At 31.5% G+C, this 72089-nt stretch overlaps 1 long non-coding RNA gene across 2 annotated transcripts; it reads right to left on the bottom strand.

The window, feature by feature from the left end:
• Positions 1-38133: 38133 nt before the first annotated feature.
• On the bottom strand, positions 38134-42601 carry LOC112716322 (uncharacterized). 2 transcript variants are annotated; one of them, XR_003160293.2, is made up of 6 exons: positions 42038-42601; positions 41466-41539; positions 41257-41359; positions 40790-40910; positions 40555-40648; positions 38134-38442 (listed from the first exon to the last, which is right to left on the bottom strand). It is a non-coding gene; the product is annotated as an uncharacterized lncRNA (long non-coding RNA). The 2 variants fall into 2 exon arrangements; XR_003160292.3 differs by lacking the exon at positions 41466-41539.
• Between the last annotated feature and the right edge of the window lie 29488 nt (positions 42602-72089).

Genomic DNA, 72089 nt, shown 5'->3' with positions numbered 1-72089 from the left:
GTTGTAGTTAAGGTTTAAACTAAGAAGAATAAATTATCATTTGTACTCATGAAAGATACAACGCTGACAAATGTACCCATATAAAAATGAAACGACCATTGTAACTACGGAAGATGGCCTCTATGTGCTAAGAGTACTCAGACGTTGGTTACGCAATTGGTTTGTTAGTTTTCGACCCTACGTGGCAACAAAACCTCCCAAACCTATCAACATGTATTCTAACATTTTTTTTGTAAAGAAATTAGACAAAAAAGCTCTTCACACCACTGTGTGCCTTAGTAGAGCTCAATCGTCGCCGCCATCACCGTCCAAAGTCAGAGAAGAAGATCAACGCACCTCTATGCCGACAAATAATTCCCCCCCCCCCCCGTCTAAGCAAAGCGATTGTACAGAGTAAAGCATCGTGAAAAATATTTTGTTCTCTTTGCTTCACGAAGAATAGATGTATGCCGTTGCACAAAGATTGATTGTTAATGTTGGCGTCTAAGAATAGAACAAATTTTCTATAAGGGATGGGATTGGATTGTGGGTCTTGTCCATTGCAAGATGTGTTTTCTTTGTTTGCTTTTTTATTTCTGTTATCGTTCTTGTATATATGTAAACATGTGAAATGGAATTTACCTTTGCTTATCTTTTTTGAAATTTATCTTTGCTTAACCTTTCCTGAAAATTCAGTTTTTCATCTACAGTGTTAACATTTATCCTCTAAAACTTTGATTTGAAGTAGTTACATAGAATAATTTTTTATCATCTTTCTTGCAGGATAACCACCATCCATATAACTCTTTCTATTAATCATAGAGGAAGGTTTGAGAGAGGTCCATGTGAAAAGATGTTATATGTTGGTGGGGAAGTAACATATATTGAGAGGGTTAATGTCGATATCCTGAATGAATTTTTCATTAGTGATTTGCTGAAGGACATTAGATATATGTCCATCACTAATTTTCATTAGTTAGAACCGGGTAAAGAGCTTGATAATGGAATGAAAATGTTTAGAGCCGATATGGACATAGTTAAAATGTATGAGGCAACTGTGAAGAATGGTAACATAATTGAGCTATATACAGAGCACCTGGTAAATGTTCCTGTTATAGTTGAAGAGAACATCACTCCTACAAAGATGAGGTTAAAGACCTGTACTATGAGGATTCCAACTCCGAAAAAGACTCAAAAAAGGCTTGTAGTTGTTGAGAATGATGATGATATTGAAATAGTAGGTCATGTACAGGCTATTATGGAGGCTCATAGGAGGGGTCCGGCTCAGAATAGGGAAGAGGCCCATGAAGCAAGTAAGCATGTTGAAGTTCAGTCCCAGGATGAGGACAGTTACAATGTGGCCCAAGAAAGACCTCAACAACTAACTCAACCAACCCAATCACCAAAGCAAGTATCTCAGCTGCAAGGGATGACAAAGATGATATAGTTGCTTAAATATATTGGGAGGAGATCTTAAAAGCTACAGATGCTGAAGTAGCAGCCACTGGTGAGGGAAATGGTTCAGCAACACCACAGGATAATTTGGTTAGTGTGCAATCATTTGATGCGTATTTTAGTTGGAGATTATTTAATTGTCTTTTTTTAATGCTTAATTTGTTATTTCTACATCTAGGAACTTCAACCAAATTCCTCAAATCCTTAATCGCAACCTCCACTGAATCCTCCAACAACCAAAAAACCCAATAAAAGGAAAAATGTCAAGAGAACCTCCAAGTGCACCTTCTAATGTAATACCTCAACCCTCTGTCAGACCTCCATTGACAACCCCTTCTACAGTCAACTCCGAAACTAGACCAACAGTCACACCTCAAATAATGCAAAGTGCTAGCGCTGGACTACCATCCATTTCATGCAATTTATGCCTACACCCAATACAATAACAACTGTTACAGGCAGAGGAACAAGTGCCAGAGGTAGAAAAACAAGTGTTAGAGGTAGAGGTAGATTTTAAGCTGCTGGAAGAACAGGTGCAACTAGGTTATTAGCATCCAGTGGGCCAAGTAATGTTATATCAAGTGGGAGCAGTAACTCAACCCCAGTTCCATAGATGTTTACCTCATGAAAAGTATGTTGCAGATTGATGTCTTGTTTTGGTTACATTAGCATTTCGTTTACTTATTTTGGTATTATCATATAATCAAGAGAGATACTATACTTTTATGCTTGTCTTTTGGTATTTTGATTTACTAGATAGAAGAGCTAAAATCTTATTATTAGTCTTATATTTCTTTATGGAAATACAATGTTTATGGTTTACATTTTCATTTTACCATTGAGGTTGCTATTCTTGTTTAGCACTAAAATTAGTGTTATTGAATTACAATGATATGATTAAGGAATGTATGAAAATGCTTATTTAGATCATCAGCCCAATTGATAAAAGAACTATTTTGTCATATATGGAAATGATTTATAATTCAACTTGTCAAATGATCAATCATTCATGGCTAATTATGTCAAATATTTATAAATCACATGATCCATTGAATTGCTTCCAATCTCTATTCATTCGAAGAACAAAAAACCATTTTCATAGACAACAACAATATCAAAATACAAACTTTTTATATTTTGATCACTAAATACAAGTTACAAGCTACACAAAATATCACCCATAAGGCCATGGTTGCAAGCAACAATTTTCTCCTCTTAACTTCGGCCTTAACTTTTTCCATCTTCCTTGTTATCATCGATAAAACCTTATGATTCTCCTCTTTAACTACAGCAATTGTCAATCCATCTTCTTGTCTCGCAAGAGAAAGCTCTATATTTCTTTTAACTAATGATTTTTTCAGACCCTCCCAACCTTCTTCGATCTCATCCATCCACACAAAATATTTGCAGTCTCTTGTATGGAACATCAACATATATATCTACCCCAGCGTCAATTAAAATTCAAAAAACAAAAAGGGAGAACCTTCACACAAAAAATAAATGTATATCCATTACCTTCCAAAGAGGACATCAGATGAACCATCTATTTGGATTCGTCATTGTGCCGGACTCCATCAACGCAACCTCCAGCCCACAGAAGCATCTCCCGCCAAGCTTCTTTTTCTTCTTCTTCTTCGAACTCGAAGCGTTGCTGCAACTTGCACTACTTGTAGCCAAGTAAAATTTGCGCAGATACATCTCTCGAAGTTAAAGGGTTGTCTTCTACTACGATTCATATTTTAGGACCAACACAAAATATAATGCTATCAATTTCTAGGGCAAAGTTCAAATTGGAGAAGAAAGGGATGAAGAAGAAAGGGATGCTAGGATTTGAATCTTTGTATTACCTGACTCTGAAATACTCACATGTCAAAGTAACAACATACGTAGATAGGTTTGGAAGATTTTTGTTGCCACGTAGATTCAAAAACTAACGGACCAAACCAACGTCCGGGTACTCTTGGCACATGGAGGCCATCTTCTGTGGTTACAATCATTGTTTCATTCTTATATGGGTACATTTGTCATCTTTTGTATCTTTCATGGGTACAAATGATAATTTATTCGAACTAAGAACTTTAGTATTGCAAAATCTTCCCTTACCACTCAGCCATCATGCTTCTTGTTATTATATATAACAAATAATAATGACTAAACCATCAAAAATAACTATGAGATTGATTCGCTGACAAAAGTAACCATAAAAAATCATAGCTCCTCATATGTTCACAATTGATTAGCTCTGTTTGACAAAAATAACCACGGACACAAGCCATACTATCATAACTTTGATTTTACCTTTAATCTTCTTCTCAACCTTCATGGCCATGTTAACATTCCTCTCCCTGTAATCTATTGGAGCAATCGTCACATTTTGATTAGCAACACCACATTCATGCTCATCGAGTATTCTAATCAAACACCTTGTCAAACTTTGCTATCCCCCATCAATTTCATTAACCCAAACAAAATAATTACAATCTCGACTCTACAGAAGCCAAAAAATCGAAATATCAGAGATGCAGAGGAACCCTATACTTGTCTAACTATCATAAATAATGTTCCAAACCTTCGAAGAGGGACAACAAATAAACTATCTTCCAGGATTAATAACCGTCAAAGATTCCAACAAGACAACATACTCACCTAGTGCATCTTCCATCCAGAATTTTCTTCTTCATCATCATCAAATGTGAAGCTCCTGAAAATCTGCTTCCTTCGCTTGTAGTTATTTCTCTCTTTGACATTACTCGAATTCTATGAGAATAAATTAATTCAGGGTTCTCCTGTGGAGTAGCTTGGAACGATGGATGATTGTGCTCGGGTATGATTTTACCCTGCAAAAATTAGGTTCCAACTAAGAAAAACGAAAAAAACAGTCCACGTATGCCACTCTATTAAGGCTACATCAGATTTGGCTATTTTTGACAAACAGAGCTAATCAATTATGGGCATATAAGGAGTTATGATCTTCCATGGTTACTTTTGTTAGCGAATCAATCTTTCATGGTTATTTTTGGCGGTTTAGTCAATAGTAATTATATAGTACACATTCAATTACATAATTGTATAGATATCTAATTTAATTTAATTTTATATTCTCTATTTTTTGAATTAATTATATTTTTATCATTATTAATATAAATATAAATTTCACTAAAAATTTATTTATCTATTTGATCTATTTCAATGCTAGTATTTTTATTAAGATTATTTGTTTTGATGCTAGTGTTAAAAATCTACTGATATTATAGTTAGATGATAGGCTTTGTGAATTAATTGTTATTCTTATTTTGTCAAATTAAGATACTATTGTAGTAGTACTTACAAATTTTATATGTTTTTATATTAGTTATTTTTAGAATTTAAAACTTAATTTTTCATAAAATATTAGTAAATATATATATTTTAAATTTTAATTTTAAATTTTAAATTTTTTATATTTTTATTTATGTAAGAATAATTTTATTGGTTCAATCAAGGATTTATTAATTAAACTAATAAATTAATAAATCAATAATTTAATTGGTTCGATTATCGGTTCGGTTATGATAATTATGACTCTATTTATATTTATATGTTGTTTCAACTCTTAACAATTAAATATAGCGTATGAGAATATTTTTCGAACGTGAGTTAATTCCAAAATTTGCATTGCTTTTATAATATTTTTTTTTTCTGAAAAAATAAAGAACTCTTGCGGAGTAGTGCGTGAGCACAAAGAAATAGAGTTTGGCTTATATTATTTTGTATTTTGGGCTTTAGCATGTGTACAAAGAAATTGTATTGTGTCTGTCGTTAAAAATAGTATTGAATGATTACATTAAAAATATAAAATGAAATCGAAAGATCACATATCCTATTTAATTGTATCAATTGCATATTAATTTTAATTTTTTCTATTTTTTTAATTTTTTATTACTTGTCTTTAATCTAACCGAAAAATAGAAATTAAAAATAACTTTTTTAGTTTCGTCATAAATTATATCAATCTTATTATTTGCCAATTAATAATCAAAATTAACTACAATTTAAAAAATTAAATAATTTGTAAACAAAATTTTTAAATTAGTTCAACAACATTAAAAATTAAATATTTAACAACTTAAAAAAGTGCATTTAAAAATTTTAAAAATAACAACCCAAACAGATAACTTTAAATTTAAAAAATAACAAACTAAGCAAATAATTTAAAATTTAAAAATAATAATCTAAATAAATAAAAATTTATAATTTAAAAAAATAATTTGCAAAAAATTTAAAATTTAAAAAATAACAACCTAAGCAAACAATTTAAAATGATAAAAAGGGTTTGTTGTCAATAAGTTTGTTAAAAAAAATTGATGAAATAAATAAATTTATCAATGAATTAATTTTTTCTAAAACAATAAATTTACTAATTAAATAAGTGTAATCGAATTCAAGAGCATTGAGAATCTCAAAACTCACAAAGTTAAATCCATATTATGGGATACTTGACGATTCCAAAAATTTATGTATATTGGTACGTTGGTTTAAATCCATATTAGTTATTATGTGAACTTAGTTTTCTCGAAAATTATAATTTATTTGTTTTTCCTTTAAATAAAAGAGTAATACTTTTATAATAAGTATAAAATATAACTATAATTTAAAAATTTAAAAAATAACCATCTAAGTAAATAATTTATAAATAATTTTTATAAATTAGTTCAACAATATTAAAAACTAAATACCTAATAAAACGTATTTAAAAATTTTAAAAATAACAATCTAAACAAATAATAATTTATAATTTATAAACAAAATTTTAAAAATTTTTAATGATAACACCTAAGCAAATAATTTCCAAACTCAATCTATGAGTGCCATGACAGTATAAAAACTTCCTATTTGTATTACTATAAAAATAAAAATAAAAATATGACGTGTCCCGTGTCTAATAAAAATTTGAAATTTATATGTCCATCTGTCCTTATTGTGTTGTGTTCTGTGTTTGTGCTTCATAGTATAAATACAAAGACACAAAGATACACAAATTTCATGACATATTTGGTAATAGACACATTTACCTAATTTAAAAGTCAATTTTACTCCAAAAACAAAACCACCTCAACATCACCATCACCACTATCATAATTACTAATTTTTTAATATTATCTCAACTAATTAAAATTAGAGAAAATTTTACTTTCCTTCCCTGAGAAATACTGAAATAACACTCTTCTCCCCTCTATTTATAAAATGTACATTTTTCTCCTTTATAACTTTTAAAAAACTTTCTCTTTAATCCATTTTAATATTTTTGTGTTAACTAAGTTAACTTTATTCATTTTTAAAGAAAAATTAAATTATTTTTTTTTATAAAAATATCCTTTAATAAAAATTTTATTTTGTTATCATTAAATTTTACTTATCAAAGTACCTTTAACAATTTTTTATTGATTATTATATTTTTACCAAAATATTTTTAAAAAAATTTAATAATCAAATTATTTTTTTCTAAGACACTCTTTAATAATTTTTTTAATTATTAAATTATGATTTTACTAAAAGTTTTGTTAACGATTATTTTTATATTTTACTATTAATTTTCTGATATCAATATATATTATTTTAATAATAAATAAAATTTTTTTACCACTATTAATATGTATAACAATTAATATATGTTGATATCGAAAAATAATCTTACCAAGATTTTTTTATTTAATGTTAAAGTAATATATATTGATATAAGAAAATTAATAGTAAAATATAACTATAATTGTTAACAAAAATTTCAGTAAAATCATAATTTAATAATTAAAAAATTATTAGAAGGTATCTTAGAAAAAATAATTTAATTATTAATTTTTTTAAATATTTTGATAAAAATAAAATTTAATCAATAAAAAATTAATTTATTAAAGGGTATTTTAGTAAGCAAAATTTAATGACAAAAAATAAAATTTTTGCTAAATGGTATTTTTGTAAAAAATAATTTATTTTTTCTTGAAAAATCGATAAAAAAAACACAAAAAATTTAAAATTGATTAAAAAGAAGTTTTTTAAAAGTTATAAAGGAGGAGAATGTACATTTTACAAATAGAGAAAAAAGGAGTGTCATTTTAGCATCTCTTAGAAGAGGAGAGTAAAATTTTCTCTTAAAATTAACAACTCTAATATAAATATTAGTTAAAGAATTAAAATTTAAAACAAAAATTTTAATAATTAAAAATAAACAAAAGCTGATATGAGAAAAACAAATCTGAGAAGGAGGGTGAGGATTTGTTAAAGCAGTGGACATGAGCGAAGAGGGCAGTGATGACATGACAATGGGGAACGACGATGGTGATGGAGGATAGCGGCACAGAGGAAGATGAGCAAAGAGGGAGTCGTGACACAACGACGGGGATGACAATGGTGATCGTGTAAGAACCGGAGTTTTCACGTAAAACCGCTTAAGTAGAATATAATAATTTAAATGCCAGAAATAGGTTCGAAAATATAAAAGTGTTTTCCTTAAAATATAAATGTGAGATTCGGATTCAGTGAATTTTTCTGAGTGGGAAAATGTTTTCTTTTGAGAAATTTCGCATAAAAATGTGTACCGATAAATTAGTCGGCAGTACCGGCTTAAGTTTGTCCAGTACTGCGCGAGAGAGAATAAAACAGAAAAAAACCTTAGGAGAGTTTTTGAAATAGCAAATCGGACGCTTATTCTAAAGGTTTCGACCCAAAGTTGGGGCAAACGAACCAAAAACGCTACGCAATTGGATCGGGCCTAAGTTGGGCCCAAACCCAACATATATAAAGCCTTAAATGAGTCAAGAAGGCTCATTTTCAGCACAAGAGGGAGAGAGGGACGTGAGATTGAGAGAGAAGAGTGTCCACCATTGATACTATTCACCTTCTTCTTTCACCCATATCTTGAGCTAAGGAGTTCCGATTGACGAGCTGTTTGCGGCCACGCGAAGCTCTTGGCGAGCTCTTCCTTTCTAACCCATCAAATTGGTAAGAAAATCTGATTCCATGCTCTATTTTTCTGTGCTATATCATTTTCAAAAATGGCTTCTTGGGTTGTTGAGTTTCTTTGTGTTCTTGCATGTTTAGGTGAAATCTAGCTTGGGTGAGTAGTGGGTTTTACCCCAAAACTCGTTGGACAAGATAAGATATCACTAAACCCTTGTGTTTAGTTGAATGTCATAAACCCTAGCTTTGATTTTTGTTGTTTTTCATGATATAGAGTGTTATTGGTGTTGTTTGGTATTGAGTGAGGGCTTAAAAGCTTGTGGTGAAGTGGTTTTGTGCGTGGAGGATAATCGGCCAAGGTATGGTTTCGATTTCCTTTATATAGTATATAATATTTCGTGAAACTTAGGCTAGTGGCCTCTAAGATAGGTTGAATAATGTGGATGTATGATTAATTGCATATAAATGCTTTGTCGAATGATGGTTTGGATGGAGGTTGTATGATTTTGTATATGATGGTATGTATATATGTTGATAGATGAGGATTGTTGATGAGCATGATACCTTGATGAGTTATTGGTTGTCGTGGTTCACGATGAGAATGAATGATTGAGAAATTATAATGTGAATTTAGGAGGGATTGAAGTTGAAAGAGGTGAGTAATGAAAGTTTTTGATAGTTAGGTGGTTGGTAAATGTTTGGGGAGTATCTCTTATGAATTTTGGGTTGTTTTGAGTATTTTGAGTTGGTTTGGTTTGGAAGTTTTTGGAAACGTTGAGAAACGTCTTCTTTGGTAAAAATCTATTTTTGGTAAACTTTGGTGGATCATAACTTGAGCCTCAGGCAATGAAATTTAATGATTTTTGGCTTAAATTAAAGATGGTTTCAAGAGCTTTAAAATGATATAAAGTTTGATAAAAATAAATTTTTGTAGAGGAAGTTATGAACGTTTAGGTAGCATTTGTTTGCAGAGACTACAACTGAGACTGGGAGACAAGAACTCAGTATTATGTTTGTTGAGTTAGAGACTGGCACTTAAATTTGTGTCTCTGTCTCCGAAATTTCAGTAGCTCCAAAAAATAGAGATACTGGAGACTGAAATTTTTAAAGAGAGAGACAGAAACTTTAATAATATTTTGTACCCAAAATACCCCCATTGTAATTAATTAATTTCAACTTTACCCTTTCTTTAAATTAGATTAGGGCTTCAGTCTTAGCAGCACTCACTCCATCTTCTCATTTGTTCTTTGAAGACTTGGTTGCAGCCTCTGTATCGCCAGTGTCAGGACAGCCACCTCATCGCTGCCGTCGTAACCACCGCTAGGTAAGTGAGTCGCTGTCGAAGTTCATCTTCCTAGGCCGCATGTTCTCATATCCTCATTTTCTCCTTCACAAGACAACGTTCAAGGAACCCAATTGCAGAGTCTCTCCTGTTTCTATCGAGTTCAACCACCTCCTTGTCGTCGTCATAGCTTTTGTAACCTAGGTTAGTTGTAGCTAAATTTTTTTATTAATTTCATTCATTTTTTTTGTCATGACCTAGCTTCTGTGGATTTGATTCTTTGTTCTAATATATAGATGCATAGATAGAATCTTTCTTTTGCTCTTTTCAATGTGATTTAGTTCTTTGTTCTAATATATAGATGCATAGATAGCTTATGTGGATTTTGTTCTATGTTCTCATATCTTGTTTCATCAATTGTGTTTGTGCTGTGCTTCTTATGAATTGGTTTTGGTCATGCTTGGTTTTTTTGGAATTCATGTTTATGCAGCTTTTGATTTTAAACTTTTGATACTCTTTTTGCATAATTTACGTCTGTTTAATGTGAAATTGTGTATTTTTTTTGTAAATGTATGATTGTTTTAGCTATAACCAGATCACTCACAGTGATTTCTGAAATCTTATGGATGAAAAATTTATTAGCTTAGTTGTAGTTTAAGAGTAGTGGCACTCCAGTAATATACTATGATATTCAACTATAGCTAATCAAATTTTAGATAACTAGACCAAGCACTTTATTTGAAATTGGGTTGCACTTTGTTAGGGGAACGTGTTAATCAGCATCAGTTTTGCAAATTTAACATATTTCAGGAGTTGACTAAGTTCCTGTTATCTTTACTAAACCGCTCTCTTATCAAATGAAGTAGAATTTTTATTTTAGCTTAAAGGGTAAAAGGTAAGAGAGTCTTGAGTCTATTGAATCTTCAAAATTAATGATTATTAAGTTCATTTGAATAATTTAATCTGCACAAGTCTAATTAACTTTTCTCTTTTTAGTTGGTTGACTTGTTAAGACCTTGTTAATTAGTATAACTCCAACTAATTTTTCAGAATCTAATTTTTCATTTTTATTGTGTTTCTATTGTATTTCCTGTTTTGATTTCCAATTGAAGCTAAATTAAAATTGAGAAGTAAATAGAGTTAATTGTCTTTTGGTTCCAGTTTCTTAATCTTGTCTTTTAGATTTATTTGAATGTTTATGCGTTTTTTAATGTAATGACTTTGCTAGGAAGAAATGGAACGATCGGAAATTATTAAGCGATGCGTGTGTTTTTATGAAGAGATGAGATCCAAGCATGAAGATTTGATATTGTTCTTTGTGCTTACGCTATTTGTTTACTTTAGGGATAGAAGTAGTGGCCAACTGTCGTTGGGCAGAAGAATGAATAGTAGAATTAGACGTGAGGTTTTAGAGCGTATTGCTGGTGAGAATGATAGGAATTATATTTGGGAGTTGAGAATGAACACAAATTCCTTTGCTAATTTGTGTGAGTTGCTCCAAGTTCAAGGAGGACTTAAAGAGGATAGTCATGTAAGCCTGCCAGAGCAGGTTGTAACTTTCTTAATTATCTTAGCACATCACAAGAAAAATCGTAGCCTGTAGGTTAGATTTTGTAGGTCTGGAGAGACAGTTAGTAAGTATTTTAATAAAGTTTTAAAGGTTGTAATACGTATTCAAAGCATTTTGTTTGCCAAAGCTACACCAGTTGAAGAGGATTGTCTTGACCCCACATGGAGAAGGTTTAAGGTAAAGCTTACTCGATGTTGTGTATGATTTATTTTTGCCCGAAGGATTCTATATTTGAGTATCATAACTTTCTATGAATGATAGGGTTGCTTAGGAGCATTAGATGACACTTATATAGAGGTGACAGTTCTCGAGTCTGAGAAGGCAAGATATCGAACAAGAAAGTGTAAAATCTGCACCAATGTCTTAGGAGTGTGTAACCGGGAGATGGGTTTTGTTTATGTACTCAGTGGATGGGAGGGATCGGTGATGAGAGAACTTTTGCGTGGTCTAGAATTCAAAATAATTTTCCGTTGCAAGTATAGCTTCTAAACCAACAAAAGTCCTTTCATACAAACGTTTTGGTTGTCACAAGTAACAAACCCCTTTTTAAAACTGATAACCGAGTATTTAAACCTCGAGTCGTCTTCTCAAGGAATTACAGGGAGGTATGTTCTTATTATTGGTTATGAGTTTGTAAATCGGGGTTTTGGAGTTTGGACAATGGGCACAGGTATATTTAAATGACAAGTAAAATAAATTAACAATAATAAAATCTCTTGTCAAGGTATGAAGAACTGGAAGTCCTATCCTAGTTATCCTTATCAATTATGATGAGAATTGGATTTTTCTCCCACTTTGTTAACCTCTAACTATGAAGGTAAGTTAAGTGGATGAATTAATTCGAATCCTCAAGTCCCAGTCTTTCCTTGGGAAAAGTTGGAGTTATTGGATCTCGAATTAATTCTTGAAGAATTCCAATTTTCAATCAACAATGAGTTTGATAACTCAAGAGTCACCAATTATTTAACCAAAGCCAAAAGGGAAAATATCTAAATTAAATTAAAAGCATTCATGTAAATAAAGCAATCAAACTACGTCTAAATATAAATTCAAGGCATAACATGGAAAGGTTCATGAGCCAATTGGGCATAATAAATCAAATACAAATAAAAGTATTAGAGTAAATAAAAGTAGAAAATAAATCTTGAAGGAATATAGAACCTGGAATGAAGATGAATTGAACTAAACTAATAGAAATCCTAAAATCCTAAATCCTAAGAGAGAGGAGAGAACCTCTCTCTCTAAAAACTACATCTAATCCTAAAATTACGAATTATGAAAAGCATGATGATGAATGGATGCATTCCCCCACTTTATAGCCTCTAATCTGTGTTTTTTGGGCCAAAAACTGGGTCAAAAATAGCCCAGAAATTGCCCCCTGTGTATTCTGGTACGTTCAGGTCGTGGGCAAGTGACGCGGAGGCGTCGCCCACGCGGCCGCGCGGATTGAAGTTCGCAGATGCAATGCGGACGCGTCATTCATGCGTTCGCGTCGCCTAACTTCGGGGCAGCTATGACAAATTATATATCAAATCGAAGCCCCAAATGTTAGCTTTCCAACGCAACTGGAACCGAGTCATTTGGACCTCTGTAGCTAAAGTTATAGCCGTTTGAGTGCGAAGAGGTCAGGCTGGACAGCTTAACAACTTCTTCAACTTCATGTATTCCTTCCACTTTTGCATGCTTCCTTTCCATCCTCCAACCCATTCCTGCCCTATAATATCCGAAAACACTTAACACACATACCAAGGCATCTAATGGTAATAAGAGAGGATTAATAAGAAGCAAATATAAGATCAAAGAAGCATGTTTTCAATCATAGCACAAAATCAGGAAGGAAAATGTAAAACATGCGAATTGTATGAATAAGTGAGTAAAGAGTTTATAAAAACTACTCAATTGAGCATAAGATAAACCATAAAATAGTGGTTTATCAATCGGCATCTAATTCATGGGTACTTCGAGATACAATAACTCGTCAAAAAAGTCTTAAGATACCCCATGGTAATTATGCCATCTTTGGAGTTAAGCCTATACATATAGCTTGAGTTCACGATAGTTAAGCTTATGTTGTTTGCATCACTTGTCTATAGGTAATTACTATTTAGTTGATGCTGATTACACAAATGGTCTGGATTTCTAGCACCGTATAGAAGCACTCGATATCATGTTAGAGAGTGGACCCAAGGAGCACGTGTACCGCGCAATTACCAAGAATATTTTAATATGGTCTATTCTTCTGCCAGGAATATTATTGAGCGATGATTTTGAAGAAGAGATGGTCCATCTTAAGAAGCCCTAACTTTTACCCCTAAAGACACAAACTCAAATAATTATTGCTTATTGTTTGCTGCAAAATTTTATTCGAAAGAGTATGGATATGGATCCTGAGGAGCAAGGTAGCATATTGGATGAATTTATGCCTGATGGAGATGAAGCACAGGACGGAATGATTTATGTGGTTGAAAACACGAACGGGTGAACTCACTGGCGTGACAACATAGCAACTGAGATGTATGAAGAGTGGCGAACAAGTCGTATGGAGTAGTGTTGTAAGAGCAGCGTAATGAACCATGTAATCGATTAAGTAGTGTTGTAATAGCTGCATTTTAATTTGTAAGACTTGTTGAGACGGGAAACATTGTAATAGCAACCTTTAATTTGTAATAGCAACTAATTGTTTATGGTTTAGAGTAAAATATTTGTATTTGCTTATGGTGTGAATTGTAGGTTGTGGTTTAATTGTGGTTATTGTAGTTTAATTTTCTTAATTTTGGTAGGTGAAAATGGACAACAAATGCATGCAGAGTGATGAAGAGACTAATACTTTTGTTGGCTTCATGGAGGAGTTTGTGGTAGATGGTCAAAGGGCTAACTGTGGTTAATTCAAACCCGGAACATTTGAGAAACTAGCTCTGAAGATTCTTGAGGCCTTTCCCGGGTGTACCCTAATTTTAAAACACTGCAAGAATAAGCACAAGCGGTTGAAGGAGAAGTATCAGTACACCGCTGACATACTTGGATGCAGTGGATTTGGCTGGAATCATGAAGAATAATGTGTCAAGGTTGACAGCAAAGATGTCCTTGATGCATGGTTGAAGGTGAGTGTGATTCATACTTTTAGAATAGCATATAAGCATTTGGTACCCTTTAATTATCTTTCTTTTTGGATTTGTATATAACTATACTGTTTATACTGAATCTAAGCCACTTTTAAATTTGTAGCCGAGCCATTTTTGTGGATGTTAAATTTGCTCTTTCTTTTGTTCTGTATTTTCCTTTTCATGTTTCCCTCTACAAATTGCATTCACTTAAACAAATGCAATAATTAATACATGTGTTAGTGATAGTAACTACCATTAATTTGTAAGTATTGTTATGGCATTATTAAATGGAGGGATAAAAACTAAATACCAGAATTAATGTGTGTTTTTTAGATATGTTTGTTAAATCCGGTTTATATTTTAACAGGCACATCCAACCAAGTTCTACAGTCCTGGCAAGCCCTTTCTTCTGTTTCACCAGCTGGAGGGTATATTTGGAAGGGATAGAGCCACGAGAACAGCAGCAGTTAGTGGCTTGGATGCGGAGGAACAGGTTAACGAAGAGACTAAAGATACTGCAATTGAATTTGATGACTCTGAGATGTCTCCACATACAGACAATGACGGAGGGCCAGTAGTGCAAGGACAAGCTTCACATTCTGAAGCTGGCGCGAGTGGAGGAAGCACAAGGCGATATGGGAGGAAGAGAAAGCAAGCTGACATTTTGAAGAGGATGGCTGACCATATTCAGCAATCTTCTGCTGACCAATGCCCAACTAATTGCTGATGCCCTTGTTAGTGTGAACAAGAAGTTTAAGGTCGGTGAGAAGCTTACACAGCTTGGGTTCGGTGATGATGAGGTGGTGAGGGCAATTTTGAAGTTTGCTGAGAGTCTGAATGTGTATGCACACTTTTGGGACTTGTCAGATTCACAGATGATTGGCCTTGTGCGTTCCATTATCTGAAGTTGACTGTTGATCGATACTTGTTATGTGGATTTGGCTTAGGGTATTAAGTTTTTCACTATAGGGTTTTAGTATTTTGTGAGATGGTTATATTTAAGATGGTTTAACGTACAAACTTATATTTGGTATACATTTGGATGGATATTTTGGTATTGCCTTTATTTTGGTCTATATTGAATAAGTTTTTGTGGCTTAGTACAATCTTTTTGGTATTGCAATATTGCCTTTATTTTGGTCACTTTTGAATACGTATTGTTGGCTAAGTACAATATTTTTGTCATGATCATGTTAATGAAATTTCTAATAATTCTTTGTCATCATCTGTCCCATTCTGAACTTGGGATAATAAAAAAGAATAATCAAATACCAAGTGGAAGAATTATTTGTCTTTTGTAATGACACGGGACGGTACAATAGAATAGAACTCTGAAAATGTGGGGTAGCAAAGATGATTTTGTGCAAGAAAGACTTTGGCAGCATGTCTGGAGAAAAGGCTTCTTGAATATGCTTTAGCACCAAAAACGGGAAACTTGTTCTCGAAACCAATATTACTATGATCTATACTATACGCCCTTAAACTACTTTGACTTGACAAAGTTTGATCCTCTTTTTCATAAATATCAGCTTCAGCTCCAACCCTACCATTTGGAAGTGGAAATGGGTCTTCGATAATAAAATGCATGTTACATGCGAATGTGACTAAAAATAAGTTTATACACATACTGAAACATGTACTCATTTTATATAATGAAATATACTGAAACATGTTCTCAAACTAATTATTACAATTCGTCATTTCCCTGTTTCAATTCAAAGGTCAAACTACGCCAATGAGTTATAGCTCAAATGGCATAGTCTCCCCATACTTATTTAAGAGGTTGCGGGTTCGAGTCTCCTATCTTTGGTAAAAAAAATTCAAAGATCAAACTACAACTTAAACAACAATACTATGACCAAGACAATATAGACTACAAAAACAATAAGTTGAAGGAACGCTAACAATTTCAGAAACACAACATCAGTATGCAGATTTTCACCTCGTTCGATTGCCTTCAAATTAGAATTCAGTTGATAAGAGCGATCATCTCCAACTTCAGAATGTTGGATACTTGTACCTGCCCATCTAAACCATCCACATCGTCTTACAGGACAGGCGTAATACTTTCTACCCGGGTTGGAAATGCTATTTGAGACTTGTAACGGAGCTTTTAAACCACACTCACAAAAATGTTCGCTCGTTACATTGCCGCTGCCGTAGGAACCACTTGTAGATCTTCAACTTGTGGAAGCCATTGTTAACCAGGCTACTATACATTTAACAGAAGCTAAAATCAAAGTAACAACCAAGAAATAGTAACACAACACAAGAATGAACCAACTAGTCCAAATAAAATTATTTAATAGCTAATTAAAACAAATTTTCTTGTAGATTTCAAATTGAATATATAGTCAAAATAGCGATCAAGAAATGGTAACACAACATAAGATTGAATATATAATGTTTGTAACCTACCATAACTAATTTAATTAGTGGCTATTGGTGCATGCGTATGCATACACCCTGTTTTGCTGAAAAATTATTTTTCTTTGTTTTTCAAGGGTTCTCTAACTTTCTAAACTTCTTTATCCACTGTTTAAGAATGCTAACTAGTAATTAGATCTTAAGACTAATGGAGATGGGTTAGTGAGATGAATTGGTAATTTTCTGTATGAGTTTAGAAGACGGAGACTTAGGTTTCTGAAGTTGTGGGTAAACTAGCGAAGTGTTTTATTGGCAATGGCTTGAGAACTTGTGAGTGGATGGTAACTTATGGAATTAAGAACTGATGATGGTTATGATGAGCTTGATGGATATTGAAAGAGAGTGTCCAGCCACTATATCCTTGGATTGTTGAGACTTGAGAATTGAAAGTGGATTGAGATGAGAAAATGGTGATGACTGATGATGATTTAAGGTTGATAGACTTGTTGGATGTGGACAGTGTTCCAAGCACTATATCCTTGGAATGATAGTGTGCCGGGCACTATATCCCTGGAATGATTTATGATGAAACATATGTTGTTGTTGTTTTCCTTCTCTGTCGTATAAGTGTACCAGGTAATATATCCTTGGAGCATGCAAGTGTGACAGACACTATATCCTCGGAATGATACAAAAGTGTGTTAGGAACTATATCCTCAGATGTGGCAGAAAGGTGACATCCAAAAGGATGTATCAGGTTGGCATTCATGAACCGACAAGTGATATCACGAGCCAATATAGTTTAAGTTATTTATTTTGTTAAGTTTGAATATCTGTGATGTGAAGTTCTAGGATTGCCTTTGGCATCCCGGAACCTTATATCTTATATATTGGGCACTGTTACCATACTGAGCACCTTTGGTTCTCATACCATATGTTGTTGTTATTTTTTAGATGCAGGTCGCAACCCACCTCGGTGAATGTGCGGATGGTGACAGAGCGGAGAATCTTTTGTTATCTTGTATTTTGGTTATTATGATGCAGCTCTCTCACTTTTGTTATTATACTCTATTGCCCTATAGGCTTAATTTGAGAGATAAGTTGTATAAGCTGTTTTAACTCAAAAAACTCTGTTATGTCTGCATTATGACTAATCGGCCTAAACTCCGTGGGTTGCGGCTAGTTCTCTATGGTTATCATACTTATACATATATAAATCTATCTTGACTATTATTATTAAGTTTCATGTTGTATCCTGTACCTTACACTCTTAGGCTATGTTTATTTTTAGAGAAGGAGAAAACATGACACTGAGACAGAGACACTAAAAATTATTCTTTGTGCATTGTGTTTGGATACGATGTACAAGACACTAATGTAATGTCTAGTATTATGTTTGAATACACATGGACAAGACTAAAATATTATATGAAAGGACTAAAATAGCCATGTGATTCCAAATTTTCTATATCAAGTACAAACTAATTTAATAGAAAATGAGAGTACGTAGGAGTACAGGCGGAACTTGAAAAAATGTTTGAAGAAGCCAAAAATTTTAATAAAAAATATAATAGTATTTATATTAAAATAAAATTTATAAATATAATTATTTTATTTTTAAATTTATTATTAATATATAGGAATACATATGGTTAAGATTAACAAAAAAAATAAATCTAAGTTTGATTAAAAAAATTTTGTTTAGGTTAATAAGTCAAATTAATTTTAAATAAAAAATCAATTTTAAAAAAGAATCCGTTTTACATGAAAAAAAAGAGCTTTTGCACATAAAAATCTATTTTTATTTAGAAAACTAATTTTTTTTATTTAAAAACTGATTTTTCTTTTCAAAAAACTAATTTTTCTTTAAATTATATAAAATTAATTACAACTTATAAATTACTTTTTAGCATTTTAAAAGATCAATTTTACCTTTGATAATATTTATCTTTCAAAAGTTTTAAGACTAATTATTTTTGTTATTATTTTTATTACAAATCAAATAATATAATACAAGGTTAAAATGGTATTGAAGTAAGAACGATAAAAAGGAAGGAATTATCCAGCCCAATAAAAAATTATACAAAAAGGAGAGAGTACCTGAAAAAAAAAGAAGGAGAACGCAGAGATAGAGAAAGAGCAGAGAGAAGAAAGTACCTCTCTGAGAATAATGCAATAGAAAATATAAGAAGGGGTAATAGTGGAATAATAAAAAAAAAAATCTATGGACGAAAAGGAAAACAAAATTTATAAAAAAGTCTGTGTCCATTCTTCCGAATCACGTGTCCATCATTGTCCTTCGTAAATATAATAAACTGTCTCGAAGACAATGTGTTCAGTGTCCATGTCGCTGCTTCCAAACACTTTTTAAACATGTTTGGTCATGTCTCTGTGTCCTGTCTCTGAAAACAAACGCTACCTTAGTTATCGTGTGTGTACGCTTCATGTTTTGTAAATTTGCTTTATGCGATTTTGAACTTTATTCCTTCATCGGGCTCCTAGTATTATTATTTCTTCTTATATTTAGTAATGTATGAGCTTTAGTACTGTCATGACGCCTTGTTATCCCTCGTTTTACAGCTAGAGGTAAGGTTTAGGGTAATGGAGTGTTACAGATTGTAGGATGACGTAGAAGAGGACAAGCGAAGAGGGGCAGCAGCGAAACAATGTCAAGACGACAACAGCAATGGCAGACAGAGACGTAGAAGAGGACTAGAGAAGATGGCAGCATTGACGCAAAGGAGAGGAACTAGCAAAGGGTAAAGGGGAGGAAGGAAGAGAGGAATAAGAGAATGAGAAAAAAATGGATGGCGACAGTGGCAAAGTTAGTGGTGATGCAGTAAAATGGAAAAGAAAAAGGGAGGAAGGAGGAGTGAGGTGAAAGAGGATGGAGGCTAGAAAAGAGAATGGGAGAAGATGGGGAGAAAGATGGGTTAGGGTCAGGGACAAGATTGTATTAAAAAATAGTTAAAAACAGATAAAAATGTAAAAATCTGTTCTCATCCAGTGTGTTTTACTGTCTCAACTTTTAGAAATATACTAAATACTTTTATCTTGTGTTTATTTATGTGTCACTATGTCTTTCAAATATTTGTGTTCCAGTAATTAAATGGTAGACATATGTCACTAGGTTCATGTCTCATATGACTGCGTTTGGAAAAGAGATTGAGAATAGAAGACAGAATTTAAATTAAAAGTCTCTATGTTATGATGGTGTAAAATGCACAAAACTAAACTATATCTCAATATCTTATTTAATTTAAAATTAATATAGGAATTAAATAAATTAAATTACTAAAATGTCCTTAACTGATTTATAAAAAGATAAATTGAAACACACCACCTAACCATTTGGCTATTTCCTTTCCTCATTTCCTCCATTTTACTCAATAAAATTTATGAGACCAATCACTGCAATAAGCATCAAAGAATCACGAAAACAGAAATTCATTAGCAACATTAGTTCTACATATACACAATCATACACATTAATTGCACCTGGAACTAGAAATCAATCAGTTTTATGTTTCTGAAGCACAATAACACATTGATCAAGAGCTTTAAAGATTTACAAATTAACTTAATTTCACACTTTTTACCCAAATGCAAAAATTTAAAAGCTTTGGAATCTATTAATCTGAACTTCTGAATATAAACAATATGATACCTATGAACTATAAATCCACATTTAAAACGTGTAAAAGCAAGAAAAACAACAAAATTTACAAAACAGAGAATGAAATCTCATGGTGTGGAGCTACAATTGACGAACAATAGCATAACAGAGATCAAAGCATAGTGTATGAGTGGAGTACCAGCTCCATAGTGTGGTAGCTTCGCAGCTTTCAATGTTTTTTTTTGTCAATGTTTGTATTCAGTGTGATTAAATTGCAAGATGCAAGGTGACTTACCTTCATCGCCACGGCTCCGATGACTATGGTAAACTAGTCCTGGCGGCAACGCTAGCATCATGGGCTTGTGGAGGCTTTAGACCGATGCTGTGCTCCAGGATGAGAAGAGATACAATGAAAATCAGAAGACACCCTAACCAGTTTTAACAAAGGATAGACTTGGAATTTCAAATTTTGGATAAGGGTATTTTTTTAAAATAAATATTAACAAAATTTCAGTTTCTATTTTTAAAAACTTAAGTCTCATGTATCTTTATTTACAGTAGTGTTTGGAAGAGAGATTGAGATTGAGAGACAGAAACTGAGAAACAAAGACTGAAATAAGTCTCGATATTGTGTTTGGTGTAAAGTAGGAGAGAAACTAAAATAAGAATGAAGTTCTAATTTAATTTGCACAAAAAAATAAAATTAGAATTAATTAATTGAAATGGGGATATTTTAGGTATAAAATATTATTAAAGTTTCTGTCTTCCTCCCCAAAAATTTCAATCTCCTGTGTCTCTACTTTTTAGAAGTATTGAAATACTGAAATTTTGAGGACAGAGATTGAAATTTTAGTACCAGTCTCTGGACCAACAAACATGATATTGAGTCACAGTCTTTCAATCTCCGTCCCAGCACCTCAAAACAAACGCTAAAGAAACTGATATTTTGTGTTCCAAGAATGAAATTTTAGTTTTAATCGTTAACCACAAAATATAATACTAAATCTCAATCTTAATCTTAATTTTAATCTCTCTATATGCCATATCAAACATATAAAATCCGTAAAATTAGTAAATAAATGGTCAATAAATTAATTATTATTTAAATAAATTAGAAAATTAAATTTTATAGTTTATAATGGAAGAAATAATTAAAATATAAATTTTAACACTAACTTTAAAGGTTTTGATCCAAGATTAGGCCGGACGGGTCAAATCGATTGAACCGGACCAATATTAGGCCCAAGGCCCAACCCAATACCCATTAAATGAAAAGAGCTTCAGCTCTTGTCCCTTCCCTCAAAGGAAAACACGCTGAAACTTGGCAAAAAACAGGGGGAGGGTTACAGTGAGGAGAAGGGAAGGAAATACCTAATCACCTCCAATCTTTAATTGCTTATATCTTTCAATTTGGAGCTTCGATTGACGAGCCGTCAGCGGTCACGCGTTCATCTAGGAATTTTCTACAAAACGCGTCCAACAATTTGGTAAGAAAATTGAGTTTTCGTGCCTAGTTCTTTCCCTTTTAATTTCATGATTTTGAGGTTTTTATTTTTTAGAAATTATGTGATTTTGGTGTTTAGGATCAAATTAGCTTTATGGGCTTGCTGGGTATTGTTCCAATTTCTCATTGGGTAAGGTGAGAAATCTTTAACCATTGTGAAATTGTCTATATAGCAAACCCTATATTGATTTAGTGGTGTTTATATGATATTAGATTGACTTATGTATTTTGAGAGCAAATTGTTGGTATTGAAAACTTGAAGTTGGCTTTGGGGGCTGAAAAATCTGTTTGGTGAGGTCTTGGAGCTTGTGTATCAAGGGCTTGCGGTGCCTTTCGGCTTAGGGAGAAATCGGCCAAGGTATGATTTTGGTTTCTCGTAGTTAATGTTTAATGTCACGTGAAAAGGATGAATGAATTTGTATGTGTTGAATTATGACTTTAATGAGAATAAAATAATGATGATTGTTGATGTGTTAAAGGTTGATGGTGGGTTTGTGAAATTGAATTGAATGGATTGGTTGAGAGATGTGTGATTTGATTTTATAAACGGTTTACTGATGAAATTTATAAAGATTTAATATTGGAATTTGTTTGATTTTGAAATAATTTGATACTAGGAACGATTTGAATGACTGAGAGGTGTTTAGTTTGGTGGTTGGGATCCTTGAAGGGTGGCAAAAGTCTAAGTTTTAGAAGAGATACTGTCAAAAATTTTATAAAAATAGGAGGCTTCGTTTGGAGTGGTTATTTAGAAAGATTTGGATTTTTAAAAGGATTTTATAATTTGATTTTGAGTTATTAAGAAATAGATTACATTTTGAGTTTGTTTCATTTAGAAAAGAATGAATGGTGTTTTGAGTTTGAATTATTGATGAACAGAATGAGAGGAATGATGATGGTTTGTAAATAAATGTGATATGTGACCCCCGAGTAGTAGACAGTGACGTTGTTCATTTACTCCGAGTATGAGATAAGGAAGAAGAATTATGAAAAACTGAGTTAATTATAGAATTTCAAATGAATTCTTGAATGAGATATTTGGGTAATAGTAAAGATTATGGTTTGTCCCGCTTGTTCCAGGTCAGTATTGGTGACGCATGGGTAGTAGCAGTAGTAATGGATTATTCCACTTGCTCCAGGTTGAGCTTTTAAACACCTACCTGGGTAGTAGCCGCAGTAGTGGTTATTCCACTGATTTTGGTTTAAGCGGGTAGTAGTAAGGGGGTTGTAGCGCTCAAACCCACTTGTTCCGCAATAGGTGTTTCTGTCCATGGTTAACTACCAGAACGTATCGAGTTGGCTATATAACCGACAGATGATATCATCAGCCATAGGACAGGCATACATCATATGCATCTAGGTGTTTGTTTGGTGTGCTTTGTTTGGAATGCGTAACTAATTGCATAAACTACTTGCTACATGTTTATCTGCTGTATCTAAATCCTATTGTGATTTCCTTGCATGTAATAATTGTATTTGAAAGAAATGATTCCAGTGGTGATTGGGAGGTTTGGAGGAGTTAGAATGGGGGAGTATTAGTTAGAGTGAAGACCTTTAGTTAGTTGCCTTACTTGTTCTTGGTTTAGTTATGTTTTTTTAAGATTAATTCGTATGTCGGAAGTTCTAGGATTGCCTCTAACTTTCCCAGAACCTTTTATATTAACTATGTAGACACCTTTACCATACTGAGAACTCCATACATATTATTGCTTTTCAGATATAGGTCAAGAGATACCTCACTGAAGTATTATAAAAGATTCTAAAGCGAAGGACTCTATTTATTTGTGGGATTCTATTTTGGCTTTTGATATATATGTAGATACTTTATGTCTCTATTGTATATATTATGTTTTGTTCCTCTTAGAAGTTAATTTGAAAAAACAGGTTCTGTAAACAGTTTTTTGGATCTTTTTGGGATTCTCATATATATATATATATATATATATATATATATATATATATATTCTATCCGGTTTTAAATTCGCGAGCCGGGTAAGAAGTCTTATTATATGTATCTTGGAACTCTCTTGTATATATCCATACTTAGTTTACTCTTATCTTGCTTCGGTTACGTTAACGTTTACCTGAGTGCTGCGTTTTTTGGTTTAACGCTTTTGTTTGAACTTTTTTTCAAAGGCTCCTAGATAAAACTTCCTTTCAACTATATTATATATATGATTTTACTTTTTAAAGGTCGTAACACCTCATCACCTCTATTTTATAACTTAAGCATAAGACTCTGTATGATATAGTGTTACAAAATACACCCATATAGACATAGACATAAAACAAACGTTGCTATATCGATTTCTTATAAATCTCATCTCTATTGGATTCCTTTGTTTAAGTTATTTTTTTTGTGTGGAAATTTAGCTGCAGTTAATCTTACGTAAAGTTGATAGTTGAGAATTGTTAGATGAAAATTTAATCATATCAGTCAAATCATTTAATAGCTCTCAACTATCAACTTCACATAAAGTTGATTGCACCTGAATTTTCACCTATATTTTTTTGTCGTTCGTTGTTTTCTTTCTTTAGTTCTTGATGCTGATAAAAGAGACGTGTCTGTTTCTAGAATAGTTGTTTAATTATTTTTTTTTACGTAATGTCCTGTTTCATATTTAAAAAAACAAATTTATAAGATTAAAAAAATTGTTTTTTAGGAACTAAAAGTTTATGAAAACAAAATAAGTAATAAAATCTAAATACTATGATTTTTTAATTTTTTAGGAACTAAAAGTTTATTTTTTTTAATAAATATATACAGGCATTGGAAAAATATGAAATTCATAGCCTAACAACATATGAAATTCATGTAAATATGGAATTAGATACAGTGATTTAGCCTTTTAAGTATTCTTTTTTCTTTTTTGTTCGTTCCCCGTAAAACAGATTTGCTTAAGAACATAAATGATTGATTTTCAAAAAAAAAAGGAAGAAATGGCTGGTCGATATTTTTTTCATTTTCTTGTGTAATTGGCTAATTGCAATCATGTTGTATTTATTTCATTTTTAATTTTCTTTATTATCTATAATTTAAATAAAGTACACAAATAGATCTCTAATAATTTTTTGTATGGATATTATAAGCTCTTAACCAAAATTAATACGTAGAAATGCCCGAGGCTAATAGATGTTTTATTTAATAAAAAAGAAAATTAGAGACTTATTTATTATTTATTCTTATAATTCTTTTTTGGGGATGTGGCAAAAGGGACAGTAACAACAAATAGAGACTAGTTATAATTAAATTAAATTTATTATCCGTCAGTTATAATTTATTTATAATTTGTAATATAATATTTAATTCAACCAACAAAAATACTTATAATTAATTTATCATAAAATATTGAAATAAGCATATATACATATAAAATTAGTTATTAATATATATTATATATTAAAATATAAAATATATATTAAAAATATGTAAAATAATATATATATATATATATATATATATATATATTATGAATAATTTTATGATTGAACAATACACATAGATTTTTTTTTCAAAAAATATCCTTAAAAATTATATGCTCAAATCTTGTTCAAGAGTTTTAAATAAATAAGAAATAAAAGTTTGTCTGACTTAATAAATATTTTTATAATTTTCTTCTTTATTATAATATCGGAAAATAAAATTTAAATGGTAATATAATAATTTTTTAGAAATAAAAATATAATTTATATTTAGTTCTCATGAAACCTTCGATTTGGAGAAATTGAAAATTAAATGAAAAGTTTTAATGATTAATAAAAATAAACTTTCAATCTATTAGTTTTTTTTTTCAGATTCTGTTAGAACTATATTTATCAAAATAGTGACGGGGTAATTTTTTTTTCAGCGTTTCTATTCTGTTATTTATAAAAAAAAAATGTAAAAATAGTTAAAAATTTCCATTCTCTTTGTCTTCAGAATAATAAAATTTATAAATACGGTTTATATATTCAAAGTCCTTCTCCCTCCCAGCTCCCATCCAGCAAATTCCTTTAAAGCCAAACTAATAAATGCAATTTTAATATGTATCTTAGGATAGTATTATCTATTTTCAATATCTAATTAATTTTGGTCTTCTTCTTTAAATACAATTTAAATAGTTCATTCTTTCTTAACATTTTTGGGAGAACAAAATAATTTTTTTAGTAGTAATTAACTTTATAGTAATTCTCCTAATGATAATTTTTCAGTCAAAATTATCTTATATACTCTCAATTTCTTATTTTAAAAATGGATGCATTGACCGATTCTATTTTAAAATTTAAAAATTCCTAACATTAAAATACATGTCCTGATCATAAAAAATAGCATCGACTCTTTAAAATCAAATGTTGGTCATTTTTTTTAATAAAAAAATAATATTAAATTAATTATTCTTTCTTAATAATTTTGGTAAAAAAGTTTTTATAATAACAGAGAGTTGAAAAATATCAAATTTAAAAAATATTTATATGTTGTCAAATTTTGATTTTAAACATTGATACATTTATAATATTTTAAAATTTGGAAATCTGAAGAGTTTGTGATAATCACAAATTTATATGATCTTTTCACCTTGCAAATAACTTCTTATCACATTATAAAATAATAGCAAATTAGATATAGTTATATTTATATTAGCACCTCATTAAATGGGTCATATAGCTCATAATTAATTACTTGTTTTTCACGAATATTAAAAATTGACTATGAATATATATTTAAATTTTATCATCTTTCCATCAAAAGAGAAACCCCAAGGTGAAAAAGTTTTCCTATATAAGTAGATGATTGGAGCAATACTAACACATCAATTTGAAAAATGGAATTCACTCAACTTTTGTTTCATATCATTGTTTGCTTCTTTTTTCCGTCACTTGTTTACGACACTATAAATGCTACTAAAATTAATAATCCTGAGGTAGGTTTCAACTATGATTTTTTAGTTGGTCTCGACCATGAAGTTCCATCTGATCCAAATCTAATCGGTAATAGAAGTCCTCCTCCTACAAAACACTCTTTTTCAAAAGATATAGGTCTCGACCGTACCGTTTCAAGTGGTCCAAATCCAATCCATAATGGATTGTCGCCGCCACCACCACCAAATGGACCTCCTCCCAGAAAATACTCTTTCTCAAAGATTATAGGTCTCGACCGTATCGTTCCAGTTGGTCCAAATCCAATTCATAATGATGTGCCAACGCTGCCAAATCCAAATGGACCTCCTCCCAGAAAATACTACTCTTTCTCAAACGATATAGGCCTTGACCGTACCGTTCCAAGTGGTCCAATTCCAATCCATAATGGATTGCCGCCGCCGCCGCCGCCGCCGCCAAATGGACCTCCTCCCAGAAAATACTCCTTCTCAAAGATTATAGGTCTCGACCGTATCGTTCCAGTTGGTCCAAATCCAATTCATAATGACGTGCCGACACTGCCAAATCCAAATGGACCTCCTCCCAGAAAATACTCTTTCTCAAAGATTATAGGTCTCGACCGTATCGTTCCAGTTGGTCCAAATCCAATTCATAATGACGTGCCAACGCTGCCAAATCCAAATGGACCTCCTCCTAGAAAATACTACTCTTTCTCAAACGATATAGGTCTTGACCGTACCGTTCCAAGTGGTCCAAATCCAATCCATAATGGATTGCCACCGCCGCCGCCGCCAAATGGACCTCCTCCCAGAAAATACTCTTTCTCAAAGATTATAGGTTTCGACCGTATCGTTCCAGTTGGTCCAAATCCAATTCATAATGACGTGCCGACGCTGCCAAATCCAAATGGACCTCCTCCCAGAAAATAATCTTTTTCAAAAGATATAGGTCTCAATCATGATATTCCATCTGGTCCAAATCGAATTGATAATCCAGCACCGCAAAATTATCCTCTAGAAACATAAATCATGACCATAATATTTCCAGTATTGCAATACTGGAAGGTCCTCCTTTCAGATATTATCTTTGAAGAATATGTAGATCACCACTATATATAATGTCCACTGTAAGTATAATGCAACTATGGACGTTTATTAATAAATTTCCAGGTTATATTTTATTCGCATTTGTCTTACATTTTAGTTTTAATATATCGTTATGATCGAGTATGAGATTTTATATATTGCGTGATTATTTTATATTTAACAGATTAATACAACAAACTGGATCTAAAACAAACCACCATTTAATTTGTATGCCAAAAACAGGTTTAATAAGGTTAGATCAGTTTCACATATATATGACTATAATAGTAGAACCAACAAAATCTTCATGAATTTTATGCTTAATTTATTTCTTAAAAGTCGTTCTCTTCTTTACCCATATTTCTTAATTTGGTAGATTCTACGATACTGAAATCTATTTTCTTCCTCAGCTGTAGAATTATAGTGACTCACTTTTATTAATTGCAACACATGTCCATGTAAAGCACTAATTTTTATATATGCAGTTTCTTACTAGAATTAGATTATTGACACTAATTAGAAATACTAATTATAGTATTAAAGATAAAAAATTTATAATTGAGAAATTAAAAATATTTATTTTTATTTATTTTAAATCTTACATTGTTGATGTGTAAAAAAATTATGCTATATATCTAAAGTTCAAACCAAAGACAATAAAGCATGTAAAAACCGGACCGGACCGGCCGGTTCGACTAGAAAATCGGTGAATCGAATCCTATACCGATCCGGTCCAGTGATTGAACCGAACAAAGAATTGATCCGGTCAAAATCGGTGCGAACCGATGAAGTAGTTTGACCGAACCGTTTGAGAGAAAATATTTCCAAAATGCTTGAGGTAGGGTTCAAACCCCTGTCCTCAAGGAAACCAAAAGGCTCCACAACCACCAGACCACTATGTTTTCTATTAAAATTTATGCAAATTATAATACATATAGATATTTTTCATCAAATAGTTTACTTTTATTTAATTTATTTTAATTTTAATTATAAACTCACTCATTCTTAAATTAATTATATTTTTGTTTAACAATAATTATAAACTCATTTATTTTTTTATAATTATATAATATCTATTAATATTATTTTTTAATAAATACTTGTAGTATATAATAGTATAAAAGATATAAAATAATTAATAAATTATTAAAATTTAAAAATAATAGTTATTTTAATATAAAAACAAAATAAAAATATTGATGATAGAGTAAAAATAATAAAATATTTATTGTTCATGTTCAATATTGTTTTAAAATAACTTAATATTTTAAAATGTTAGTAAAAATATGTATTTTAAATTTTAATTTTAAACTTTTGACTATTTTTTATTTTTTATTTACATAGGACCGAGTCAACCGGTTCAACCAGTAACCCAACGGTTGAACTAGTGACCCAGTAACCCAGTGATCTGACCGGTTCGATCACCGGTTCGATTCTGACAACTATGCAATAAAGATAGCTTGTGCATTAATTTCCGCTATGCTATTACATATTTTTATGAGTTCATGCGAATATATATATATATATATATATATATATATATATATATATATATATATATATATATATATATATATATATATATATATATATATATATATATATATTCAATCACTTTAATGATTATTATGCTTAAATAAAAGAATATAAAAATACTTTTCTAATAATTTTTTTAAATTTTATTGTTTTATATTTTTCAAGGAGTATTATTGTAAAAAATAATATATTATCGTAATTATAAACATATATTATTATCATTTAATATACTTTATAAATTTTTAAATTGACTTATGATAGAAATTAGAAGAAGATTAAAGTATCAATTAAAACTATTATATTTCTTTTGTTCTAATATTTTTAAAGTTATATTCTAGGTTTCAATTATGAGCATTTGATTAAATTTATTTTTATAACAATAATAATAATAATAATAATAATATAAAATAACTATTTTTTTGATAAAATTGTTAAAATATAACATATTACTTCTCGCAAATTATATTAACAAATTTAGTTATCAAAATAACAAAAATACGAAAAGAATACATATAAATTTTTTTAAAGAATATCAATAAAATAAAATTTACAAATAATAATGGATAAAAAGTAATTGTTTAAGACATTTATTTTGTAAGACTTAATAATGGAACCACAACATAATAGTAAAATTGTTCAATCCAAAAATCTTAGCAGCTATCATTAATTAACACTACCATTAATGAAGGAGGAGATAAAATTACTTGAATGAAGAAAAAGAATGATAATTATTCAATTGCAACCAGCTATCAGACGACATTTTAATTTAATCACCTATCAATTGAATACCTCTTTGGATGATTCCAAAATAAATTAATGTGGTCGAATTTCTGAAAATTGAAGTGCCAACTAAAAATAAAAATTTTATTTAAAAGATATTACATGAAGGTGTACCTATTAAATAGAAGCTCCACACCAAGACCCCAGATACAATTTGGTGGAAAAAACAGCTGTTCATTGCATCTGGATATGTGCAGACTTCGCAGAAGCTAATTGGGACATTTCTGGAATCACGGTGCCGACCTGCAAAGAAGAAGCATGAAAATAGTGGTTAGCAACCTAAAACAAAGCAATCAAACAAGGCTTACGGATGAAAGAAAGGAATTAGCAGCAAATTTATGCTAGCAGCTGTAGAAAGTGGAGAACGAGATAGTGTTTGAATAGAAACACATATCTCCATTGTACTACATGAAAAAAAGCTTGAAGATAAGTGAAAAAGATAGAACTTACAAGATGATTTTTTTTTCAATTTTGATTGTACTCTGTTCGAAGAGGACTTCCTTTAGTTATATTGGTGGATCTTTTTCTAATCTAATTTTTTTGTATGTTATCCAATTGGACTTTATTGCAATGAAATTTACTATTTTAGCAAAAAGAAAAGTGTTTGTTACGGTGCGATGATAAATTCATACGTACCGACATATTTAAAATATGGGCAAGTAACAACAAGTCATGTAAAATTTATTTTCCACATCAACATTTAATTTATTTTTTTAAATATATATTATATCACCACTTTTACTAATACACCCTTTTAATTAAATAAAAATAAAAAAATATTTTTTATCTAATTTTAGAAAAATTCTAAAACATTCTTACTTTATTTAATTAGACAAAAATACTTTTTTAAATTAATCAAATTTTAGAATTCAATTAATCCTAATTTTATAGTTTCAAATAATTTAAACAACAAAACAAAAACATATAAAAAAACAAAAAATCAAAATTGTTCTTTGATCGTTTGTCATCTTCTCAAGTTGCTCTCAATTTCATTCAAGCTCCCCTAATCATTCGTGCCCTCCCCCCTCTGAAACAAAATAGTGAAAGACCCAAACCAAAACGGCAAAACCCTAGCCCTATGTTCTTTGCTGCCGCCGTCCCCAGATTTTCAGCGCTTCCGCTTCTTCCTCTTCCCCCTGTCCGGAATCCAGGTAGCTCGGCACGTCGTTCCCATCCTCGTTGGCTTCTCTGTCCGTGGCTTGGAACAGCTCACCATCGGGTCACAGCTTGCCGTCGTCTCTGCTCTCGTCGGTTGCCGCCGTGTCTCCGTCGAAGTTTAGTGGCCCTGCTCTGACAAAAAATGCATTTTTCAAAGAAACGATTGGTAAAAGGCATTTCGGTTATGGAGATTGAGATACTTTTCATGATGCAGGTATATATATCTTGGGCTATTCGACAGCGAAATAGAAGCTGCAAGGTATTAGTGATACGTGAATTACATTCTACCTGCACTGAATTTATTACCCTGAATTTTCAAGCTCACTAGGGCTCCAATCCAACACGTATATCCCTTTTGATTTTTTGGAATTCAGGGCTTATGACAAGGCTGCTGTCAAATGCAATGGAAGGAAGGCAGTGACTAACTTTGAGCCAAGTACATATGAAGGAGAGATGAAATCTCTTGCCATCAATAAAGGTATAACAATTATCTATTTTGCTCCTCTTAATGTACAAGTGAATGTCAAATTGAATTTGTGTTTGTTTTCTACAAGTGACAATCCTAATCTTGAACTTAATTTGGGCATAACAACTCTAGGACATGGTCTGAAAGAAAGCAGCACTACAAAAAATAAAATATTTGTAACAAAAATTTTATATCAAATTTAAAATTGTTACAAAAAATAATTTTTTGTAATAATAAATGGTAATTGTTACAGAAGAATAATGTTTTGTAACAACATTATAAATTGTTACAATATGCTAATATTTTGTAACAGTCTAATTTTAGTTGTTATAAATCATGTTAGTTTTTTGTAACGAACTGTCGTTAATAAAGAAGTTGCAAAAATTCGTAATATTTTGTAACAAAATATATTTTTGTTTCAAAAACTCCAATTTTTTGTAACAAATTTTTTTTTTATTTCAAAGATTCTAATTGTTTTGTAACAAAAAATAAATTTGTCACAAAATTCAATATTGTTTGTAACAAGTTATTTGTTTCTCACAAAATGTAAGTATATTTTATAACAATTTTTTTTTCAAAATGTTAAACTCTTTGAAAATAAAAAAAATTGTTTATATAGTTTTTTTAGAATAATTTTATTTTTGTTTCAAAAATTAAATTTTTTTACATATTATTTGTATTCATTAATTTTTAAAAATTGTAAATATTATTTCGTATTTTTTTAAAAAAATTAATATATAATTTTTATTCATAATCAGATTTTTAATATTAACTAAAAATTAATTTTTAAAAGCATAAAAAATTTAATTAAATTATATTTATAAAATCCAATAATCAAATATAAAAGAAAAAAAACTAAGTTACCAAGTTGCAAGAATGTAAAAAGTAATAGGGTGAATCAGTAAGAAAACTCTAAGTGCTCAACCTCTAACTCGCGTCTCACTACTCATCTTTGTGCCGTCTACTCCACCAAGCACAATAGAGCTTCTGCGGCAAGATGAAACACCAGCATAGCCTCCGGTAGTGAACCGTCCGTTTTGTCTTCGTCTCCTCTCCTCTTCTACCATCGTTTACTCCGCCGTCGTGTGGTGTGCGTTGGAGTCATGGTCTTCGGTGGTCTTCGTCCTGTCTTGTGCGCCATAGCTGTGTGGTGTGGTCGTCGGCGTCGTTCGTGGTCACCGTTCCGTCATCTCTGCTCCTCTGTGTCCTCGCATCATGCTTTGCCTCTGCTGGTCTGATTCAGCTTTTCTTTCTCTACTGCTGGTCTAGTCTGGTTCGATTGCTTCTCTACTGAAGGTAAGTGCAATTTATTTGAGTTTTGTTAACTGTATTGTTAGTTGATAATCTACTGATGTTAGCTCAAATAAACATGATAGCATTTTTGGAATGCTTAATGTCCTGTAGTTACTTTTTCATGATAATATTTTTAGAATGCTTAATGATAATATTCAAATATGAGAGCATTTCGGATTGTTACTGCATAGATTATGTTTTGGATGATGGATTAATCGAATAGATTATGAGGTGTTTGTGGATTTTTTTGGTTTATGGCTGAATGCTTATTTGTGTGTGTGCTTATTTGCTTTTATGTTAAAGAACTGAAGATTAAGAGATTGGAGCTTCAATAGGGTTCTGTAATTGTGTGCTTGACTCAATGAATGGAATATAATTTAGATAATCTATAACAATATATAATGGCAATACATGGGTTTGGTGTCCAAATTTTTTTTTCCAGTATTACCCTCTCTAATTAACTTCTCCACTTAATGTCAGTTATCTCTGAAAAACTCCCATTACTCCACTTGGCCACTTGACGTACCTGTCACCTCTTGACAGTATATTATGGTTGTTAATTGTTCCCTTAAAAAATTTACGCTATTAATTTAATATTTAAATTTTTTTTATTGTTGTTAATTCTTTACTTAAAAAATTTACACTATTAATTTAATATTTGAATTTTTTATTATGGTACTATTTTAATATACTCTAAATTTTTATTATGTATTTATAATTTTGATAAAAATCATTCTTAAAAGAAATATTAATCTTATTTTTTAATTTTTTTTGTCCAGATAATATTAAATTATTTATATTAAAAGATTTACGAAATTCAAAAAATATTATCTATACGTTAAAAATCTGTTTTTAGATATTCAAGTATTAGAATTGGTCCAAATAACATTGGTTAGTTGTGTATATATATTCCATTAGTTTCTTAATTTTATCTTTTGAATTATTTTTTATTATTGTACTATTTTAATGTACTCTAATTTTTTATTGTGTATTTATAATTTTAAAAATAATCATTAGAAGAAATATTAATTTTATCTCTTAAATTTTTTAGCTTTGACAATATTAACTAATTTATATTAAAATATTTAGATAATTCCAAAACTATTATTTATACTATAACAAAATAACAATATACAAAGAAAATATGGGAGTTTGATGTTCAATTTTTTTTATTCAGTGAGTTCTACTTGACAGTTGTTGTATAAAATATTTATTTAAAAATATTAGTAAGTTTTTATTTAATTTATACGATAAATAATAATATTTTATGTAATTTTATTTTATTTAGTATCAAATAAATTTAGATTTGAATTTTCTTTTATTCTTTTCGAATTGAAATAGTCCCATTGCATGATTGACAACTTTGATTTTTATTATAATAACTATTTTTTCTATTATTTTCTATTTACTATTTTTTTATTTTTGTCATAATAACTTTTTTTAATCTATACCAATATATAATGGGATAGAAAAGTTTGGTATCCAATTCCTTCTCCCTATTTTATCCCTATTTCTTTTTTATTTTTGTTACACATTGAATTTAATATAACAAACTGTTACCACGTCCTCAATTTTTTATTTTTTTATAAAAGAATTTATCTCACGACAGAGTATTAAATTGATTCATTTTCAACCCACGACATATTTTAAAACTGATTTACTTCCAATAAAAAACTGCTCCCACTACGTACTCAATTTAAAAACTGAAACCCCAACAGAATTAAATACTTTTTCACTTTCAATTTTAGTCTCACAAACCTTTTTGTTTCTCTACATTTTGCTATCTTTTTGACAAATAGAACTGGAAACTTCACAAAATCAACAATCAACGTCGACCCACTTGAACAGAATATGCTACGCGAAGAAGACAACATGATCGGAGAACAAAGACAGCAACACCTAGCTAGAAGACGTGCAACTTATCCGTAGATGATTCGACACGGAAAACAAGTTGCCATATCAACTGACTCCAATTCCAACTCCAATGCCAAACACATGTAGAGGTACTCGATTAACTACAAACATAGGAGTAGCCCAATTGACTACAATTAAACAAATGACCATAGCTACCACCCATCATCAATTTGATACAGGTAACACGATAACTAATTTTCTTTGTTATGAATTCAATTAGTTTTTAATAATTATATTTTACTTTTGAAACATACAGGGATAGAAGCGTATGACAATGGAACAGGCACAAGTAACAGAAATCTATAACAATATATAATGTGCTTTCTAATGTTGCCCTTAATGATAGAGATTCTCCCGTACATGCGTCTTTTACTTTAAATAAAAGAACTTTCACCGTTAACAGCAACACATATTATTCTATCTTATTTTCATTCTGTTTCACTAATAGTTGTAGGAACCGTAACCTCTTCTTCAATTCTTTATTCCAATAATTTATCCATTTAATTAATTTTATCCGTTTTCAATTTTTCTTACTTCTCTTTCCAAGTCTGAATGTGTTTTTCTGTATGTAACAATTATTTGGATGAATTTTTGTAATTTTCTGAACTAGATAATGACTATGCCAAATGTTGATTTTCGACGCCATGTATGAAAGGAGGAAAAAAATAATTAGGGGTGATAAATAATTTTTTATAGATCTTATCGTTTTATTTTGGGTATATTCTTTATGTGAGTACTTTATACCAAGTTTGATCTCATTATTCAATTTTTAGTGCTTCTCCTCTTGCCATTAGGTGCACTCTTCTATATTATTATTGTTGCCATCATTCTCATTCCCTGAATATCGTGATTGTATCGCTTCCATCTTTTCCTCGCTTTCATTTACTACAATTGCAAATTTTATAACATTTTATTGTTGATATTAATTTCACGCATAACTTTCACCTTCATTTTCCTTTCTTTTCAGTTTACTTACCAAACTGTATTCATTCTTATATATTTTTAATCTATCTTTCACATACAAAATTTCTCTCATCAATTTAATTTTAAAAAATGATTATTTTTTTATCTGATATTTATTTTTTAATTTTTTTTGACATGTATATACCTATCAATAATGAACCGAATAACTCTCATAAATTATTTTGTTAACTCATTCTTATATATTTTTAATCTGTCTTTCACATACAAAGTGATGAAAAAAAATGAGAGCTGCCATAATGGTATTATGGTAATTGATTGCGAAAAAAATAAAATAAGACAACATAATAGTGACGGTGAGACGATAATAGTTATCCATATGATAGTGTATAATATGATGAGATGATATAATCAAAATAAAAATTAATAATTTTAAAATAATAATAAAATTAAAAATAATTAAAGATGTTTAATATAAGATTAAAAAATTTTTTTATCTATTCGAATTATACATAAAGATAACGAGTATTTTGAATATAAAATTTTAAATTTACTTCAAATTAAATAAGATTGAGAAAATAATAAATTTAATATATAAATAACTAATTTGTAAACCATGTTAGTAAATCTTTATCTTAATTTTAGTATACATAATAATAATATAACTTTTTAAATTTTTTAATTTAAATTAAATTATTTTATATTTTTTACATCAGCAGCTTTTCTATTATTTTTAAGAAATTAATTTTATTTTTTTGTTAATATATCATTCATTCTTCAAATTTATTAGATAAGTATTTTTATTTTAATGTTGATGTGACTTTATTTATATCATATTTTATAAAAATTAAAATTATTATAAACCAAAATATAATTCAAAAAATAATGATAATAACATTTTTCTGATTCAAAAAGAGTATATATAAACCAAAATACATATTAGTTATTTATAAAAGATAATTTTTACTTAAATGTCAGATAAAAGTACTATTATTTTAATATTAAATTGCAAAAATATTTTTTTTATCTATTAGAATTATAGATGGAGATAAAAAATATTTTGGATATAAATTTTTAAATTTGCTTCTAATTAAATAAGATTGAAAAAATAAATAAATTTAATAATATTTATAAATAACTAATCTTTAAATAATATCAATAAATTTTTATATTAATTTTATTACACATAATAGCAAATTAATATTTTTTAATCTTATTTTTTAATTTAAATTTATTTTTTTAATATTTTACATGTTAAATAATTTAAGATATTTTATTTTTTTATAATTTATTTTTAATTATTATTAAATTTATAATTTTAAAATAAAAATATAAAATTAATTTTTAAAACTCAATAGAAAAGCGGCTCAACAGGCACGATAGTGCCTGGTGAGCCGCTAGTATAGTATAATTTTTTTATTGTTCTATTTTTGAAGTCATGCAAAAATATGTATACATTATTAAACAAGCAACAAACTGCAAGAGAAACATAATTGTAAGTAGCATTCTTTTTGTTAATTATAGTTATATAAAAGTTGTTATCTGATTTTGAAAGTACCCTGCTAATGGTTTTATGGCTTCTTCATATGGTAGTAGAATCTAGTCTTTTCACACCAAATGATATTGGCTAAGAAATTTTTAATTAGTGATTGCTATTCAAGCTACTTTTGTTGTTTTAAATCTAAATTCTAATGAGTTTCAAATCTATTTTATTGTTTTGGAATAGTTTGATGATCATATATATTTTAGTATTTCAACTCATTTCACTACAAAAAAAAATACTCATTCAGGTACACTTTAAAAGTGTAGCCAAAAGTGAAAAAAAAATGATGCTTTAGGCTACGGTTATGCTTTCTGGACTACGGCTACGCTTTTTGGAGTGATTCCTATTCGGCCGTTACCTATTCTCAAAGGCTACGCTTTTCTGCATCAAAGACTACGCTTTTGGCGTTTGGGAATAGAGTGCGTTTTTCAAGTGATGCTATACAAGACCAAATGCTACGCTTTTCGGCTTCCATTTTTACCAGAATAGGCTACGCTTTTCAGTGCTACTGCATCACCTGTAAAGCATAGCCACATTGTATACCATAGCTACTATGTATAAGTGTAGCCTTAGGTCTCTCATGGTTTTTTTGTTTTAATTTTCTGTATAACCATAGCTACTCTATATAAGTGTAGCCTTAAGTTTCTCATTGTTTTTTGTTTTAATTATATATATATATTCTAATAATTTTTTGTACATATGATTACATATATAATTCTATATTTTTAATTAAATGAGTTAAATATTATAAAATAAAAATAAATACATAATTATACTAAATAATTTTTTTAAATAATAAAAATTATCTGTAAATAAAATATATTTATAATGATCCAAAAGTACTAATATTTATACATCTCACACTAAATTAAACATAGCCATATCAAAATAGGCATGAGACCACTTAGAATTTACAACTGATACTCTACGAAAAACTAAAATATTATATTCTATATAAGTATCTTCTAATAAAAGTAATTGATCTACCATACATGTATCCATTCTCAACATTACTCCATCTTAACCCATAAACCACAATGACAAACAGCTTAGTCTTCATTATCATCTTCAATATTATCCTGCATAATTATATAGAAAAGTAATTAAAAAAATATTTATAATGACATTCGCAATTATAAAAATTAAAAAATTAAACTGAAATAATTAGAAACCAAACTGAAAATAGTTGTATAAATTATCAAAACTATGTCAACTTAAAAAATAAAGTTAGCACAATTCTTGGTGCTGCTTCAGTTAGCACAACTCTAATAATCTTTATATGACTTCAAGTATGAGAAGCTCCCAACAATATGCTATTTTTGTAGGATGATAGGGTATGATAAAGGGTCTTGCGAGGAAGCAGAGGAAAAAGAAGATGGAACCCAATGAAAATCTAAAGAATAGGGACCTTCAATCAGGGCTAAAATAATAGGGGTAAAAGTAGCAAATGGAGAGGATGGAGATGACAGAGAAAAAGGAAAAACCAAAGAAGGGCATATGCAAGATGCAAAGAATGGGAATAGCTAGAAAAAAACTATTGGAGAAGCTAGCGAACCTGAAGATACAAAAATAGAACAATTCAGACATGACTAGAAGAAGAGGCTTCCAACAAAAATAGAAAAGAAAATAAACTGCAGCAGGAGAAGAACAATACAGTTCCAGGCCCAAATCAAATAAAAGAGTCAAACTGAAGCTACAAATGATGCAGAAAACAACAAAAGAGAACAAGGAAAAATCCAAAGCAAATGCAGACAAAGATAAATGGGCAATAGACAAAGATAAACAGATGCACAAATCCAGGCACAAATTCAAAAGTGCAAAAAAACATGAATTCTAGTAAACAAAAGTGCACAAAACTAGAATTATAACAACCAGAATTGCACAAACAATTTTCAGCCATAACAATACTACTTCAAGTGTCAATAAAACCAACAACATATGATTTTCAGCCATAGCAATTAACTTAACCATATGCAAATATAAGAGGTATAACATATTATACATATACCTAATATATTATACATATAAAAAAAGGGGGGCAAAAGAAATCCTAATATATTATTATTTATTTTAAATAGGAATCCTAAAGTGTACTTTGGTTTTGGTTTTGCAACTGCATTATAAGAATTTAAATTTATATGATTTTTTAAAAACCGGCTATTGATTTAGTATACTTCAGAAAAACAGCAAGCAGTAACCAACTTAGAAAAATCATATAAAATCCATCTTTGGTTGGATTATCCTAAAGTTTGGTGTGGTTGAACCAGACTTACCCATCTTTCACCCAGTTCAAGTCCCAGAGTATTTTCACTTCTCTAGAAAAAGTTATGTCTCTCAAAATATGGTTTTGTTTTAAGGAAAGGGTGCTGTCGCAGCAGTGAACAGCCCTGCTTCCAGAAGACACAACTTTCTCTATAAAATTCAAATGTCCTGAAATTTGGATATGAAATACTAGACATCCTAATATTTCATTCCTCTTTAGTTTCACCTCCAAAGAGTTTCAAAGTATTGAGATATGTGGTTTTGAAGTTGCTGTTCCAGAATTCATACAACATTGTTTCTGCAGAAAATGACCATTTTCTAAAAATCATATCTCCCAAACCACATATCGAAAAATTCTGAAATTTTAGGGGAATAATCTAGACATCTCAAGGTTTTATAGAAAAATAATTTTACTCATTTTGAGTGGCTAGATTGCTCCCAATTTTGTTCACAAATTGCAGCCCGAAACTGCATAATTCTGCACATGTAACCTCGGGTTTTGAGAGGTCAAAAATTGATTCCTAGCTTTTCACTCACTCTAACCTTGTATTCTAACTTTCTTTTACCTATTGTAACTTGTTGAAAAGATTAAATCAACCCCAAGTGCTCAGGATTAATAAATCACCATTTTTTGTCACTTTTCACATTTAAGCATACTCATATGAAATCAACAATTTCTGCATTACTCAACATAGCAATCCAGCCACAAATCACTCAAACAATTCACATATATTATCATCAATTTACTGCATCATATATAACAAATAGACCAACATCATCTCAAATAATCATTAGCATGTATCATCAATTAATTCAATCATGAAACTTGGTTTTTAGCCTTTCAACAAATTCTGCACTCTAACAAACATAATTTTCAGCATCATCATCATTCAATAAATCAAACACAACATCATTCAATTAGTCACAACCTCAATTCTATTACCCCGTTCTCGTGGCTTCTCAGCAGTATCACTATCATCACTCCCTCTAAACCAATTTGAAGCACCAAAGCAATTCCCAAAGCTGGACAAGATATTTCCAAACTTTTAAAATAAATCATGTAATCCCGCATTATCTATGGATTTAACTAAGTTCTACAGCAGTACAAGAAAAGTAAAAGAATTCACTTTAGAAATGATATTGGGAAAAATACAATCAATTCACCTTGATCCTTCATTGAAGCTTTTGACGGCTTCTCTGTTTGTTTTTTTTGCTTGCAGCCTTTCCCTTAGTATTTGACTTTTCACTAGAGGTTTTCTGCTTCTTGGATGCCAAAAGTACTATCCTGATGAATAATTGACAGAATGGAAAGCTAAGATTATCATTTGCTTTCATAATTGACAGAATACAGAAACTTAACAAGAAAGCTAAGTATTTCCAATTATCTCAAGGCAAAATAAGTGCCAAAACCAGCAAAACAACTCAGCAGAAACTGCCAATAGTTAGAAAGCAACTTGGTTGAGCTACTGCATTCACAATTATACCAGATTGCAACACAAAGCTACTAGCTCGTATGATAAAAAAGTATAAGATCTTATAAAACTCATTTTCAGGTGTTGACTACACAATGTGAATCTTACGAGACAAATAACATGCTATGTTATCATAGAGAATAGTCTTATATATGTTACCTCTGCATCCTTAACAATTGGTGCTTGCAGCCCATTAATAACTTCTTTTGCATCATATATCACTCTCGCTTTTCTGTTATTTGTATCCTTCACTTTTATTGTTCTGCCCCATCAAAATGGTTATGAAATTAGCATAAATCTAACATAGAATAAAATTAATTGTTTAAGAATCAATCGATAAGTGAAAAATTTTAAAGACAATATAATACCTATCCCAATGACCATCAACTTCATACAGAACATTCAAAGTTGATGAATTAAGGATTTTCCCTTTGACCACTTTCTGATTTCCACCAAATCCAAGAAAAGAATGAGTTGATTTGTAAGAAAAATTAGCCTCAAGTCCTGTCTCTATTGATTTTATATTAATTTTGCCAATCCAATCAACAGCAGGAACTGGAATTATTCTAAATAAAAGCTGATAATATTCTTGTCTCCATTTGAATCAGTTTCGAACACCCTTAGCTTTATGATCTTACAACAAAGCATATTAACAAGGGTCATATCCAGTAGGTATGACACAAGAAAGCTAAAACTCCCAATTCATCACAAATTGAATAAAGAACAAAACTAAAATTCAACACTAATAATAACAAGCAATGCTCAAATGTGACACGAAAAAGCTTCTAACACAGACAGTACGAAAGAAATTGAACCATACATAGAAAAATCCTAATTAAAAATGAAATTGTGATATAGGAACCCTAATTAAATTTAACACAGGCTAGTGGGAATTAGGAACCCTAATTGCCTAAATCAGGAAAAAAAATTAAAAGCCTACCTATCGTGGATGAGAGAGCGAATCGAGCAGAGATAGACGGAGCAGAGGTGGCATGATTAGCAAAGGAGACGCGGAGCAAAGCAGAAGAGCACGGCGAGGAGGTGGTGCGACGTAAGAGAGCTGCGGCGTCATTCGAAGTAGCAGAGCTGCGGCGGCGTAGCAGAGCCGTGTGAAGATATGGTGCAAGGAGAAGAGCCATGTGATGGAGTAGCAGAGCTATGAACTCTTAGCTTTTTGCGAAATGATGATAGCGGGAGAAAGGGAGAAGAGGGGGAAAAATTCACTGGGTGATATGTGCTTTGGGGGAAGAGGGAAAAAATTCACTAAAGCATTTCGCCCTACATACATATGGTTTTTTATCTTCGTGATATGGTGAGGGTTTTCGATCTTCTCTGAAAGGGTTTTTTTTCGTGCTTTGGAGGTGAGTGATGACGAGCTTTGGAGGTAATGGGTAAAAATTTTACTAAAGTGTGTGATTTGAGTGTGCGTGCTTATGGGAAGAAGATGTTAAGAGGAAAACAATTCTGAAGTGTCAAGTTTTTGACTCTAGATACATTAGCCATCACTTTTAAAATGTATCTAAAATTTTATAAGTAGGCTATCCTCTAAAAGTGTTCTTTTTAATATTAAAAGTGAACCCATATATGTTAACTTACAGCTACGCTTTATAAGTGATTTTTATAATACCTAAGGCTATACCTTTTAAATGATGCCACAAATGTGTATCTTTTTCTTTTATAAAAAGACAACACGGAAAAAAGCGTAGAATAGGCTACATTTTTCAAATGTAGCTTAAAAAAAGTGTGGCTATGAGTATTTTTCTTGTTGTGTTTTGTGATATTACTACTATTTTGGTTTGGTTAATTTCTATTTATACTTTTTTGTGTGTAAATAAATACCCCTGCATGATGACCTTTGAGAATGATGAAAGTTAAGAAATAAAACTAGCTAGAAAAGGGGCTAAGAAATCAAAAGCTGTTTAAACTGATTGAATGATGCTGTGTTTGATTTATTAAATGATGATGATGCTAAAAATTTTGTTTGTTAGAGTGCAGAATTTGTTGAAAGGCTAAAAGCCAAGTTTCATGATTGAATTAATTGATGATACATGCTAATGATTATTTGAGATGATATTAGACTATTTGTTATATATGATGCAGTAAATTAATGATAATATATGTGAATTGTTTGAGTGATTTGTGGCTGGATTGTGTTGAGTAATGCATAAATTGTTGATTTCATATGAGTATGCTTAAATGTGAAAATTGACCAAAAATGATGATTTATTAATCCTGAGCACTTGGGGCTAATTTAATCTTTTTAACAAGTCACAATAGATAAAAAAAGTTAGAATGAAAGGTTAGAGTGAATGAAAAGCTAGGAATCAATTTTTGACCTCTCAAAACCCAAGGTTACATGTTGCAGAATTATGCAGTTTCGAACAGCACTTTGTGAACAAAAATGGGAGCAATCTAGCCACTCAAAATGGATGAAATTATTTTTCTATAAAACTTTGATATGTCTAGATTGTTTCTCTAAAATTTCAGAATTTTTGGATGTGTGGTTTAGAAGATATAATTTTTAGAAAATGGTCATTTTTTGCAGAAATATTGTTGTCCGAATTCTGGAACAACAACTTCAAAACCACATATCTCAATACTCTGAAATTCTTTGGAGGTGAAACCAAAAAGGGGTGAAATATTAGGATGTCTAGTATTTTATGTCCAAATTTCAGGATAATTCAAGTTTTGTAGAGAAAGTTGTGCTTTCTGGAAGCAGGGCTGTTCACTGCTGTGACAGCATCCTTTCCTTAAAACAAAACCATATTTCAAGAAGCATAACTTTTTTTAGAGAAGTGAAAATTTTCTGAAACTTAAACTGGGTGAAAGATGGATAGTTCTAGTTCAATCACACCAAAATTTAGGAGAATCCAACAAAAGATGTATTTTATATGATTTTTTTAAATTGGTTACTGCTTATTGTTTTTTTGAAGTGTACTAAATCAGTAGGCGGTTTTTTAAAAAAATCATATAAAAGTAAATTAGGTGGTAAAAGAGATTAGTGTGGCTTAGCTGTCAAGAAAGTTTAAGATAGTGTGACTTTTTGTAGTGATTTTTAGACTACTGATACTTATGTAAATTTAATGAATTGAATTATGATTAATTAGGCCGAGTTTATATATTGAATTGTCAATTTTTGATAATTTGCATTCTTGATTGGCTAGTTTTAAACTTTGAAAATAGATTCTTAAAGAATTAGTTAATTTTAACTTGTAAGTTTTAATTTTATTTTTACTCTGATGAAGATAGTGTTATATATGGTTTTTTAATTTTGGTTTTCATTGCTCATATTTACAGGGGTACAAAATTGATGCCAACATACTAGATTTTATATTGACTGAAATATGCTAGAAGAGTCAAGAATTATAAATCCGATATGATACAATTTTATGTTAGGAAAAAGTTGTGTTTAGTTGAATTTGTAGAACTTATTTTATTATAAAAGAATCTTAATGACATGTAAGATATTCTAATTATCTATATGATTATATATTATATAAATGTTAAGTTAGCGTGTTTAGAAAATTAATTGATATATCAATTATTTAATTAAATATTTTAAAATGAATTTTCTATTTTTGTAACTAAGAATAAAAAATGTTACAAAAGTAAGTAGTATTTTGTAACAAAATATTATGACACAAAAGTTTAAATTGTTACGAAAAATATTTTGAAGATCAAAATTTGTTATCAATTTTGTAATGACTTTTAGTTTTTTGTTTCAGAAAAATTTATTACAAAATATTACTTTGAATTGTAACAGTTCCATTTTTTGTTACAAAATTTTTTTGTAACGGGACATACTGCAATGGTCCCTTTTTTTGTTACAAAATCCTTTTGTTTTAAAATTTTAATTTTTTGTAACAATTTTTTTTTGTTACAAATATTACTTTTTCTTGTAGTGCAGGGGGCAACTCCAGTTCCCTTGGATCCCTTATAGCATGCATGCTGGAAGAACAATGGTATAGTTGAATATCAAATCTACATTTTTTAAGGTTCATTCAAAATTATGCTTTCACAAGCTTTCATTCAAATATGGCTTTCTTTTATTGAAAGTTTGTTGTATAGTTCTATTAATTCTTCATGTCTTTGTCCTACCTAGTAATCATAACATGTCAGCCTCTCTTCGTTTGCAGGTGAAAACCAATATTAATTCGATAATTGGTAATCCATCTTCAGAAAGGCTGGTTGCAACTGAAGAGCATCCTTCTCTGTAAAATAGCGTGAATCCTAGTTTCTTTTCCAATCAGGTAAATTTGCTATCTGATATCTCGTTTTAGAATTAGAGTTGATTTTTATGTTCAGGTATAAGTAATGAATTTTGTGAAAATTTGGCCAAACGATCTTGTTATAATAAAGGAATCTTGTTAAAGGGCACAAGGTCATTAGTTTTCAATATGTAGATATTACATCTCATATTCATACTTTCATACTGTAAATTATGGTTAGCTAGGGTTAGAATAATACTTTATGAATAAATTTACTATGGCAGTTAGTCAATCCATTCAAATAAGTAGAATGGAAGCTTAAGGCAAAAAATTAGTTTAATATGAGACATCTAAATTAGTTTGATATCATATTTATTTATCTTGAATCATGGGAACCCCAAGGAAAATTTTTCTCTCAATGGAAAACTATAAAGAGCATAATAAAATCAAAGCGCAAGTCATGGTTTAATTGTTTTTGCATCAATACCTAACATTGGAATAAAATTTCTGTCCTATGGGACCAACACACCTTCAGCAGGTGCCATGGAAATTTTTTTAATTTTCTTTCCAAACAAGATATATACTGCCGCACATTGAACACATGCCTTCAAGTTTTATGTTAGCTTATCCTGTTTATTTGATCAAAAAGTTCTCCACCTTCACAGGTTTCAAGTGCCATGTCTTCTCGAATGAAAAAGGAACAGAGCAAAAAAAAGGAGATAAAATGTCAAATAGCAAATAGGCCACCCTGGCAAACTTGAGGAGAAGAAAGTAGAGAAGAAATCACAGAGAGGAGTAAGAGAGTGCAAAAGCAAGTACAAAGAGAAAAAGCATCCAAGAATACTCACACAGAGAAAACGTGTCTTGAAATGTGAAATATAGGCGCACAATTCTAGGATGATCCAATTGATCGAGGTAGCGGCGGCGGCATAAGGGCGGTGGTTTGTCCCGCTTGCGCTTAGATGTGAGGTTTGTGGCAAGAGTATCCCGCTTGCATCCCTTTGGATCAATAGGGCGTACAGGCACCGGTACCTGGATAGTGATCCGAGCACTATATCTCAGGGTTCCCATATAATGATTCCGAAGGGTGACGTCTCCATGGAGATGTGTCGGGTTGGCAGTTGAACCGACAATGTAATATCACAGCCAGTAGGACAGGCATTCATCATATGCATTTTCTATCTGTTTGTATGCTTTGTTTACTTGTAATGGCTTGCCTAATTGAATAACATGCTTACTTGCTATCTGAATTAATTGCCTTATATGCTTCTACTTGTGCTTTACTTGCATTGTATATTACTTGTGTTTTCTACTGGGATTGAGGAGGTTCGGAAGGCGGTGGCAATAGGATCGCATGGAGGATCGGTTGGTGAAGGCTGTGGGACAGCGGTGTTTGGTTCGAGTAGAAATCCCCTAAGATAGATTACCTAGTTTATTTAAGTCAAAGTTGGTATATTATGCTTTTCTGTTTTAGAATGCTTAAGTTTGAAATCTTGTGATGGATATGGAGCTTAGGATTGCCTTTGGCGCCCCGGAGTCTTATATCCTACATCACTGGGCACTGTTACCATACTGAGAACCTCCGGTTTTTATACCATATTTTTGTTGTATTTTTCAGATGCAGGTCGCAATCCACCTCGGTGAGTTGCTTTGGATGGTGACAGAAGCGGATGATCTTGGTTTCTTTTGGAGTCTTTTTGGTTCATTTTGTTTATACATCTCTCTTTTTGTATTTTGTTTTGCCTAGAGGCATGTATATGAGAGAACAAATACTTGTATAAGCTGTTTTCACTATATGGTTCTGTATACCTGTATTTGGCTAGCCGGCTTAAACTCCGCGAGTCATGACTAGTTTCCTATGATATTATTTACTTATCTTTTGTTATATTTTATCTGTTTCTTGTTCCTTAAGCTAGTGGCTTCGTTAGCACATTTTGCATTTTTTTAAATCCTATTTTGAGTTATATCCTTCATCGGGCTCTAGATTATACTATATATATATATATATATATATATATATATATATATATATATATATATATATATATTATGTATGAGTTTAGAACTATCGTAATCTCTGATTAATCTTTGCTTTACGACATGAGGTAAGGCTTAGGCTAATTAGGGTGTTACAGGGTCCACTAGAATAAGGCGAGACATGGAAAAATTGAGGATATGATGTAATTCCGGCAGTCGAAGGATAAAGGTTAAAGTACGATGTGCCATTTTGAATAGGATGAAATAGAATGGGGAAGACTCCACCATAAGGTCGATAAGGATGGACCACTAGATAATGATGCATGGAATATTGCGGCAATCCTGGTATTTTGGTTGTGGCTGCACCTGCAACTTTCGACACTACTATTCCCGGTGTGTTGGTCTTTTCTTTCAATGTTTCTTGAGTTACAGTGATCTCTTCAGTCTGAACATAAATTAGAATTTTTAAACAAATGCGATACAAAATTAAAAAAAACCAACATGACAAATTAGAGTCGAGTAAGACTTTTTGAAAGTCTTGCTCTCACTCTCCTTTAATTTCTAAAATTCACTTATGCTGTTGGATTAAAACAATCTAAAGTCAATATATTTTTCATATAAAAAATTTGCTTAATTATCCCTAACTAATTTACTCTACAAACTGGAAAGACAGGATAAATTAAGCTACCACTTCATCCTAACCCACAAAACCCTCAAGTTAAACATGCAAATTGGCAAACTGCAACTACTTTAAATGAGTGCAAACATTATTAAGAGAGTAAAAGCTGTATATTCTTCTTGTTTTTTATGTTCACTGGGTCTCTACCTTTATCTTGAATTATATGTACATTGAATTCGGTGTCCATGTTGTAAACACCAAAACGATATACCAAGTAGTTTAACTCACTTTAAATTGAAGAATCCTCACTTATAATTCATTTCCAAACAACAAAATGGTCAAGAAAACTTAGTTGTTCCCTAAAAACATAGATTAAATATACTGCATTCAAATTTTGTAGGAGAAATTTTGTGATAATTCAATTTTGTTTTGTCACTTCCGTGGTTAAAGCCTATTTGCAAATTTTTTAAACTCTAAAATCACCACGACTCAAATTTAGAATAAACGTGAAAAAATGAGAATGCAATCGAAAGATCACTAGCACAGCCTTCGAAAGTCAAGATTACATAATATTCGTGTCATGCAAATTCCATTAAAATACAAGGAAATCAATTAGCAACACTCTTAAAATAATTTCTAGTGTTACTTGTTTCCATTGGAATAAGGCAGATGAAGAACCTTGATCACTGAAATTGGTATTTCAAGAACAGAATCAGTAAGTAAAAGGTGAGAGAGGTGGGGAAAATCACCCAGGAGTGGCGAAAACACATCTTTTAAAGAGCTTATTAAGAAATAAGAAGTGACATTGTTGATGATGATATGATGAAGATTAAATAATCATTCAATAACCCAACAATTACAACACAGCAACAAACATTGCAAGAACATTTGAACAAAAATTTTAGAAATTAAAAGGAAGAAGAAAAATCGAGCATTCAGCAACTAGAGCAAAATTAAAATGAAGAAGCGGAGGCGAATAATTGAAAGCAGGGACACTAACCTTCGACAGAGACACGACGGCAACCGGCGAGATGACGACAAGAGCAGAGATGACGGCAAGCGGTGACCCGACGACGAGCTGCTCCAAGACACGAACAGAGAAGCTAGCGGGATGGGGACGATGTGCCGAGCTACCTGGGTTTCAGACAAGGGAAGAGGAAGAAGCGGAAGCGCTGAGAACCTGGAGACGGTGGCGGCAAAGAACCTAGGGCTAGGGTTTTACCGTTTTAATTTGGGTCTTTCACTGCTTTGCTTCAGAGGGTAGGCCACGAATGATTGGGGGAGATTGAATGAAATTGAGAGCAACGTGAGAAGACGAAAAACGATCAAAGAACAATTTTGATTTTTTGTTTTTTTGATATGTTTTTGTTTTATTTTTAAAATTATTTGAAACTATAAAATTAGGATTAATTGAATTCTAAATTTTGATTAATTTAAAAGGGCATTTTTGTCTAATCAAATAAAGTAAGGATGTTTAAGACTTTTTATAAAATTGGATAAAAAATATTTTTTTATTTTTATTTAATTAAATGGGTGTATTAGTAAACGTGGTGATATAATATATATTTTAAAATAGAAAATTAAATGCTGATGTGGAAAATAAATTCCACGTGGCTTGTTATTACTTGTTCATATTTTAAACATATCGATACGTATAAATTTATCATCGTACCGTAACAAATACCCAAAAAAAATTAACCATCTAAAAGCAGCTGATATAGGATGCTAATCTCTTTTCTGAATTCAAATTATAGTAAGATAGATTTTTCTCATTTTTCACATTCAATTAGTCATTCCATTATAAAAAAATTAATTGGCGGCAACTCTAAATCTGATCTAATAGCATAATTTCTTTTAAGAAAACAATGAATATCCTTTTCAAATCTCGATCGTCTACTCCGAATTGCACAGTCCCAAATGGAAACGTTACGATATTTTTTGGCTCATTTGTTGCCATTAGTAGAAAAATCAATAATGAACAAACTCACGAACTTCTCTGATAATATAATCTCACAAGTGGTGAAAGAATCACTCTTCTCTGCAAGCTTTCATACTCAGCGCACTATGGTGATGAGGCAAAAGCTCACACCTTGTGAGAAGGAGAAGCTCAAAAAATAAGAGTGGAAGATCCAAACTCTCTATCATTCATGTACATGCATGCCTTTGGCGGCATTGCTTATGAAGGGAATATGCTAACTAATTTCTGTTCGAACTAACTATACACGTCAGCAAATAAAATTTACTGCTAAATTCCCTATTAGATTTTCTAGTTCCTATTTTCGTATATCTATATATCACACTTTTAGTCACTTATATGAATAACATTATATACACACAGATTTTTGTTAAAAAAATTATCCTAAAAAAATGAAAGCTTAAATTTTGTTCATGAGTTAAAAATAAATAAAAAATAAGTTTGTTTGGCTTAATAAATATTTTTATAATTTTATCCTTTATAATAATATTAGAAATTTAAATTTAAATGGTAATAAAATAATTTATTATGAATTTTATAGTTTAATAAGATAGAACTAATTAAAACAAGAATTTTGACACTAATTTTAAAGAATTTGACCTAAGATTGGGCTAAACAGGCCTAACCGAGCCCATAATAGGCCCAAGGCCCAACCCATCAGCTCAATAACTTAAAGAAGAGTCATTCTTCTTCCTCCATTCAGCAAAAAACACGCTGAAGCATGTCCATGGAGAGAAGAGAGCTTCCAAAAACACAAATTCTCACTCAATAATTCAGTTTCACATAACTTTTGATCCAGAGCTTTGACCACCGCACCGTTTGCAGCCACACGTTCATCGCAACGAGCTCTACAAAACCCATAGAACAATTTGGTAAGTAACTCAGTATTCTCTTCTTAGCCACTCTCCCCTAATTTCAAAAATAAATAAGTCTATGTGTTTAGATTTGGTTAAATTGTGATGTTTAGGCTCAAGCTAGCTTGAGAAAAATGCTTAATCTTGCTATATTAGTGCTTGAGTAAGGTGAGAATCTTTGAACCCTAGTAGTTTTTTCTTGTTCATTATGTTTAAATAATAATTGGTATACTTGGATGTGGCAATGTGAACTAGGTAGTGTATATATGTGAATTGGAGTTAAATTGTGAATGTTGGATGCTTGGTGGAGTCTTTGGTGCTGTTAGCTTGAGGATTGAGAACCTTGGGGACAGGTTTTGTGCCAACTTGTGGTGCCTTTGACTTAGAAGAGAAATCGGCTAAGGTATGGTTTTGATTTCTCATATATAATATATAATATTTTGTGAAAACTGAGGCTAGATGACCTTAGGATAGGTTGAAATGCATGATTGTGTTAAATGTTTAGTATCCTTGATGAAAATTGTTGAATTAGGTTGACTATGAATTATGACAATTGATGTTTGTGGTGAAAATTAAATATATTGAGGCATGATGATTTTAATGATGAATGATGAGGATGATGGGATTGAATATATATGTGATGAACTATTGATGAGTTTATTGGTTTAATTGAGAAGTTCATGTATGAGATTGTTTAAAATTGACGTATGATTGGTTGTGGTAGGATGTGGGGCTGTGTTTCTGTAATATGGTATATTTTGGTGTTTATGAGCATAGAAAGTTGGTTTTTGAATGGTGAATTGTTGAAAATAGAGGTTAGAGTATATTTGAGAAAATCTTATTTTTGGCCAAATTTCAGTGAGCCATAACTCGGCTTCCAGATCCCCAAAGTATTTCAAACTTATTTCATATGAAAATTGGGTTCGTGAAGTTTACACCCGTTCAAAGAACGGATGAAAAATGTTTTAAAACGAGAAAGTTATGCCCGTCAGAAGTTCGGTATGTAAAATTGAAATTCTGTAAACTTAACCATTTTTTACTAATCTGCAATGCATGCGTACGCAAACCCCTCCATATGCGAATGGGCATTTCTGTTTGGCATGCATGCGTACGCAGGCATGTGCTGCATACACATCATAGGCAAACAAAGACCCTTGAGTACGCGAGCATGGGGCTTCATACGCGGACGTTTGATTCTGTTCAGTGTACCTACGTACGCGGACGAGGTAATGCGTACTCGAGCATGGAAAATTGCACGCCTACGCGTACGCATGGCCCCTATTTTAGCAAATATAAATTTGTGTTTTAAAGCTTAATTTCAAACCTCTAAACCTCTATTTTCATTCTTTTAGCCCTAGATCTTAATAGTATGCCTAGTAATGAGATGAAGCTAGGAAGATGTGGTAACTTAGGAGTGAAGTAAGATTTTAAATGATGAATTATGTACAAAAATGCAAAAATATGAGGTATATGTGTGATGCAATGGCTATAAGAAATGATTGTAAAGGAATGATGATAATGAATTTTGAGAATAAATGGACATAATGATGATATTGATTTGTTGGATGCGGGGAAGGTGGTAGGGCGCTAATCCCTGGATCTTTTTTCCCCGCATTCCTTGTGATTGTGTTTTGTGAGATGTAAGAAAGGTGGTAAGGCGCTAATCCCTCAATTCATTCTCCCGCATTTATTGTGATTGTGTTTTGTGGGATGTGATGAAGATGGTAGGGCACTAATCCCTTGACGTATTCCCTCATATTCTTTCTCTCTCTGTCTGCAAGGTGGTAGGGCACTAATCCCTCGACCAGTATGGCACGACCTCACTAGGGAAAGGTAGTAGGGCATTAATCCTCCGATTTATTCCCCCTGGTGTATGCCTCCAGAAGAAGGTGGTAGGGCACTAATCCCCTGATTTTATGCCTCCTGGAGATGCATAGTCGAGAGATGGTATCCGGGTTAGCTACTGAGTGTGTCAGGTTCTGGCAAAGTAACCAACAACTGAGCTCACGACCAATAGGAAAGGCATGCAACATGTGCAGTTGTATGTTTTGTTTGAGTGTGCATTGTCTTGGCTTGCTTAATTGTTTATTCATGTTAATTGTTAATTGCCTACTTGTTATATATGCTTTCTGTATGTGCATGACTTGTCTGTTTTGCTTGTCTGTGCACCGGAATTAGAGGATTGGAGAAAAGGAGGAGGATTTGAGGGTTATAGTACGATTTGGGTTAAGTTTAGAACTTTAGAGGACCACCCTGTTTATGGTTTCAATTTTAAATCTTTAAGTTTTATAATTTGGATGTCAGAGTTGTAAGATTGCCTCTAGCTTTCCCAGGACCTTATATCTTATGTGTGTGGTACCTCTACCATGCTGAGAACCTCCGGTTCTCATTCCATACGGATATTTGTGATTTTCAGATGCAGGTCGAGAGGCACCTCGCTAGGTGTCTAGAGTTTTCTGCAGTGAAGTGGGTGTTCGAGAGTTTACATTTTGTTTTATTTTGTTATCTATATATGTACAGACTCTTCTTATGTATATATACCTTACGGCTACACTTCATAGAGGTTTATGGAGAACTAGGGCTACTTTTGTGTATTTTGAGTTATGGATATATATATATATATATATATATATATATATATATATATATATATATATATATATATATATATATATATATATATATATATATATATATATATATATATATTCTCCAGCCAGCCTTATCTCTGTAGACTGAGTTAAGAGCTTGCTTAAGTTGTACCCTTGACCTTCTACTCTCTTTTTATATACATATGTATGCGTGGTTTAGTTTTCTTCACATGCAAGTAAATGTTATTTCTGAGCGTTGTGCTTTTAATTCGACGTTTTTGCTTTAACTATCCTTTAAGGCTCCTCGTATATTACATTCTTTCTACACACACACACACACATATATATATTATTTTAGAGGTCGTAATACCTCGTCACCTCTGCTTTACAACTCGAGCGTAAGGTTTTGTGTGGTAAGGTGTTACAATTGACGAACAATAGCAGAACACAGATCAAAGCGTAGTTTATGAGTGGAGTTACCAGCTCCACAGTGTGGTAGCTTCACAGCTTTTAGTGTTTACTTTTGTCAATGTTTGTATTCAGTGTGATTAAATTGTAAGATGCAAGGTGACTTACCTTCATCACCACGACTCCAACAACTATGGTGAGCTAGTCCTGGTGGCGAAGCTGGCATCATGGGCTTGAGGAGGGTTTGGACCAACGTTGTGTTCCAGGATGAGAAGAGATACAATGAAAATCAGAAGAAACCGTAACCAGTTTTAACAAAGAGTAGACTTGGAATTTCAAATTTTGGATAAGGGTATTTTTTTAAAAGAAATATTAACAAAATTTCAATCTTAATTTTTTAGTATTTACCCATTTTGGTCCTCAAAGAATTTTGGACCAGACACTTTAGTTCTCAACTAAAATTAATTACTCGATTGGTCCTTAACAATTAACTCTGTCAGTCACTTAGGTCATTTGCTCCATCAACTCTAATGGACGATAAAATAGTCCCTAAAAACTCTAATAGGTGACAAAATGGTCTCTGACCTCCTCTATTCGGAAACAACATTGTTTTCCTCCAATTTCCATCGTATCTCGCATAACACTAACAGTATAACACTATAACTTCAATGTTCACAAGAAGAAAAATTATCAACTTGTTCTCAACCAATTCATACTCAGGATTCTAATGACTATGTCTCTTAAGTACTTGTCGTCTTCGATAGATCCCATGAATCTAGACAGCAAGTCTGATTTGTTAAGACCCATCGTCGTCGCCGCCATCTCCCTCCTCCTTTGCCTTATCATCTCCATGACCACATTGTCCACCAATCCGATCGCTTCCTTCAGCTTCTTCTCCGAACCAATGTTTAGTAATTGCTTCAGTTTCCATATGAGCGGCAACGGCGACATTGCTCGTTGTACTGATAGCTTGGATGCAAGATCAAAACTGTTTGCCAACTTGGACTCCAGGAAAGAAGGAATGAAGCACTCAGGGTCCATTTCAAATGAGAATTTGTATATGATGTCGAAAGAGAATCTTCTCATGATGTCCTAATGTCCAACAATCTATATTGCTTGTCGGAGAGTGGAGAAAGCGTGCCCTTGGGGTAGTTGTGGAACTTGGTCTTAAGGATGTGGTGGAGGTTGTCGAGGTTAGAGGTGATGCTATTATCGAGGACGTGGAGGTAGATGTTTATGGTGGGTAAAGTGCGAAAGAGGAGGGTGTACCAGCCACAGATATTTAGGAAGTGTGTGGTTCATGACATGTTGAGATAGGTGCAACACGCGTGGTAATTACACCATGCCTTGATCTTAGAATGGAAGAGGAGGAAGAAAAAGATGGAAAAGAAGACTGTGAAGGTGAAGAAGGCTAGTATGAATGTTAGATTTATGCGAGATATGATGAAAATTAGGAAAGAATAATGTTGTTTTTGAACAAAGGGGTCAGGGATCATTTTGTCCCTTATTAGAGTTGTGAGGAATCATTTTGTCTCTTATTAGAGTTGTCAGTGACAATTTTGTCTTTCGTTAAAATTGACGGAACTAAAGATCTAAGTGACTGACGGAATTAATTGTTAAGGATCAATTGAATAATTAATTTTAATTGAGAACTAAAGTGTTTAGTCCAAAAAATTTTTAGGATCAAAATGGATAAATACTCCAATTTTTAACAATTTCAGTCTTATATATCTTTACTTTTTAAAAGTACTAAAAAATTAATATTTTATGTCTCAAAATTAAAATTTTATTTAATTTTAATTTTTAACTACCAAACATAATATTAAATTTTAATCTCAATATTAAAAATGTCATATCAAACACACCAATATAGACATAGATATAAAACAAGGAGCTTTCTAGGATGATGGAAGTATATTTGGATGCTTAAAGGACCAAAAAAAATAATAGAATTGGAGATAATGTTGGAGTTCTCTAAAAAATACAGGTTTTTGAGCTTTTTATAATTTTATCATACGAACCCAAACTTTTGGTGACAGTGCACAACATTACAGCTTTATACGAAAATTTTTGTGTGCTCAAATCAATAATGATTTTTACTTGTATGTGTTATTGAGTCTCAACAATTTTTATCATTTTTAAAAAAAAGTCTTATTATAGTCTAATGTTTTTCAATAATTCAACTAAGAAATATAAGTATGCAAATTAATTACGAGATATTTTATTCTTTTTAAAAATTAAATTATAATTTTTAATATAACTAAATTTAAGATAAATTCTAATGGAATAGTATGGAGAGCCAATGGAATATTTGTACAATGCGTACAATAATGGAGATTTAGGGAGTATTAGAGATATAACCATTAGTGTTATCTTTACTCATTAGCATAAGCTTCTAGGATGACTGGTATCATGACATGGTACTAGAGATTTAGATCCAAAAGGTCAAAGAGTTTGATCCTTGGTGAACTCCAAAATTAATTTAAGATTTTGCGACGAATGGTTTTATGACATGAGATGTTTATTATTCCTAGTACACGAATGATTATTCTTAATATTATGAATGTTTGTTTTGTAACTCATATAGCTATTGTACACATTATATAAATAAGCCATTAACTTTCTAGCAGGACTCAATTCTAATAAAATTGTTTTAGTCTTTTAATTGTTAATTTTTTTTCATTTCTAATATAATCAAACAATTTTAATTAATTCTGTAAGAATATTTTAGTATTATAAATATAAACTACAAAGTATTTTAGTTTTTCTTTTAATTATATTTAAATTTTCAAATTCTAATACAATCAAATAGTAAGATTATGATGATATTTTAATAATTTTTTTTCAAATTAAGCTTCAAAGATTGTTTTATTCTCTTAAACATTAATCATATGAGTATTTTAGTTTCTTTAAAATTTTAAATTTATAATTCTTAGTATATATTAAACAAGTTTCATTATAAAAGCATATTTTAGTCATTTAAGATTAATCCTAAAAAGGTTAATTTAATCTTTTAAAAGTTTAGTATACGGTTATTTGAGTCTTTTTTTTATATAAAAAATTTCTAATTTCTAATACAATCATAGAATATAAATTAATAACTTCGTTAATTTAGTCTTTTTAAAATTAATGTTAAAAAGTTTTTTAATCTCTTAAAATAAATTCTATGAAAATTTTATTTTTTATAATGAAATTTAAATACTAATTTTCAAATACAATTAAACATCCTTAGACCTGAAGGGTTAGTATTTTTTAAAATTAATACCAAAAATTTATTTTTGTTTGAGTTTTAAAGATGATACCTTAATTAGTCATTTAAATTAAACTAAAAACATATTTTAGTCTTGTAAAAAGGGACAGGAACAATAAATAGAGACTAGTTATAATTAAATTAAATTTATCCGTCAGTTATAATTTATTTATAATTTGTAATATAATATTTAGTTCAACCAACAAAAATACTTACAATTAATTTATCATAAAATATTGAAATAAGCATATATACATAAAAAATTAGTTATCAATATATATTATATATTAAAATATAGAATACATATTAAAAATATGTGAAATAATATATATTTATACACACATATATTATGAATAATTTTATGATTGAACTTTTAAATACACATAGTTTTTTTTTTCAAAAAATATCCTTAAAAATTATATGCTCAAATCTTGTTCAAGAGTTTTAAATAAATAAAAAATAAAAGTTTGTATGACTTAATAAATATTTTTATAATTTTATTCTTTATTATTATAATATCAGAAATTAAAATTTAAATGGTAATATAATAATTTTTTAAAAATAAAAATATAATTTATATTTAGTTCTCATGAAACCTTCGATTTGGAGAAATTGAAAATTAAATGAAAAGTTTGAATGATTAATAAAAATAAACTTTCAATCTATTAGTTTTTTTTTTCAGATTCTGTTAGAACTATATTTATCAAAATAGTGACTGGGTAATTTTTTTTCTTGAGCGTTTCTATTCTGTTATTTATAAAAAGTGAAAAAATAAATAAAAATTTCCAATCTCTTTGTCTTTAGAATAATAACATTTATAAATACCGTTTAAATATTCAAAGTCCTTCATTCCCCTCTCAGCTCCCATCCAGCAAATTCCTCTAAACCCAAACTATTAAATGCAATTTTAATATGTATCTTAGGATAGTATTATCTATTTTCAATATCTAATTAATTCTGGTCTTCTTCTTTAAATACAATTTAAATGGTTCATTCTTTAATTTCTTAACATTTTTGGAAGAACAAAATAATTTTTTAGTAATAATTAACTTTATAGTAATTCTCCCAATAATAATTTTTCAGTCAAAATTATCTTATATACTCTCAATTTTTTATTTTAAAAATTATGCATTATTGACTAATTATATTTTAAAATTTGAAAATTCCTCACATTAAAAATACATGCACTGATCATAAAAAATAGTATCGACTCTTTAAAATCAAATGTTGGTCATTTTTTCGGTAAAAAAAAATAGTATTAAATTAATTATTCTTTCTTAATAATTTTGATAAAAAAGTTTTTATAATAACAGAAGGTTGAAAAATATCAAATTTGAAAAATATTTGTTTGTTCTCAAATTTTGATTTTAAACATTGATATATTTATAATATTTTAAAATTTGGAAATCTGAAGAGTCTGTAATGATCACTAATTTATATGATCCTTTCACCTTACAAATAACTTCTTATCACATTATAAAATAATAGCAAATTAGATATAGTTATATTTATATTAGCACCTCATTAAATGGGTCATATAGCTCATAATTAATTACTTGTTTGTCACGAATATTAAAAATTGACTATGAATATATATTTAAATTTTATAATCTTTCCATCAAAAGAGAAACTCCAAGGTGATAAAGTTTTCCTATATAAGTAGATGATTCGAGCATTACTAACACATCAATTTGAAAAATGGAATTCACTCAACTTTTGTTTCATATCATTGTTTGCTTCTTTTTTCTGTCACTTATTTACGACACTATAGATGCTACTAAAATTAATAACCCTGAGGTAGGTCTCAATCATGATTTTTTAGTTGGTCTCGACCATAAAGTTCCATCTGGTTCAAATCCAATCGGTAATAGAAGTCTTCCTCCTACAAAATACTCTTTTTCAAAAGATATAGGTCTCGACCGTATCGTTTCAGGTGATCCAAATCCAATCCATAATGGATTGCCGCCGCCACCACCACCAAATGGACCTCCTCCCAAAAAATACTCTTTCTCAAAGATTATAGGTCTCCGTATCGTCCCAGTTGGTCCAAATCCAATTCATAATGACGTGCCAACGCTGCTAAATCCAAATGACCTCCTCCCAGAAAATACTCTTTCCCAAAGATTATAGGTCTCGACCGTATCGTTCCAGTTGGTCCAAATCCAATTCATAATGACGTGCCGACGCTGCCAAATCCAAATGGACCTCCTCCCAGAAAATACTCTTTCTCAAAGATTATAGGTCTCGACCGTATCGTTTCAGTTGGTCGAAATCCAATTCATAATGACGTGCCAACGCTGCCAAATCCAAATGGACCTCCTCCCAAAAAATACTACTCTTTCTCAAACGATATAGGTCTTGACCGTACCGTTCCAAGTGGTCCAAATCCAATCCATAATGGATTGCCGCCGCCGCCGCCAAATGGACCTCCTCCCAAAAAATACTCTTTCTCAAAGATTATAGGTCTCGACCGTATCGTTCCAGTTGGTCCAAATCCAATTCATAATGACGTGCCAACACTGCCAAATCCAAATGGACCTCCTCCCAGAAAATACTCTTTCTCAAAGATTATAGGTCTCGACCGTATCGTTCCGGTCGGTCCAAATCCAATTCATAATGACGTGCCAACGCTGCCAAATCCAAATGGACCTCCTCCTAGAAAATAATCTTTTTCAAAAGATATAGGTTTCAATCATGATATTCCATCTCATCCAAACCGAATTGATAATCCAGCACCGCAAAATTATCCTCTAGAAACATAAATCATGACCATAATATTTCCAGTATTGCAATACTGAAAGGTCCTCCTTTCAGATATTTTCTTTGAAGAATATGTAGATCACCACTATATATATAGTTGAATAATGTCTACTGTAAGTATAATGCAACTATGGACGTTTATTAATAAATTTCCAGGTTATATTTTATTCGCATTTGTCTTACATTTTAGTTTTAATATATCGTTATGATCGAGTATGAGACTTTAATTTATTGTTGTTCTTATATATATTGCGTGATTATTTTATATTTAACAGATTAAAACAACAAACTGGATCTAAAACAAACCACCATTTAATTTGTATGCCAAAAACAGGTTTAATAAGGTTAGATCAGTTTCACATATATATGACTATAATAGTAGAACCAACAAAATCTTCATGAATTTTATGCTTAATTTATTTCTTAAAAGTCGTTCTCTTCTTTACCCATATTTCTTAATTTGGTAGATTCTACGATACTGAAATCTATTTTCTTCCTCAGCTGTAGAATTATAGTGACTCACTTTTATTAATTGCAACACATGTCCATGTAAAGCACTAATTTTTATATATGCAGTTTCTTACTAGAATTAGATTATTGACACTAATTAGAAATACTAATTATAGTATTAAAGATAAAAAATTTATAATTGAGAAATTAAAAATATTTATTTTATTTATTTTAAATCTTACATCGTTGATGTGTAAAAAAATTATGCTATATATCTAAAGTTCAAACCAAAGACAATAAAGATAACTTGTGCATTAATTTCCGCTATGCTATTACATATTTTTATGAGTTCATGCGAATATATATATATATATATATATATATATATAATCACTTTAATGATCATTATGCTCAAATAAAATAATATATAATACATATTTTCTAATAATTTTTTTAAATTTTATTGTTTTTTATTTTTCAAGAAGTATTATTGTAAAAAATAATATATTATCATAATTATAAACATATATTATTATCATTTAATATACTTTATAAATTTTTAAATTGACTTATGATAGAAATTAGAGGAAGATTAAAGTATCAATTAAAACTATTATATTTCTTTTGTTCTAATACTTTTAAAGTTATATTCTAAGTTTCAATTATGAGCATTTGATTAAATTTATTTTTTATAACAAAAATAATAATAGTATAAAATAACCATTTTTTGATAAAATTGCTAAAATATAATATATTACTTCTCGCAAATTATATTAACAAATTTAGTTATCAAAATAACAAAAATACGAAAAGAATACATATATATATTTTTTAAGGAAGATCCATAAAATAAAATTCACAAATAATAATGGATAAAAAATAACTGTTTAAGACATTTTTTTAGTAAGATTTAATATTTTCGAATAGATAATGGAACCACAACACAATAATAAAATTGTTCAATCCAAAATTCTTAGTAGCTATCATTAATTAACACTACTATTAATGAAGGAGAAGATAAAAATTACCTGAATGAAAAAAAGAATGATAATTACTCAATTGTAATCAGCTATCAGACGACATTTTAATTTAATCACCTATCAATTGAATATCTCCCTGAATGATTCCAAAATAAATAAATGTGGTCGAATCTCTAAAAATTAAAGTGCCAACTAAAAATAAAAAATTTCATTTAAAAGATACTACACGAAGGTGTACCTGTTAAATAGAAGCTCCACACCAAGACCCCAGATGCAATTTGGTGGAGGAAACTGTTGTTCATTGCATCTGGATATGTACAGACTTCACGGAAGCCAGCCGGGACATTTCTGGAATCACGGTGCCGACCTGCAAAAAAGAAGCATGAAAATGGTGGTTAGCAACCCAAAACAGAAGCAATCAAACAAGGCTTGCGAATGAAAGAAAGGAACTAGCAGCAAATTTATGCTAGCAACTGTGGAAAGCGAGGAACGAAATAGTATTTGAACAGAAACACATATCTCCATTGCACTATACGAAGAAAAGCTCGAACATAAGTAAAAAAGATAGAACTTACATGATGATTTTTTTTTTCAATTTTGATTGTACCCGTGTTCGAAGAGGACTTCCTTTAGTTATATTGGTGGATCTTTTTCTAATCTATTTTTTTTATGCTTTCCAATTGGACCTTATGGCAATGAAATTTACTATCTTAGCAAAAAAAAAGGTGTTTGTTACGATATGATGATAAATTCATACGTACTGATATGTTTAAAATATGGACAAGTATTAATAAGTCACGTGAAATTTATTTTCCACATCAACATTTAATTTATTTTTTTAAATATATATTATATCACCACTTTTACTAATACACCCCTTTAATTAAATAAAAATAAAAAAATATTTTTTATCTAATTTTATAAAAAGTCTTAAACATTCTTACTTTATTTGATTAGACAAAAATACCTTTTAAATTAATCAAATTTTAGAATTCAATTAATCCTAATTTTATAGTTTCAAATTATTTAAACAACAAAACAAAAAATATAAAAAAATAAAAAACTAAAATTGTTCTTTGATCGTTCTTCATCTTCTCAAGTTGCTCTCAATTTCATTCAATCTCCCCTAATCATTCGTGCCCTCCCCCCCTCTCTGAAGCAAAGCAGTGAAAGACCCAAACCAAAACGACAAAACCCTAGCACTATGTTATTTGCCGCCGCCGTCCCCAGGTTCTCAACGCTTCTGCTTCTTCCTCTTCCCCATATCTGGAATCCAGGTAGCTCGGCACGTCGTCCCCATCCTCGTTGGCTTCTCTGTCCGTGGCTTGGAGCAGCTCGCCGTCGTCTCTGCTCCCGACAGTTGCCATCGTGTCTCCGTCGAAGGTTAGTGGCCCTGCTCTGACAAAAAATGCATTTTTCAAAGAAACGATCGGTAAAAGGTGTTTCGATTATGGAAATTGAGATGCTTTTCATGATGTAGGTATATATATCTTGGGCTATTCGATAGCGAAGTAGAAGCTGCAAGGTATTAGTGATACGTGAATTACATTCTACCTGCACTGAATTTATTACCCTGAATTTTCAAGCTCACTAGGGCTCCAATCCAACATGTGTATTCCTTTTGATTTTCTAGAATTCAAGGCTTATGACAAGGCTGCTGTCAAATGCAATGGAAGGGAAGCAGTGACTAACTTTAAGCCAAGTACATATGAAGGAGAGATGAAATCTCTAGCCATCAATAAAGGTATAACAATTATCTATTTTGCTCCTCTTAATGTACAAGTGACTAATGTCACTGTAAAATTGAATTTATGTTTGTTTTTTACAGGTGGCAGTCTTAATCTTGAACTTAATTTGGACATAGTAACTCCAGGACATGGTCTGAAAGAAAACAGGGGGCAACTCTAGTTTCCCTGGCCCCTTACAACATGCATGCTGGAAGAACAATGGTATAGTTGAACATCAAATCTACATTTTTTTAATGTTCATTCAAAATTATGCTTTCACAAGCCTTCATTCAAATATGGCTTTCTCTTATTGAAGGTTTGTTGTATAGTTCTATTAATTCTTCACGTCTTTGTCCTACTTAGTGATCATAACATGTCGGGCTCACTTTCCTTTACAGGTGGAAACCAATGTTAATTCAGTAATTGGTAATCCATCTCTAGAAAGGCTGGTTGCAACTGAAGAGCATCTTTCTCCGTGAAATGGCGTGAATCCTAGTTTCTTTCCCAATTAGGTAAATTTGCTATCTGATATCTCGTTTTAGAATTGGAGTTAATTGCACATTTCCTTCAAGTTCTTCACATTAATGCGTTTGAATGATACCTAAAATTAGAAGTTGATTTTTATGTTCAGGTATAAGTAATGAATTTTGTGAAATTTTGGCCAAACGATCTTGTTATAATAAAGGAATCTTGTTAAAGGGCACAATTTCATTAGTTTTCAATACGTAGATATTACATCTCATATTCATACTTTCATACTGTAAACTATGGTTAGCTAGGGTTAGAATAATACTTTATGAATAAATTTACTATGGCAGTTAGTCAATCCAGTCAAATTAGTAGAATGGAAGCTTAAGGCAAAAAATTACTTTGAGCTCTTTTTCTTGCAGGCCGAGCTTGTCGAAGGTAGATTTGAACAAGATATCTACGAAGCTTCCTTGGTCTACGAACGTCTGGTGGAGATTAGCGTTGGCAAGTATGATAGTAATGGCCACGGGATCATCATGCCCCCGAGATGATGCCTGCGGCGTCTTCCTGAGTAAAGGTAATAGTGGGAAGGTCGGGTGACCTGTCCCCTTTTCCGACATGATATACCTCTTTGAGGTGTCTTTTGTGGGATGATTTAGAGATCTCTCCTCCTGCGAATCCTCCATTTATCATATGAACGTGTCTTTCAGGGGTGTGAGGTGGACGTTCAACTCGTCCGACCTCTTCATCCCTTCTTCTCTTTCTCGGTTCATCTGCTTTATTGGCTAAAAACCGATCTAGTCGTCATTCTCGTGCCAATTTTTTTATGACATTCTTTAGGTCGAAGCACTTGTTGGTGGAATGTTCGTAGATTCGATGGTATTCGCAATACTCTGACTGACTTCCTCCTCTTTTTTCTTTAATCGGGCAAAACGGCAGAATCTTCTCAGTGTTGCATATCTCTCAGTAAACATCCATAAGAGATACCCGATGAGGGGTGTAGTTGTGGTATTTTCTAGGTTTTTCAGTGGGTTGGTCTTCTTTCTTCCTGGATTCTTTATCGTTGTCTCGTGTTGTGTAGGAGAATCCGGTTTTTGAGCTGTCTCCCAATTGGGAGTTCTCCTCCATATTGATATATTTCTCCTCCCTTTCTTGAACCTCGTTTAGAGATGTTGGGTGCTTTTTGGATATTGAGTGGCTGAAAGGTCCCTCTCTTAGGCCGTTGATGAGCCCCATGATGGCCGCTTCTATTTGAAGACTTTGTATGTCAAGGCAAGCTTTGTTGAATCTTTCCATGTAGGTGCGAAGATTTTTCCGATCTCCTTGCTTAATCCCTAGTAGGCTTTGAGCGTGCTTGGCTTTGTCTTTTTGGATGGAGAACCTAGCTAGGAACTTTTTGGCAAGGTCATCGAAGCTTGCAATCGACCTTGGCGGTAAGCTGTCAAACCACTTTATTGAGGTCTTAGTCAAGGTGGTCGGGAACGCTTTGCAACGGACTGCTTCTGAGGCGTTCGTGAGATACATCCTACTTCTGAAATTGATGAGGTGATGACTTGGATCTGATGTACCGTCGTATGGGGTCATGTCAGGAGCTTTGAAGTCTTTCAGGACTTTAGCTTTCATGATCTCCTTGGTGAATGGGTCTTGGTCCTTATGGAGGCTATCTTCATGACTGGATCGAGTGGTTTTGGTTTTGAGATCGGCCTCGAGCTTTAGGAGCTTGGCCTCTAGCTCTCGGCACCGTCTCGTTTCTCTCCGGATGTCTCTTTCGGCTTCCTGCTGATGTTCGGCCTCTTTTTCAAGTTGCTTAAAATGATCCTGCTGTTCTCGGAGGGCATCTAAAATTTCTGTGTTTGGAAAATGCTTGTCTCTGTTGGGTTGAAGTGTATCTTTCAGTGTGGTGTCCGCGTTCTTATACGCCGTTCTGTTCTCCAAATTAGAATTATGGTCGTTGTCAAGGTTGTCCTCCATGATGATGGGATGACTTCCAGGTTTCTCAGCAATGGTGCCAATGTTTCGAGGGTTACCTGAAACTGAAGGTCGATCTCGGATGAGATATTCGGTTGTAGCCGAAGCTGTTACGTCTGACTTGTTGGATATGGTAGTGTTGTTGATCCTTGATCACCGGAGGGTAGTGGTACCTGCAAGAGACTCAGATGCTTAAGATAGCACGAGCTTTAGGCAGGTTTTTTGTGTAGAATCAGAGTGTGAGTTATACCTAGGTGCTCCAGGGTATTTATAGTAGTATAGAGTGACCTCCCTTGAGATAAGTTAGTTATCTTATCTTATCTTTAGTGAGATCATCTATCTTGTAGCTAGCCGCCTCTGAGTTGGGCTGTGTCCTTCTGTCCTGGGCTCGTTTTGGGTCTCAGGTGACTTGGCCGAACTCTTTAGGGAGAAGTCGATAATGACCAACTTACAAGAGGTTGGTCGCTTTAACGTCGTCCAACCAGGATAATACAGCTCGGTCTAGGGTATGATCACTTACCCTATTTATTTGATAAAAATTTCTCCACTTTCACAGAATTTAAGTGCCATGTCTTCTTGAATGAAAAAGGAACAGAGCAAAAAAAAGGAGATAAAATGTCAAATAGCAATTAGCCCACCCTGGCAAACTTGAGGAGAGGAAAGTAGAGAAGAAATCACAGAGAGGAGTAAAAGAGTGCAAAAACAAGTACAAAGAGAAAAAGCATTCAGGAATACTCACATAGAGAAAACGTGTCTTGAAATGTGAAATATAGGCGCACAATTCCAGGATGATCCAGTTGATCGAGAACTATGTGTTCCAACTTCACGTAGGCTGTTTTGTTCTCTTTAGTAATGAATTTTTTGTCCATGATCTTCATCGCATACACGGTTCCTATGTCCTTCTTCTTTGCCCTCACAACCTTTAAACATAACAAGAAAGATGTTTGGATCCTTTACTCTCGGGGGAAAGGTCAAAAGAAAAAAAATCCTATATGCTCAAACTATAAAAATTCAAGTTCCTACAGAGTTAAAAGAATAAGATAAATGTTTTGTTCAAACAACTAGAATTGAAATCTACCACCACAACAAGCCAAAGAAAGTATATGTAAAGTGGGAAAATCAGTTGAGAAAGAAAAGCAAAGGAGAGTGTTTATTAAAATGCAGCTCAGGTGCTTCGCCTACGATTTCCTTCACTTCTAGCAGTGCAACTTAAGTGCTCCTTTATTTTGCATGAGGTAATTGTACCAAGACAAGACCAAAAATTTATGTTATCGTGGTAATAAAACCCAGTTGCTTGCTTTTCTCATTCGGAGTCTGAAATCTTGATGTCATAGATATTTCCCAATTTTGTTAAATGATCAATTCTTTGTTTGGGGGTAAGGCCTGTAGCTATCAAAGTTTCACTCTTCTCTTCACCGGAATTGGAATCTACTTCACTAGATGGAACAAACATCAAATCTTCCTAAGCCTAAACTTGCAGAATAAATCCCTACTTTATTGAATGGAATACTGGGTCTTTCTCGGAAAGCATTAAACGATGCTGGGACTATTGTCTCTAGTTTTGTTTTTCGATTCATGGACACATGTTAGAAATGCATTTTGAAAAAGACCTTGTAATAAGTTATATGAACATCAGAAATAAATTACTACATGTTAGTATATATTTATCTATGATTTACATTATTTTTAATAAAATGATCAATTACTAAAAATTATTAAAACTTTTAGGCTCACAATAATCGAATTTTTTATCCCATAACAGTCAAACTCTTTTATAAATATATAACCAAACTTTTTATAAATACTAAAAGCTAACTCAATTGTACTTTTTATCCCATGTATATATAAGATATCAAGTTATTATGAGTATAGATAACCTATATTTTCCATGGAGTTAATCTTTCTTAGTTATTTGCTTTCTTCTACATACCATGGAATTTTTGATAATTTAAATTGAAGCTGTTCAGTTGTGATTCTAGTGTGTTGCAGTAAAAGCACTGCAAAGCCAAAGAAAAATAAATCAGTCTTTTTAAGGCATTATAAGAACAACCACGTGGATTATTATAGTTTGTGTTTTCCAATATAGTTCATCGCATTATTTGCACGCTAGTAGTATATATTATACTTTTTTTAATTTTTCATTCATATGATTAAGTGTTTTGGCCTTATTTGAACTTGAAACGGGAATTGTGTGATTTATGATCATGATATCGTTGAATTCAACTATTGTCATTTTTATTAAAAAAAAATGGTGCATGGCTAAAGTCATATGTATATCCTTCTCTTAAAACTCACATTGAATCTTCTCACTAACGATTTCAGACTACTAAAAATTAGAGGCTCACTTGTTTACACTTTACAGTACTTGTAGGTACCTTGTAATATATAAATTCTTTGTTATTTCAAATGAAGTAAAAATACACAAGCACATAAACACACTTGCACATAAGCACATTTCCTCAGGCAACTCAGTTATATCCCTATAATGAGATAACAACAAGGTCTGTAGATTGTAGAGCTTACATATTACAGGAGGAAGCTTTTTAAGTCCAATGGAAGATAGATCTAGACATTTCTAGAAACCATTTTGTAACCCTTTCCAAATGCTTCAATAGACTTTGTAGCTTGCAGGAACATTACATGGCTAACTGCATGGAACTTTAACATATTTTTGGGATTCCTCTCAATTTAAAACACATAGATGCTACTAGTTGCACCCATTTGGAATCACAATCATTGGATTCCTCTCAATTTAAAACACATAGATGCTATTAGTTCACAATCATTGAACCACATAGTTTTAGCACTATGTAACAGATATTATTAACTAAAAGATGTTCTATCCCTAAAACTTTAATAATAAAGAATAATATATTAGATAATTGTATTCCTGAGCTAGTTCTCACATAAAGAATAATCACCTAAAAGAGAGAAAAAAATGAAAATGTCATAACATACTTCCACTCTAGATAGATATGCCTGAAGGTCTTAAAAAATAGCAATAGCCTTCTTCTTCTTCTTCTTTTCATATCTGATTGGTTCTCATCAGACTGATCTTGCTTGACTATGGTATCTTCCCAGCCTTGTTCAAGTAAACAAAAAATAAGCAAGCTTCTTGGATCTATTACCCCATGAGATCTGTTTATATATAACTGCAAAGGAGATGATAATTGAGATCTAGTAAAAGCAAATGTACTTACCCTCCAGGGTGTACTCAAACATAAAGTATCATCCTATTTGAGATCTCATGAGACAATGACAGAAAGTTCATCAGATAACCATAATATCCATAAGTTGTAAGTTCTAATGCAAAGATCCCCTATAGTTCTATTAAGTTCTTCCAATTCATGGGTGGTACCTTCTCTTGCTCCAAAATAGGACCAAAATAGGCATTAAGACAAGTCTGAAATTCATTTTCCTCAGGCTTGACTTTAAACACAGAAGAAGTAGCTCCTGTCTTTCTAGAATTGGATTCTAAAAATCAAATTCCATCAGCCATAGAAGGTCTGTTCAAGTAAACGTCACCATCATTCAGCATGGCAAAAGTGTCCCCTAATGATGAAATCAAGCTCATCACATCAACAGTACCAGTTAAGACCCTAAATCTCAAGTCAATTATTGCTTTCATCCTGCCAAGAAAATATTCCTTTACAATAATAATAATAATAATAATGATAATAATAATAATAATAATAAGGGTTAAGTACTGTTTTCATCCCTAAGGTCTTTGCTCAAAATCAAAATCGTCTCCGACCTTTTTTCATTATTAAAATCATCCTCAATGTTACAAAATGTTATAAAATCATTCTTTTGTCCATAAACAATATTTTTTGGACAATTTTATCCTTAAACAAAAATTTAAAAAAAATAACCAAACACATATTCCTCTTCTCTTCCTTTCTCATTCACAATAACAACCCTTCATCTTCTTCTTCATATTCTTCTCCAGATTTCACACAAATCTTCAACAACAACAATACCAACTATAACAGAATCAACAATAATAATATATCCAGATTCAAAAATCTATCACAATAACACCACTAACTATTTTTTTAATTCCAAAAAAATCAAACAAAACTAACACAGAATCAACAATAACAATATATTCAGATTCAAAAATCTATCAACAGCAACACTACATTCAAATTCAAGACAAACAATTCAAAAATCCAATCCTTCAAACTCAAGAGAGAACGCAGAAAAGAAAGAACAAAGAACAGAGAAAAAAGAAAGAACATGAACCCCAGAGGTTCCAGATCTGAAGAACAAGTCTTCTCTTTTTCATCTCCTTCTTCCCAGAGTTTCCAGATCCACATGCCACATGAACCCCAAACCCTCCCGAGAAACCCTCTTCAAGCAGAAAACATGAAGACAACCCTTGATCTCTCTCGCTAAACGGCGATCATAAAGGAAATTATTCGCTAGTCCTCGCCGAAACCTCCACCATGACTCGTGACTTGCGACTCGCGACCGAAGCAACGATGAAGATGACAGACAGCTGCAGTGACTCGTGGCTACCTGACTCGCGCTCGCCAGAACCTCCCCTCATGACGACAGAAAGCTTACTCCCCTCCCTTCCGTTTCCGGCTGTTGCTCTGTTTGTTTCCTTCTTTCTTCTTTCTCTCTGTTTCTCTTTTCTTTTGTTCTGCGTCTTTTAGTTTATTTTTTTGTTTTTCTATTTTAGGTGGGAGGGGTGGGGCCCTGGGGGTAAGGGGTGGGGTGGGTGGGGGTAAGGGGTGGGTGGTTTATTTTTTTAATATTTTTTATTTTTATTTAAGGGCAAAATTGTCTGAAAAATTTTATTTATGGACAAAAGGACGATTTTATAACGTTTTGTAACGTTGAGGATGATTTTAATAACAAAAAAAATCGAAGACGAATTTGATTTTTGCCTCACCTTAGGGACGAAAACAGTACTTAACCCTAATAATAATATATTGATAGAAACGAACGAATACAAAGTACCAACCAAAAATGGAGACAATTTAAAGTATAATATATAGATTATAAGTCTATGGCTTTTTGTTGTTCATGACATCATGCAAAAGTCCAACCCATGTATTCGTATCACTGGGTTCATTAGAATAACGCGAGACATGGAAAGATTGAGGATATGATGTAATTTCGGCAGTTGAAGGATAAAGGTTGAAGTACACTGTGCCATTTTGAACATGATGAAATGGAATGGGGGAGGACTCCACCATAAGGTCGATAAGGATGGACCACTAGATAATGATGCATGGGATATTGCAGCAATCCTGGTATTTTGGTTGTGGCTGCACCTGCAACTTCTGATACTACTATTCCTGATGTGTTGGTCTTTTCATATAATGTTTCTTGAGTTACAGTGATCTCTTCAGTCTAAATATAAATTAGAATTTTTAAACAAATACAATACAAAATTAAAAAAAAAACCAACATGACAAACTAAAGTCAAGTAATACTTTTTGAAAGTCTTCTCTCACTCTCCCTTAATTTGTCGGTTTCACTTATGCTGTTGAATTAAAACAATCTAAAGTCAATATATTTTTTATATAAAAATTTTGCTTAACTATCCCTAATCAATTTACTCTACAGACTAGAAGGACAGGGTAAATTAAGCTAGCACTTCATCCTAACCCACAAAACCCTCAAGTTAAACAATCAGATTGGCAGACTGCAACTACTTTGAATGAGTGCAAACATTATTAAGAGAGTAAAAGCTTTATATTCTTCTTGCTTATCTATTTTCACTGGGTCTCTAACTTTATCTTGAATTACATGTACACTGAATTCGGTGTCCATGTTGTAAACACCAAAAAGATATACCAAGTAGTTTAACTCACTTTAAATTGAAGAATCCTCACTTATAATTCATTTCCAAACAACAAAATGGTCAAGAGAACTTAGTTGTCCCCTAAAAACATGAATTAAATATACTGCATTCAAATTTGTAGAAGAAATTTTGTGATAATTCAATTTTGTTTTTTTACTTCCGTGGTTAAAGCCTATTTGAAAATTTTTTAAACTCTAAAATCACCACGACTCAAATTCAGAATAAACCTGAAAAAATGAGAATGCAATAGAAAGATCACTAGCACAGCCTTCGAAAGACAAGATTACCTAATATTCGTGTCATGCAAATTCCATTAAAATACAAGAAAATCAATTAGCAACACTCTTAAAATAATTTCTAGTGTTACTTGTTTCCATTGGAATAAGGCGGATGAAGAACCTTGATCACTGAAATTGGTATTTCAAGAATAGAATCAATAAGTAAAAGGTGAGAGAAGCCGGGAAAATCACCCAGGAGTGGCGAAAACACATCTTTTAAAGAGCTTATTAAGAAATAAGAAGTGACATTGTTGATAATGATATGATGAAGATCAAATAATCATTCAATAACCTAACAATTACAACACAGCAACAAACATTACAAGAACATTTGAACAAAAATTTTAGAAATTAAAAGGAAGAAGAAAAATTGAGTATTCAGCAACCAGAGCAAAATTAAAAGGAAGAAGCAGAGGCGAAGAATTGAAAGCAGGGACACTAACCTTCGATAGAAACATGACGGCAACCGGTGAGATGACGGCAAGAGCAGAGACGACGGAAAGTGGTGATCCGACGGTGAGCTGCTCCAAGCCACGAACAGAAAAGCCAGCGAGGATGGGGACGACGTGCCGAGCTACCTGGGTTCCAGACAGGGGGAAGAGGAAGAAGCGGAAGCGCTGAGAACCTGGGGACGGCGGTGGCAAAGAATCTAGGGCTAGGG

This window comes from Arachis hypogaea, chromosome 10 (assembly GCF_003086295.3).
Source record: "Arachis hypogaea cultivar Tifrunner chromosome 10, arahy.Tifrunner.gnm2.J5K5, whole genome shotgun sequence".
Classification (NCBI taxonomy): Eukaryota; Viridiplantae; Streptophyta; class Magnoliopsida; order Fabales; family Fabaceae; genus Arachis; species Arachis hypogaea.
This window is presented reverse-complemented; position numbering and strand designations above follow the sequence as displayed.